Source organism: Rhinolophus ferrumequinum, chromosome 18 (genome assembly GCF_004115265.2).
Source record: "Rhinolophus ferrumequinum isolate MPI-CBG mRhiFer1 chromosome 18, mRhiFer1_v1.p, whole genome shotgun sequence".
NCBI lineage: Eukaryota > Metazoa > Chordata > Mammalia > Chiroptera > Rhinolophidae > Rhinolophus > Rhinolophus ferrumequinum.
The window spans coordinates 56,934,549-56,993,849 of NC_046301.1; the positions used below are offsets into that span (position 1 = coordinate 56,934,549).

The window sequence follows — 59,301 nt, forward strand, 5'->3', positions numbered from 1 at the left end:
TCTCAGGCCCTCTCTCGGCTCCCTAATGGCTCCCCATTTAAAAAACACCACCTGTGACTGCACATTCCTACATCACAGATTTGTAAATGCTTTGTCATGAGGGAAGTATTTGTTTAAGATCTTATACATTCTCCCTGAATGCTGGGCCATCTGTACCTCACCTAGCCAAAAAGAAAGAAAAGGTAAAATAAAAAACAAAACAAAATTCGAGCAAAACAAAATCAAATTTAATGGTCTTAAATGCAAAAGTAAAAACAAACAAAAAACACAAAAAAGCAAAAGAAAATTAACAGAACAGAACAACCCAAAATGTCAAAGCAGTTATGAAGAGAACTTTGAGGGTTAATCTTTAAAACTACAAATCAAAGGTTTTTTTTTTTTTGTTAATAGATACTGGCAAGAAGTACTTTTCTGCTGAGTGTTCATACGAAAGCAAAATTTCAAAACAAAATCTGACTAAAATAGAAAAAGAGTCTAGCGCTCATGAGAAGGGATGCGAGAAATACAATGCTCAAATGTTTCTGTGTTATTAAAAAATAGAGCTATCTTACGCATTCGAGCTATGTTAAATGCTCTTGGAAAGTGGAGAAATGATTGTGAAAAGTATCCGGTGTGGGGGGCACCGTGCATGCAATGTGTGGACAGGACTTTGGGATGTCAGAGTAGCGACACATCTTCAGGCGTGCCTGGAGCTTAGATCTGACTCGGGAATATATGGAGTTTCCCTGAAACTCTTTGGTCCGTTCCCATTGGCGCCTGGGCTTATGAAACACGTTCTCGTGTCCTCCTCTGGAGAGCCTGGCCCGGCGTGTGGCCCCCCTCCCCAATGGTGGCCCACGTCAGAAGGGCCCGAGGCCACTGCCAGGACCACTCGGCAGAGCCCGGGGCTGAGTGAGCAGGAGGTGGCAATGGGACCTGCTTGGGGAAGCAATTTCATGTCAACCAAAGCAGAAATCGCTTAAAATGTTGAAGCGGTTGAGAAAACGCACACTCAGCATCTGTCTAACATCTTTAGTTTAAAAACAAAAACTAAAAGGTCATTTCTATTTTTTTTATCCAGTTTGTGGAGACACCGAATGAAACGAGTGTTAGACAGTCGTAGAAGTTAAAGCATGCTTCAGTTTCACCACCATCCCGAGGGACTGGTTAGTCAATGCAGTCTACTTAGATTTGTTTAATATATATTTTAAAGGAAATAACTTAAGAAACTTAAAATTGGTCTAACATTGTGGGATTTCAAACATTTGAACATGTCGGTTGCATCCCAGAGTATAAAAACCTTTTCACTTTTCATTTAGACTAAGACAAACACTTGTGAAAATTGGCGCAAAATGAGTTGTACACTAACAAAAAAGTTTCAACTTCTTCACTCTGAATTACCTATTCCGTACAAAAAAAGCATGAGCGAGTTATTTGTGGGACTTATTGGTTTTGAAGGAAACCTGTAAGATTTTGTCCCCCAGGCGGTAGCCGTTCAGACTTGCTATGGCCATCGCGGCTTCTTCATAGTTTGTCATGGTCACAAAACCAAAACCTTTGCACTTGTTGGTGTTGAAGTCGCGAATCACTTTCACATTGGTGACTGCGCCAAAGGGGCCAAACATCTGCCAGAGGATTCCCTCATCGGCATCTTGACCAAGGTTGTAGATGAAGATGCACCAGCCTGAAGACGCGTTGCCGGGGACATTGACACCAGAAAGCCCACTCATGTGATCTACACCCATAGGGGAGAACCTAGCAAACAGAGAGCACAGCATTCAGGTCAAGGGCAAGGTCAGCGTGGGCCGGCACAACAGTAACGGGGGTGGGCAGGGCCGGCTCAGGGCCTTCGCTCTCCGCCGCCAGGCACAAGATGCTCAAGGCTGGCACAGCCCCGCCAGTCACAAACAGGGTTTCTTTTTTCAACTGAGAGGAATTCAATATGGTGGTGGAGGGAGGGAGCTGACTGAGGACACACTTGTTGCCTGGAGAGGGTCCGAGCCTCAGCCGACTTCACTCAGTGACGGCCTGTCAGGGGCCTGGACATGGCTCCCTCCCAGGCTGGGAGTCCTGTTCGTCATTCCTGAGCTTCCCACATTTTAAATAATGGAAACTTCTCCGTCCTTTGAGGTGCTGTTACACCCTCAGATTGTCCTGGAGGAAACACCTCCGTGTGTGTGTGTGTGTGTGTGTGTGTGCGCGTGTGCGTGTGCGTGTGTGTGTAGGCCTGGATGTTTTTCTTCTCTTTTCCCACATTCTGTACCTGCCCCTGTCATGACTCGCCACCTCCAGGGGTTCACAGCCGAGTAGTGTCTGGTTACTGTACGTCCCTGTGAAGGGCCACTGCAGGGCACAAGGAATTCCTTTCCAAAACTCTGGCCAACCTTCCGTTCCTGGCTCATAACATCCCAGAAGGGCCAGCGGCTGAACTGAGGGCTGTGACCTGCAAGGTCACTGAGCTTTACCAAAAATGTGGGATCCTTTCCAAAGCGACACTTTTAGTAACATTGAAACTAAGCCTTCTACCAATGTGTGGCCATTGCAATAAGGATTAAAGGAGATGATAAAATTGTTACTGAAGACATGTGGCCCTCTAGATGATTTCGATTAAAAAGTCACAGTCTTAGAGTCAATTTAAGAATATCTGAGCACGATGCAGCATCTGTGAAGCCACACGATGCAGCATCTGTGAAGCCACACGATGCAAACGGAGAAGTGTTACCTGCTCCAAAATAAAATCGGGCTTTGAGCTATGGAGCTGCTTCAGGGGAAAGTGGGTGCCTGCAAGGGCCATTGAATAGATGCACTCTCTCCACAGACGTGACCCCAGGCAGCGGGACCAGACCCCGAGGTGCAGCCCACTGACCCAGGGGTTGTGTTCAATGCAGATATGGAAGAATCAAGACGCATTATTGGCCATGGTTTTGACTTCAAGAAAAGAATTTTAAACAGCACACACGAGGATGTCTGAGTTCATAAAATGACTCAGGTGGCTCGTCAGTGGTCCTGAGTCTGTCTGGGATGACAGTGAGACTACACCTGAAATGGGGGCGTGGGGGTGGGAAAAGGCACCCAAGTATCTGTATGACATTAAGCCCAGCCAGTTTTCAATGAGAACTAGAAAGGGGTTCTGACTTTTCAAAGGACCTCATTTCCTCCAAGTTTTGTAGGATACCAAATATGGACCTGAGTCATTATAGTTAACCTAACTCTTTATGTAGCTATTATACTGCAAATAATCCAAGGTAATATTTTATTGCCTTTTATTCTCCTTCTTATTAATTAACGTTAGCTGGTTTTTCCCCTGCTAGTTGGAAGAGGATTTCTTTCATCTTGACCATCAGGAAACCCACTGATTCTTTTCTCTGATGTTACAAAAGGAGAACTAACCCTGCCTTTACCTGGGGGCTCTTCCAATGTGAAAGGAACTGACGGCAAACTCTGTCCTCTTCTGGGTTTCTCTTTTTCTTATTCTTATCTTAGTCTGCCTTCCCTCCCGCCTCTTCCACCTGCCTCTTCCTTCCATCTCTTTTTGCTGTTCCTCTGGCTGTCCGGATCCCTTCCCTGTCTGACCAGCAGTTCTGCTCCTCTGGTCTCTTCTTTCTTTTCTGTTCCTCATTGCTGTGAACAAGGTCCCCTTCTCCTCCTCCCATCTTCCCTAGTTTTCCAGTTATGGAGTAACTCAATGAACACTGCCATCCATACATCCCACCCAATTAGCAGGCAGGTGGACTGTGTTATCTGACTTCCATAACTGGATTTAGCTTGCTTCTGTCCAAAGACACTTCCCCTGCCTTTGTCTTTGAACTAGAAGAGCCAGATTTGGAAGCTGACCTAGTTGAGAACTCTGGATTGCTGGGCTGTGAGAATGATACCTCGCAAAATGGCATCTGTGGAAATGGGTGGGGTTTTACCCAACCTCACTGCTTAACACAAAGATGGGAAACCTGACAAGTCGCAGAGAAAAATCCTTAACATAGCTGAGATAAGCCCTGATGCCACTTCTTGAGGTTTTGAACCACCCCCCCAAAAAAAAGAAAGAAAGGAAAAAGAAGTCCCTAAATTGAGATCTCCGTGATTTGTGAGGTGGTAACACACCCGATTTTGGAGTCCAAGTTACTGACTCGAATTGTCCCCATTAAACTAGATCCTGGCAACTAGAATCATTTTCAACATGGAAAGACTAAGGAATGTGGGAAAACTGTTTGCCTCTAGGACAGAAGACATATAATACTGAGATACCAAAACAACGCCACAACGTAGGTATATGACAACTTGTTGCCTTTAGGCTCCTGGTCAAATGTCTACAACTCGTTTACAAACGCTGGAAAGAGAAGAGCTTCCATTTAAGGCACACCTAAGGCTGCATCTTCTGTCTCACGGATGTGGAGTGATCTTCTAAACTCACGGCTCCACGCTGCCGTCACTAGAAACCACAGGCTGGAGCGCTATGCACTCACTCACCTGGTAGCTGGCGGGAGCTGGCACCATCTCTTTGATTCCAGTTAAAGACAACACTCTGATGGGAAGACATAGCTTTCATACAGATACCTTTGTGATGGAGGTGGGGAGATGGAGACATGAACTGATTCTGGGTGCAGCCTTCTGACAGGATCAGCCTGGCATGCCTAGCGCTTTCCGCTGCGTGCGATCAGCCAGCCAGCAGGGCTCTGCACAGCTTTAGAAGCACGGCCAGCCAAGTGGCAAGAGGCTGGGCAGGTAGGTGAGCGCGCCGCCCTCCTCACCCACCTGAATCTCTGTGCCTGGTGATGAACGGGGCCTCCGAACCGTCTAGCTGGCGAGTGGTACAGCTGGGAGAGCAGCGCCACGTTTTTGTTCTGGTTGGGATTGGCTGCGAACTTCACTGTAATGGGCTCGGAGGAACCTGGGGGTTTATGACCATTGAAACTGGTAATTGCCTCTTCTGCCTCCGACCGTTTGTCAAACCGGATAAACGCAACCCCTCTGGACAAACCTTTTTAACAAACCAACAAAAATGGAGTTAGGGGGAAAAAATGCAAGGATTTTTAAAACTGAAAAGCAAAAATCAAGTCAGTCAGTCTACTGTGGTTCAAACTGGATGTTCAGTTAATGAGAAAAAAATTAAATCTAAATATGGAAACAAATGAACGAATTAAATAAAATAAAGACTAATAAAAGATTCAGGTTTTAGACTTTCTTCTGAGTTTCTTGGTGCCAAAAGGAATTTTGGGGACACACAATCCAAACAGATACCCCAGAACCTCTTTCTCAAAAGAAACCACATCAGAAGTGATTACCTCTGCTGTCACTATTTCAACGCCAGATGCCCACTGCAGAGTGGTTGCCAGGACGTGCTAGGGGTGGGAGGTGGCAACCAGGCCTGGGTCTGAGGAATTCTCCCTGGGCCCGGCCCTCCCTCCCAGCGTGTCTGAGGAGCAGCTGTGCCTCCGAGGGCCTGCAGTGAACAAGGAGCGACGGTGGCCTCGTCGCCCAGCCCGGCCTTTGCAGCCTGCTGCCTGCCCAGCTGGCCTGACAGTTCCTGGCTATGCGGTGCCCAGCTCAGTCTTCTCCTTCACTCCAGGAGGGCGTGGAGTCCCAGGAGCCAAGCCTCACCCCGACAGCTCATTCCCGCCACCGTCATCTCACTCACCACTGTAAGGTCCCAGGACCTCCTGCTGGGGGCCCCAAACTGCCCTCAGAATCAACTGAAGTCACTCCCTCTCTCCTCCCAAACTGCCCAGGCAGACACAACAGTGCTGACCGCCCCCGACAGCCCCTGGCAGGTTAGGAGTCCCTGCCTTGGGCCTGCTCCATACCGGGTCCTGTTACTGTGTGGGAAGGGCCCGGGCCCCCTGGGGAGGGCACCTACTCCTGTGACCTAGACCAAGGCACCTGTAGGTCAGCCCTGAACCCCTCGACAGAGCAGGAACATGGCCAGGACCAGGATGCCTGAGACCCAACGCCCAGCTGCTAAAGGCAGTGTCTGATCGGTTGGCACAAGTGTGAGACCCGAGCAAACCAGGTGGGAGAGGAGTCAGCCGCCCCCACCCCTATCTGTCCATATTCTGGGTCTTGGGGGATGATGAGGAGACCTTGGCCTTTGAAGAACTCAAGGAATGGGGTGAGGATGGGGCGAGGGGATGCAGAGCCCCGGAAGAGCCTGGCTTCTTCTCCTGAGGAGAAGCAACAGGGCTCACAAGTGTGAAGGTCCAAGTGTAGTGGCGAGCTGATGGCGAGCGCCAGTCTAAGGGTGATGTCACTGGTTAGCGTCACGGGCGTAACTGGTAGGGTGGCTGCGGTCGATGGCCCTATTCCTAGACACTCTCGTCTCGCCTGCCTGTCACAGGCTGTCGTAAGTCACATTCTCTTCTCGAGATGAAGGCCTTCAGCACTCGGTGCATGACAATTATCAAAGCAGGACAGCCCAGAATCTTGGGCCACGCTGGACGTCCCCATTCGGCTCCCACATTCCAGCACCTTTCCTCACCATGTCCCACAAGGTCTCAGCGATTGCCCCCATGGTGGGCACGGGGTGTGGGTCTCCCCGGCTGGCCCAGAAGCCACAGAAGGGCATGGAGAGATTCAGGTACATCAGTGGGGTGCCGAGATGACAAGTATCACTGCAAGGCACGGGCGCCCCCTCTGGGCCTGACTTGGATGTGACACCGTGGGCCCCATTCAAGCACACAGACCCTTGGGCCAAGGATTCTTTGTTTACAACTGTAACAGACGTGGACACTCCATGCTGGGCCCTAAAGCACACATCCCAACTCTCCAACAGGGAAGCTCCCAGCCTCAGGCAACCCCCACACCACCCCAGCACGGCACCCTGGGAAATCGCACAGTAGCTCCTAGTGGCCTTGAGGCTGTCCCCACCCTGGTTCCATGACTCTAATTTAAACAGAAATTTAAAATGCACATAGCCAGAGACACTCACTGAATTAGTGAGACATGACCTAGCAATTCACATGTGTGCCAGGAAGTTCTAGAACTTGAGCTTATCATTCAAGTTCAGTTCAGAAGAACTAAAAACGCTGTTTTTATTCCCTCTAAAGTAGCACAAAGTGCAGCTTAGACACATGAAGTCGGAACGAAGCCTGAGGCCCATACGACAGGAAGCCGGAGCTGGCTGGCTCCTACGGAAGCTGCCTGCAGGGGACAGTTTCACTCTATTCATACAGACCTCGCAATCATGCAGAGAAGTGTGTGCACGTGTGATTTCCATTTGGTTTTGTAAAATGACTCTCCAGTGAAAACTGCCAAAGTGCAATGAAGAAAACCCAAAAAAGGGAAAGAGAATGTTATTTAATGTGAGAGAACGTAAACTGACTAAATTATTTGGTGAATGTACACTGTTTGAAGATGGCTCTGTGTTTTCTTTCCCTCTAGTGTTTTCAGAATTAAGTTCAGAGACCAATAAATGGCACAATTCTCAAATGAGTAAACTATGAAGTTCACAACCAGAATGCATAAAGAAGCCAAGAAATTTTTAAAAATTAAATACCATCAGCTCAGGATATCAAGGTTTCTTAAGAGAGCTTCCCCATTTCTTCCACACTAAAAAGCACATCACATGAAGGCAAACCCGACATGCAAACCTGCCTGCCATGCCGTTCTCTGCCTTGGCCCCCTGTGCGCTCCATGGGGTCCCAGCAGAGGGGCCCTGGGTGGTGGGTTGGCCTCCTCTGGAGCAGAAGGAAGAAGGGAAGCCCACAGCCCCAGGGGGCTCACCTTTCTACTCTCTGAATTCTGCACCGCGGGTGGGAAGCAGGGCTTGGGGAGGGAGCCTCTGGGATACCCCCTCATCTCTCCTTTCCCTCTACCTCCCTCCTGTGCTCTTCCAAGGATGCTAAGACAGACAGAGGTGTGGGATGGAGGCTCCAGTCCCTTCGCTGAAGTGGCAGAGGCTGGCAGGGAGGCCTGAGGGAGAGGGAGAGTCCCGTGAACCACCCTAAGATCACAGCTGAGCCTGGCGGCAACCCTGAGAGGCCCCCAACACTCTAGGAGATAGAGGCCTTGCAGAGGGACAGGAAGTAAAATGCCCGGCAAATGGCTGAGGGGAGCTGTCTACAGAAGTGACCCCCCTTGGGATGGTGGCAGGGGGTGTGTCCTCAAGGTGGCTGGGCTCCAACTCCAGAGAGCTGGGCTCCAATCGGCAGTGCTAGACAGAGACCAACAGAGGAAAGCAGGCCCTGTGCACTCTAGAAAAGCAGGGCCACGGATGCGCAATGTGGGCCGGCACTGTCACCCCCTCTGGGTCCCTGGGCGCCCACTCCATGCTCCCACGCAGGCAGGAATGGGAATAAAACGTGCACTGACCAGCTGACCACTCGTTCTCTTGACCGGCATTTGAAGGTAAATAAGGAGGTTCAGGGAACACAGAAAACTATTCTGGTGCAGGCAGGGTGGTTTATGCCAAGTACGTGTTGTCCTCACCCAATGCGCACTCCCAGCCCCAGAGTGAAGGGGCAGACTGAAAGAGGCGGTATGGTGGGGTAGCGTCCACGTCCCTCTAGCACAGCCTGGTGTCGGAACAGCTGTCTGCACCAGGCTACAGGGATACCCAGAGTTCCCATGAAATGCCAGTGACCTGTGCCTTCAGACCACACTCCAGAAGGCCCTTCTTCTCAGGCGCCTGGGGGATATAAGCTGTCCACTCTGTCAAGGTCAGGCCCCAGCATGCACCAATGTTAGCTTCCACAGCTGGGGCAGAAGGGAGAGCCGGGGACAAGGCTGCCCTCTCCAGAGCACACAGCTCAGGGATGTGGGAAAATGTGGTGCCCCCGCCCACCTGTTCTCTGGGGACTGCTGTGCACAGGGAAGGTCACCTCGGAGCTGTGACTTCCTATGACCTAACTACCCAGTGTTAGTTTTGATACCACAGCCAGGGGATGGGTGACCTTTATGCCAGAAGAACATAAAACTCAACTGCAGACAATTCCACCAGCTTCACTGAGAAATGTGGGCAAGAAGCTCCCTTGCTAGTTTGTTAGCAGATTCCCACTCCGGGTGAGGACAGAAGCGAGGATCTCTAAAGCGGCCATGGGCGGAGCTCACCATTCCCCAGACGGAGCCATGCACAGCCTCCTGCCCACCCGGGGCTGCTCCCAGGGTGTGTGTGGACATTCGTCTCAGTTGTGCCTGACTAAGCAGCTAACAAGGGTCATGAACTGAGAAGACCCGAGAGGGGCCGGGATGGTCAGCAAGAGGAATTCACTGGTTTTGAGCTCTGTGAGCTTTGGATGTGCTACTCGAAGGGGGGCATCTAAATAATCAGAAACCCAGAATTGTGCACCTGAAATCTATGTAATTTTACTAACAATTGTCACCCCGTTAAAAAAAGAAAAAAAAAGTCAGAAACCGTCACCCTGTAGCTTCGGGCAATAAAAAGGACTCCGGACCAGGAGTAAAGCCTGTCCCATCACACACCATCTGCCTGCAGTAAGGACAGGAGCAAACCCTTGAACCCTGTTCACAGGCCATGCTGGGACCCTGGGGCCTCTGGGGAGGTGCCAAATGTTACGTCTTCACATAAAATGCCAGCTGGACACAGGGGTTCCTTTCGTGCCCATTTACCTCCCCAGCCTCATAAAACCAATGCCAACGTCGTCTCATTTCGATTCTGCCCTCATTGGTAGAACAACTAATGACATTTAAAATCCAACACGATCTGTCTTCCCTAGAAAACCGGGCCCCAGCCTAGAGGAAAACCTCGCTGCGTGTCCCAGGCCACCCCCTGTACCTGTGGTCTGGTCCACAAGGACCCGGGAGTTGATGATTCGCCCAAACCGAGAGAACATGTCCTCCACGTCCTTCTGGGTCATGGTCCTGGGGAGCCCGCTGATGTACAGGTTGGCATCTTTGATGACCTCTGAGCTCGGACGAGCATACGACACCTTGAAGACAAAACCACTTTCTGAGGTTAGGGCAGGTGTGTGGCCAAAGCATGGAGGGAGGGTGTTCAATTTGGGGGTGAGCAAAAGCCAGCCTCTGGCTGAAGATCACACAAACACTCAGCGCCTGTGGCAGCACGTGCTGGCAGCTCCCCCCGGGTCAGGCAGTGAGCCGACACCGGCAGAGTTTTCTCCCCTGGTCCTCACAGCCCAGTGAGGGCAACATTATTCCTGTTTTACAAAGTGACTGACCGAGGGCCCAAAGCCGGTTGGTGGCAGGGCAGAGACCCAAGCCTGCTACCTATCCTCTGCCCGTGGCCTTATGCCCCTCTGATGCACTGGGCTGGGAACAGGACCTGGCCCTGCCTGAGGAGCCTGAGGGACAGCGGGCAAGCTGGGTGCTGCTGGGAATTCGGCACCCGCCTGCCAACAGGCAAACTCACGACAGGAGCCCCGAGTTCCACACTCAACTGTTCAGTATTAAATGACTCCAGGTCATTTGGGCTTATGTTTTGCACTCAAAGAAAGCCTGAAAGGCTTCTGTTGTGGCTTAGATAAAATGGCATGTGCCTATGCTAGAGGAGGCGAGGAAGCTACGCAAGTCACAGTGACAGCTGTGGACACTGCAGGCCAGAAGGAAAGATGGGACCAAGGCCACACTCATGCTGGGAAGAGTCCCTGGGGGGCAGGCCTCAGTCACAGTCCACGGAGTCAGAACTGAGTCAGGAGGCAGGGAGACAGGGTGGGAGGAAGCAGAGAACAGTGTGCTCTGGCGGTGAGGACAGGGACCTGTGCAGAACTTTCTCTGAGGGTCACAAACTGGTGTGACGAGGAGCCTGAGACGGTAACACAGGAGCAAACACGACCTCCTGGTGTCACGGGGCAGCACGAGAGCATGGACTACGGGTCTGTCCTCACCCCAATGCTCAGGCCTGACAGGGAGGCAGGGGCGTGGTTCTACGTGCCAAGAACATCCACGCCTGGCTCCACGAGGGCCCGGAATTTGTCTGATTTGTTCACTGTCTGGAACATAGTAAGAGCTCCATAAACATTTGCTAAATGGATGTTGAATGAACTGGCTATGACGGGACAGGAAGGGTGATGCTGCTGACGCCACCCCTGCAATAGGCCAGGCGTGAGCAGGAGGGCAGGGCGTGGCAGCGGGGCTGCGTGAGGACGGGAAGGTCACGTCCAGTAGCTGAGACAGGCAGGAGAGGCCTGCGGAGGAGGCTGCTTGTGAGCCAGCGCACCCAGAGACACCCTGGGTGGGGAGGGGGCCGTCTCCCCGGGGCGGGGGGGGGCTGCCTTTACTGGTAGGGCTGACGAAGCCAAGAGCCACAACGTGAAGCCTGGGTGGTCACCACCCCACACACACCTGACACGCGTGCCTCAACTTGGAGCAGACAGGAGGCTCCCCAGATGCCCCGGAAGCACGAGTGTACTAATGGTACCTGGACAGACCCCAGCCTGGGACAGGAAGGAACGAGATGGTGCTCATCACTCTTTACCTTAATGGTTTTGGACTGGAGCCGCAGGCCGTTCAGTGTGTTTATTGCTCTCTCTGCGTCCTTTGCAGTCACGTAGTTCACAAAGCCATAGCCCAAGCTGTGTCCTGTGGGAGAACACGTGCACACTGGTAAACCAACAAGAGACACCTTGAGAGCCAGGGGATGAACAGGGCTATGTCTGACTGCACTCGGAAGGACAAGTCAGAGAAAAGACAAAGAAAATACACAGGAACCAGGACCTTGGGAAGTGGGGTTAGAGATCAATGGTTACAATCCATATCACTGGTTTATGTTAAATTTCTTTGGCACACTTGTAAAATTTCTGCAAAGAACAAATATTACTTTCGCAATTAAAAAGTTATTTAAAAAGAAACATTGTGCTCCTACTGCCTGCATCCTGGGGAACCCATCACCAAACAGTGACAGTGATTGGTCCCACGGGTGGGGGCCATTCTGCGGGGTTCCGAGGGGGCGAGTCTGGGAGAGGGAGGATGGTCACAAGTGCAGAAAGGCGGACGCGGAGCGCCCGATGATGGAGGACCAGCCCTGTGTCCAGGCATCTCCACTTCCATCCTGAGCAGGAAGGCTTGCTGGGCTCTGGCGCCACCCAGCGTCAGTTCTCTTACTTTCCCAAACCTGCGACTTAGCTGGGGAGCGCAGGAGAGGCCAGCACTCTCAGAAGTCCCAGTGCCGCAGGGAAGCCAGACCAGCAGCCCGAACTGCCTTCACTGCCCTGGCCAAGCTTCCAGGGCTCCCCTCGGCAGTGGCACCCGCTCTGATGGCATCATCGGCTGACGTCTGCAGGAGATGTAAGGGATGCCTGAGTTCTCCCCAAAGAAAATCAAGGTTACAGGTAGCGTTGTCCCTGCCCCTCCTTTGTGAAACTTCTACAAGTGGCTGGAGTGACCACCAACTGGATATCCTGGAGGGACCCAACACAGCAGACGGAGGGCTGTGGGTTCCCAGGCGGCCACAGAGGAGCAAAGGCTGAGGGTCAGAGGCAGAAGGAGCCCTCCACCTTCACTGTAGGGAGGGGTAGCAGGAGGCTCAGAGAGAACCAGCAACGTGCCCACAGCTGACCCATGCACGCACCACATTAGGGGCAGGCACCCACAGCACGTCGGGTATTACTTGGGCAGACAGAGCTGTGCATGAGACCCAGGCCCACCATCATGGAGCTTCGTCAGCAGAGGGTGACAACAAGCCGGTAAAAACCATGACCAGGCCTTGAGTCACAAAGAGGTGGAGACCCTCAGGACAGCTGGGCCGGCTCAGCCCATTGTGCCAGGGGAACCCAGACCCATCTCGGTGACAATGAATCCAGACCCCGGAGGACAGCCTAACCCAGTTGTGCCACTTAAAAAGACAAACAAAACAGAACTTTATTTTTCAGATTTGAAGACAAATTACAAAGACAACAGAGCTCCTATATACCCACACACAGTCCCCATTAGCAACATCTTACACTAGAATGGATGGAAATGAACCAGCAGTGTGACACTATTAAATGCAGTCCACACTTGATTCCAATCGCCTTAGTTGTCCCCTCACGGCCTTTTCTGTCCCGGGACGCCATCCAGGATCCCACGTGATAGTTCATCATCATGTCTCCTTCGACTCCTCTTGGCTGGGTCAGTTTCTTACTTTCCTTACTTGTGACGGGTGACCTTGACAGTTTGGAAGAGGGCTAGTCAGGAATGCTGTAGAATTCCCCTCAGTCTGGATCCGTCAGATGTTTTTGCTCCCCAACCCCACTCCACCTACCTCTTTCCGTGCTCAGGCCAAGGAGCCTGGCCAATCCAGCCCAGTCCCAGATGGGCTCCCCGGCCTCTCTGATTGCCACCACCCGCATTCAGGTCTCCTTAAGGCCAATGCTGACCCTGGAGCACCTCTCTTCTTCGCTACTGGTGCCTCAGAAGCTCTAAGCACTGCTAGGAAAACCAGACACCCACGAGGACTCACTCCAGGCCCTGTTCCTGTATCTTTACTTGCAGCTGCTTCCTCTTGGCATACAAACATGGGCCTTGCCCCACCCTAGTCCCCAGGGGTCCTGGCAGGCCCCCCAGGGTGGTCACAGCTGACCACCGGCACTGCCCTCACCAAGGCCATCCATGACCCTTGGGTGCTGCCGTTTCAGGATACAGCTCCCTGAGTTCTCAGCAGTGCTCAGTGCCGACCAGCTTGAGGTGCCACCTCCTCCAGGATGTGACACTAATGCCAGGTTTTCTTCTCCCCAGCTATCCCTTCTCAGACTTGTCCTCTACTCGTTTCATCAAGATGGTCCCCAGGTTCAGCCTTTGGTCCCTGTTTCCATCATACACTCTTTCTGGGTGACCTCTGACCACCTATATGCTCACATGCCAATGTCACTCAGGAAGTCACACACCCTCAGACGGCTACCACCTCCCTTCCCTGGTTCTGCCCCCACTCGTTCTCAATTCGCCCACACATTTTAACTAAGCACCTGGTAACTGTCAGATCCCGGGCCAGGTTGGCGGGTGTGTGTGTGTGTGTGTGTGTGTGTGTGTGTTGGTGATGATCACAAAGGAGGAAGCTCGTGTCTTAATGAAACTCACATCCCAGTGGGCAAGTTGGACAACCAACCAGCAAGTAAGGCCACTGCATAGGTGCGATGAGGAGGCTCCTGTGGTGAGAGACGGGCAGGATGGGCCCACAGCAGACTGGGCAGCCAGGAGCATCCTGTGAGGTGATATCTGCAGCAAGACCGAGGGATGGCTGGCCATGAACATTTCCGACAGAAGGACAATGCCAAGTCTGAGCTGTAGACGACTGGTGTGTTCCAGGAAATGAAAGGCAGCCAGCGCGGCTGCACGATGGGGGAATGGGCCAAAGGGGGCTGCTGGGTGGAGAGTGGACGCAGTGGGCTGAGCGGGCGGGGCCCTGTGGGGAGTCTGTGAGCTTGACCAGGTGTGAGACGAGGGTAGTGTGCACCTGGGAGTGGGCGGCGGAAGGAAGACCCACGGAGAAGACCTGCAGATGGGCCGATGCAGAGGGAGCGCCAGGGAGCAGCTCCCCGGCCAGCACTGCTGGGCTGGGCTGGGCCTTCTAGGGGCGGATGTCTGCGTACCCCCGCCCCTGGGCTGGCTCTGTCCCCTCAGTCTGTTCTACCCTCTGTGGTGGGCACCTGTGTGCGGTAGGAAGGAAGGCAGGGGAGGAACAAGGGGGAGCCCCTGGTTTTCACCCAACTGATAAGGCCACAGGCCAACGTGCTTAACAGTGCTGAACACCCACCTCCACTTTCGCTCCCTCTCCCCTTGGGCTGCTCACTATGATCACCAGGGCAGCTTCTCATCAATGACGACTGCTCAGGCCACATCCCAGAGCAATGAAATTGGCATGGATGTGGGGAGGTGCAGGAAGGGTATCACAGGAGCTTCAGTAGGTTGGAAAGCTCCCCAGGATTCCAGTATGCCCAGGTTGAGAGGTGATGCTGGAAGTGCATGTGGGGAGCCCCAGTGGGGTACAGAGGAGTCCCAGGCGCCTGGGGGAAGGCCCTTACTTCCCAAAACAACCCCCAAGTTCCTCTTTCTCTAATAGGGTCCACAAGTCATGTGGGGACCCAGGATATCAGGCAGGCGTGGGGAGCCCCTTCCGATGGTTCTCCAGTCCCCTAGGGCCAATGAGCCTGCTAGACTCAGGGCCATGAAGGCAGGTCAGGTGCTGCCCCTTCCCCCTTTCGGGCAATGGGAGACCAGCCCCAAATGAGGGCAGCTTGAGGCCTGGCCCTGAGGTCTGGCGGGGGAGCAGGGGTGCTCAGGGGCAGAGCTCTGGCAGGACAGGGATCGTGCACAGGCTGCTGGGGCTCGAGGAGGGCAGGGCCTGCCTGGAGTCGGTCTGGGGATGGGAGCCACCAGAGCCCCTGAAGGGGAGAAGTAGAGGAGAGCGGAGGCGTGGAAGATAAGGGAAAGAAAGAAAGAGGGAGAAGGGACAGGGATAAAGAACAAGTAAACCCTGAGTCTGAGATCAAGGGATGTCCCAGAGGCCAGCACCACCCCCAGCTCTCACTTCCCCACATTGTAGGAAGCGTGACCTTCTGGCCACAGGCCAGTGCTTCTCAGCTCTGTTTCTCTGACTTGCCTGTACCACAGCATTGCCCTCCCTCCAAGAAGGTTAAACCACAGATGTTCAAACACCTGGCCTGGCTGATTCAGTGGGGTCTGGGTGGGGCCCGAGACTTGTTTCTTCCCATAGTAGCCAGGTGCTGCTGCTGGTCAGGGGCCAGCACCCCAAGAACCGCTGCCTGGAGAAAAGTCAAGGCTGCCTCAGCGAGGAGCACTCTTCACGCCATGTTGGGCAACCCTGGACCAGGGCTCTTCCGTTTCCAAACATACCTCCTCTCTCTCTGGGAGAGGGTTAAAACCAAGAGCTGATTCCACAGCATTTCATCGTACGTTTGCAGACCACAGCAGCCAGATGTACTGTTTTAATCCCTTAGTGTTTCTCCAGTTAACCTGGGGTACATGATGGAGGGTGTTGAGCACCCTATGGATGGGGTCTGCAACGTGAGCGGGCGGGTGCAGTCAAGCTCTTCCTTTAAAGGTCTATGGGGGCTCACGGGAAGATTTCACTGAGGGAGACACTGGGTATTAGGGGGATGAGTGAACTAATCAGGCAATAAATAACAGCAAACGGCTGCAAAAGAAAATGAGCCAAGGACAAGAAGGGTATTTTATAAGAGTATAATAGCCAGTAAGTATGTGAAAATAGATAAACTTTCCTAGAAATGCAAATTACTACCAGGATCAGATGTCATTTTTCACTTAGGCTGGCAAGGATGAGAAACCCTGCCCACCTAGGGAATGGCATGGCCAGGAGGGAACCGAATTTAAACTGGACCCCGCCCCCGCCCCCACCCCCACCCCCACCCAGGAGGGCAAGTTGGCGATATGGGTCAAGCGTTTTTAGAAAGTACCGCAGTACCGCCTTATCCTCAGGGGACACATTCCAAGACCCCCAGTGGATGCCTGAAACCACGGGTAGTACCGGACCCTAGATATACTGTTTTGTCCTCTGCATACACACCTTTTACTTAAAGGAAGCACTTTCCAGCTTCTCTTTGGCAAATCTGAACTGCCAGCATCACTACTCTTGCGCTCTGGGGCCACTATGAAGTAAAATAAGGGGGACTTAAACACAAGCACTGCGATACCGTGACAGCTGATCTGATGACTAGACGGCTACTGAGTGACTCACGGGCAGGGAGCGTACACAGCGTGGAGGGACACGAGGGACAAAGGGCTGATTCATGTCCCGGGCAGGATGAAGCAGGATATCGAGAGATTTCATCACACGATTCAGAATGATGTGCAATTTAAAACTTATGAAATGTTTATTTCCAGAATTTTCCATGTAATGTTTTTGGACAGCGGCTGACCGCAGGCAACTGGAACCATGGAAAGCGAAACCACAGAACCACAGATAAGGGGGGACAACTGTACACACTCACACATCTGTTGGTTCACTGCGAGGAAGACTTTCTATGAAAATAACCAGTGAGCAAAGATTTGTGCCAGGATACTTATCTCAGTGAGGCTTACAAATATGGAAAAACAGCCACAGCAAACCGTGGTAAACTCAGAACCTCCACACACCAGAATACTACGTAACCATTGAGATGATGAGACAGCTACGTTCAACGACAGAGAAAAACGTTCACAGATGCAGGAAGAAAAGTTCCCCATACAGCTTGGGTGGTGTGAGCCTATTTTTGTAAAAGCACACACTTACCTATGACCAGGAACATACAAAGAAAAAAGTCTGGAAGAACATGAACAACAAAGGCTGTATTACGGATAATTTAAACTTTTCTTCCTGCTGGTCTCACATGAAATTTTTTTCTATAAGGAGCAAAAGTGATTCTCATTAAGAAAAAAAAAGTGGTCAGGCTCATTAGGCGTGGAAGGGCATTCCTACCAAGGAAACAGCATTTGTGAAATCACAAGAATGCAAGAGCAGGTGTGTCTGGGAAATGACAAGCAGCTCAGTCCAGCCTGAGAGGAGGGTAAGTGGAGGGTGCCATGGCTGGGATGACAGGGACAGGTCCCCAGGAGACTTGAGAGCTGCAGGAGGGGTGTGGGCTTTATCCTGACCAGGTACACAGCCAAAACAGAAGCTGGGTGAAGCTGGGCCTGAGGCTGGGGACCAAATGGCCAGCAAGACAGATAGTCCAGGAGGGTGGAGGCAGGCTCCTGATCCCCTGTGGGCCTTATGGTGTCTGCAGAGGGACCAGACGCCAGAACAGACAGCAGGGCAGGGCTGCACAGCAAGGCTAGCTAGTGACAGTGGATGGAACAGGCAGCAACAAACGCATGTCCCCAACATGGGGGCTGGGGCCTGGCTGGCCAGAAACGTTCTGATCCTTGAGGCCAACACGTGAAACATTCTCGGCATCCCAACTGCTGTCCCTCATGCCTCCTGTCACCAGGGTCTGGCGCATGGCTGGCACTCAGTACGTATTTGTTGGGTGAATGAATGTCCATGCTGATCTGTATTCCCCCCAGTCCCCAGACCCTTTCATTCATTCATTCCTTCAACAGACTGTGGCTGCCTCCGGGGACGCAGAGATTAACAGGGTCCCTGCCTCCGAGAACTACAAGGACCTATGGAACAAGCAAGCTGCGACTTCAGTGCAGTGTGGAAACCCATGCGGCAGGTCTGACTGGTTTCCATGGGAACCTAGGAGAAGCATCTAAAGCTGACTGGGTCAGACCAGAGAAGGCATCCTAAAGCAGATGGGACCTGGGACTGAGGGGTTTTAAAAGCAGGTGAATTACAGGGTGACATATGAAGTGTTAAAAAGACTCCTTCGCTGCAGCGAGAATGGTCTGGAGGGGGTGTGCTGGTCAGCTAAGAGGCAAGAGTGCTAGTGCAAGCAGAGGATGAGGAGGCCTGGTCTAGGAGGAAGGCAGGGGAGAAGAAGGAAAAGGGATGGAAGCATCCAGAAGGACAAGTGCCAGGGACACACGTTAAATGTCACGCTTAGATTTCTGACCAGAGCCACTAAGTGGACTATGATGCCAGCCATTAAGATAGGAACACCGGGAATCAAGCAGATGGCTGGTAGGAGAGTCAAGGTCGGTTTGGAAAACACTGAATTTGAGGAGCTGAGGGGTCTGGAGCTCAGGGGAGCTTCGTGGTTGAAAGAGGTGACAACCTGAAGGGGAAGTTAAACCGTGGGGGCGTATCCACTTACTACAGTGTAGGCTTAGGAAGAAGAGGCCTGGCAATGAACCTGAGGACCGCTGAAGTCAGCGGCTGGGAAGGGACTGTAAGAAAGACAGAGCGAGGCTTCAGGGCTGGGTGAGAGCCAGGGTGGGTGGCTCACAGACGCTAAGGGAAGAGGAAGCTTCCAGAAGGAAGAGGAGACAATCTGTCAGCTCTGTAAACAGGAGGAGAGAGAGGGCAACAGCTAGAGCAGTGGTTCTCACCCATGAGTGATTCTGTCCCCCAGGGAATACCTGGAAATATCTGGGGACATTTTTTGGTTGTTACAACTCAGAAAAGTGTCACTGGCATCTAGTGGGTGGAGATTAGGGACGCTGCTCACTATCCTACAATGCACAGGACGCCCCCCTCACACCCCACCACATGAATTATCCAGTCCTAAAAGTCAGTAGTGAGCAAATGGAGAAACCCTGAGCTATATAAGTTGGAGAGAATCTTAGCAAGGATTTTTTTAAAAAAGAGTAGAGACTGGTGAATGCTGAATGCTGACAGGGCAATCTTGAGAAGACCCAGAAAAGTGGGTACTCGCATAGCCTGAGGCTCCTGGGGTGCCAAGAAGGGACAGGATGCAGGACAGAGGTAGAGATGGCTGTTATTTTCACTGTGAAGTAGGAGGCAGTCATCAGCTGGTATGAAAAGGGCCTGAGGGGAAACAACCTCTGAAACGGTTGTTGTAGGAGACAGGGATAGGACTCCTTGCTAGCTGAGCTCAGTTGGCAATCTGATTCGACAGGGCGCCTGTCTCTCCCTGGGGTGGGCAGCCGAGCCTGGCCAGGAGAAAGCAGCTGGACTAACATAACCATGCCCGGGGTTTCACCAGAGCAGTGTAATAAAAGGACAAAGGGGCAGTGAAATGTAAGGCCCGGGCCCCAGGACCAGCCAGCAAACTTTTCACACACTGGTGGCAGGAGAGTGAGAACACAGTAAGTTTTTCATAAAGCTACGTTCATTCAATTTCAGAACTGCTAGCAAGGTGCTGAGGTGAAATGTGAGCCCAGGCCCACCTACTCTACAACTCTGGTACACTGCACTTATCTTGCCCAAAGATAAGAAAAGTTTATCTCTGAACTGAAATAACTTTCAAATTACACTTTTATTGATTGCATAGTCCTCTACTCTCCAGGCCAATCTCACCAAATCTAGGTGTTCCTGTTAACATAGCTCACATTCCTTTGAAAACCACAACAAGCGAAGAGACCCAGTCAGGTACCGTGAGAATGCTCGCAAAATCAAAATGGGGACAGTAATGGTGCGGAGCAGCAATGGGGCTGAAAGGCCCCTTCCACTGGAACGGAAATGGAAAAAGGCAAGACTTGTTAGCAGCACAGGAGAATTTCAAAACCCCTGTGAACAAAGATTCTCTTATTCAGGAAGGTCTCCTGGACTAGGAGATGACAGTGGCTTCTAACACTGTTCAATTTTGTGTATTATCTGAAGTTCCTATTTAGAAGACATTTATTAAATCACACACTCTCAAAATTGGAAGGGTCCTTAAAAGACTTTGAGGTCCATATCCTGCTGTGACGAACTAACTCCCAATACGCGTCAGTCGGCCTCTCTAGGGGTCGTGCTGGGGACAGGTATCGTCCTGTCACGGGCAAATGCTGAGTCAACAAAGCAGGACGATGGGTACATGGGGTTCAATGTTACCCTACTTTTATGTAAATTTGAGTAAGATATGATTATATTCCCATAATAAAAAGTTTCCTTTGAAGTTAGTTTGCACTGTAGGGAATCATAGTCCCACAACCCAGCGTCCTGGAAGGACTGTCCATTCCTCAGCTCACCAGAGCAGAGAAGAGAGGGGGAAGGGGGGAGAAGAGAGAGAGGAAGAGAAGGAGGGGAGAGGCGGAGAGGGGGAGGAAGAGCAGGGCTCCCTAGAAGTGTTCCTCCCCGAGGAGAAAAGAAAGGAAAAAGTGCTTCATAGTATCTGTTCTTTCCATGTTTTTCTCCAGAACCATTGCAACCATGCTCTCAGGATGGGGGCTGCTCTATTACCAGGCCTTCCACAAACCCTTATGATGTAGGTGCCACCCCACCCCCCACTATGGATGGGGACACTGATGCTTAGAAGACACTGCAAGAAAGTGGGGAGTGGGGCTTTGAGTGGCCTGCCAACCCCACACCCGGCCTGCTGGGCTGCTGCCCTGCTCCCGCCCCCCACACTGAGTTCAAGCTTGGTGGATTTCAGATGTTCAAGGTGATGGTGGGTCAGCAGTCAGGGTGGCCCACACCTAACGAAAGGTCAACCATGGGGGACTCAGCATTCTGCTGTGGGCCTGGGAATACAGGGCTGGGCCTGCCCGGGGCAGGGCGCTGGCCAGAGTCCCTTCCACAGGTGGGCCCTCGCCAGGCTGCTGGTCCCTTCCAGCTCTCGGAGCAGACCCCATTTCTGGCGTCTCCTCATGTTTCCTCCCCTCCCACCCCCTTACTTTGGACACGCTCTCTAACAGTGAATTTTTCCTGTTTTGGGAACCTACATCCAATCTTACAGCAGGGCGATGGCAAAGTAATGTTTGAGATACAAATGAAACTTCACAAGCATCTCTGCAAGGCTGCGGCTCTTCTGCAGTCAGGGGCGCTGCCGTCACAGCCAGAGAAGACAGTGCTTAGCAGGACGGCCACAAGCACCCCCTCTACAAAAACGGCTGCGTTCCTTTACCTGCGACTTTATCCCGAATAAGTTTTGCAGATTCCACTTCACCAATACTGCTGAACAGACTTCGCAGCTCATCCTGGGTCATGTTCTGAGGGAGGTAGTTGACGATCAAGTTCGTTCTCCCGATGTCATCCCTGCAGTCTTCGGCCATGTGGTCTTCATAACCATTAGACATTGTATTTTTAAAAAATCTGCAGGGGGAAAACAAAAAAGCGAGTAAATTCCTAATGTTCATGTTGCAGCACGTGAGGCAAAACTCATGACTGCACTAGCACGTAAGTTTCCTCTTTAACACTGAGTTCAACTCATGTCCACACAAAACCTGCACACAGATGTTGACAGCAGCTTCCTGCACAACTGCCCTCTACCTGGGAGCAGCCACGACGTCCTTCAGTAGGCGAATGGAGAAACAAACATCTACACAATGGAGGATAGAACACTCGGGGGTATCTACACTCGGGGATAAAAAGAAATGAGCTATGAAGCCACAGAGACATGAGGGAACCTTAAATGCATGTCCCTCAATGAAAGAAAACAGCTTGAAAGGCTACATATTGTATGATCCCAATTATATGACACTGTGAAAGAGGCAAAACTGTAGAGACAGTAAAACGAGTGGTTTCCGGGAGTTGGGGGGCGGGGGAGGAGGGATAAACAGGCAGGGGCACAGAGGATTTTTAGGGCCGGGAAGCTGTTCTGCACGACACTATAACAGTGGATACACATCTTGCTGTATTTGTCTAAACCCATGGAATGTACACCACCAAGAGGGAACTCTCAGGCAACTGCAGGCGTCAGTAACACGCACGGTATCAGTACTGGCTCATCATTACAACAACGTACCACACTAATGCGAGACGTGAATAATAGGGGAACTTTGGGTTGGAGGACAGGTATCCGGAAACTCTGTACTTTCTTCACAGTCTTTCTGTAAACCAAAAACTGCTCTAAAAAATAGTCTATTAAACCAAAAGTCCAAGTTCAACCATTTCCACTTACTAAGAGGCCTTCAGAGACATATTCGTACAAAAACAATTTTAGCACTGTCATTCAAGCTCCTGTGCAGTGTTTAGTTTGTCTCTCGAGAGCGTTCCAAAGATTTCCGCTTCCTCTGGCCTCCACGTGCACTATCGATGCAGCTGGATACTGACGAGCCTGCGATGTCCAACCCACCCTGTCTGTCCTCGAGCAGGCAGGCAATGGTCCTTTGCATCCCTTTCTGCCAAAGGCCATCGCGATTGAGCTTGGAAGCTTAGGGTTTTTCTAGCAGTGAGAGAAAGTTGGTCTTGAGAGCTTGCAGGCTTTGGAATGTCATTAACCGCCTGCAGAAGTCTTTACTTCCAGTGACAAACATCAGAGCAAAGTGACAGCTTTGGAGAAGAGTGTGGATCAGTGCGACTGAGAGTGCCAAGACCACTCCTTCTGAGAGCACAGCTCACACTGGGCTTGCTCACAGGCACGGCTTCCTAACCTGAGCTGTCCCATGTCCCTGCCTCTACATACACAGGTACTCAACCCTCCCCAACCCACCCCCATGGCCGAAAAGCGTCTGAGATCTTGCCGCCCACCAGCCTGGAGGTCTCAGGAGGCAGCCCACCCCCTTCTCCAGATCCCTGCTGCCCAGTTCCGCTTTTACGCTTGAACACCCAGCGCCCACTGTCAGGAGCACTCAGCCTTCTTTTAAAATAGCCCTGCCAGTGGTTACATAAAAACCCAAACACATCTCCTGCGCGGCATGTCCTCCCGGAATCAACGCTGAGAGAAGAACTGGATGTGGTTTGTTGTTTCCTACTGGAAACACTCAGGTCTTTTCTACCTGCCACTCTTGAACTTGCTTCAGACTATACACAACGTAGAACATTAGTTCAATCTCCCAGCATTTCTTTTACTTATTTGAAAATGTTCTATGCTCCCTGATCTTCATAAAGTAGGATATATCAAAAGCCATAAAAGAAAAGATTGGAAAGTTAGACTTCATAAGATTAAAAACTTCTGTGTGGCAAAAGGCATCAGAAACAGACAAGCAGCAGACTGGGAGAAAATACAGTTGACCTTAACTCCAGACTAAAAGCGTGCAAGCTTTGCAATGCCTTTAGTGGACCCACACAGTCCAAATCCGTGGTGTTCAAGGGTCAACTGTATTTTTATACCAGAGGTTGGAGTCCTAACCCCTGAGTTGTTCAAGGGTCAAGTGTACTTGCTACTTATTATATTACTTAAATCAGTGGTTCTCATCTGGGTGATTCTGCACCCAGGGAACACTGGACAGTCAATGTATGGAGACATTTCTGATGATCACAACTGGGGGAGGGGATGCCACTTGCAATTAGTGGCAGGGATGCTATTAAACATTCCACAAGGCTCAGGATAGCCCCCCCGCCTCCCCAAGAACTATCCAGCTCAAAATGTCAATACTGCCGAGTTTGAGAAAATTCCATTCAGAACACCTACAAATTAATAAGAAAAAAATGACATATCACTAGCAGAGAGGTGGACACAGAATATGAGCTGCAACTAATAGATGGCAGCAATTCAAGTGGCTATGAAACCATGGAAAGCTCAAGTTCACAAATAAGGAAGAAAATGCGAAATGAAAAGAGATGCTACTTTCTGCCTGTCAGATGGATTAAATCTAATGCAAAGGGGGAAACACTCACACACTGTTGATATGAATGTGACATGGTACCACCTTTTTGGAGAATAACTTGGCAGTGCCTACCAAAATTTTTAATGTGAATTCTACCCTTTGACTCAGAACCGTGGGGTTCTGCTCTACAGAAATAATACAAGTGCATGGAAATATGTACAAGGAACACGCACCCCCTGGCTGGAAAAGGTAAAACTCTGAATCTAATCTAAATATGCATTAATGGGGGATGGTTAGATAAATACCCATTTTCGGTAGCAAGCACAGGACCACCACCATTATCCGGTTTAATCATGAAAACCTCCACAAATCTATTACGCCGTCTGTGGCTAGGAGACTTTGAGATCATTAGCTCAAAAACAAACAAAAACATCTGCTGAAGCCTGAACCAAAGTGCAAGGGTAAACTCTGAAAACTTAAAATGCACACTGAAGTTTGGTCCAAATGTGATTCAAACATTTCTCCTCCTCCTTCCTCTATTTTACTTTATCCCTCTCTTCACCCTTGTTCTGAGTTAGGCACCTGCTCTTCTGCCTTCTCCCTCACCCTGCCTTCAAGGATGATGAAGTTGGCAATCATTACCCCATTCTCATAACTCAGACACGGGCGTCCTCTACGCCTGGTAAAAAGTTAACTTTCTAAAATAGTGGTTGGCCAGCCATGGCCTGAGGGCCAAATGTGGCCCACTGCCTGTTTTTACAAATAAAGTTTTACTGGTACACAGCTACTCTCATTTGTTTATGTATTGTCTGTGGCTGCCTTTGTGCTATAACAACAGAGTTAAGTAGTTGTGACACAGCATATGGTTCACAAAGCTGAAAATATTTACCATATGGCTCTTTATAGCAAAAGTATGCCGACCTCTGTTCCAAAATGTGAAAATAGAAAATTTCTAGAAAATCTTTGTGACATTGGGTGAGGCAAAGATTTCTTAGATACCACACCAAAGGCTCAATTCATTTAAAAGAAATTGAGAAAATGGGTATCATCAAAATTTATAACTTTTGTGGGCGGGCCTGGTGGCTCAGGCGGTTAGAGCTCCGTGCTCCTAACTCCAAAGGCTGCCGGTTCGATTCCCACATGGGCCAGTGGGCTCTCAACCACAAGGCTGCCAGTTCAATTCCTCGAGTCCCGCAAAGGATGGTGGGCAGCACCCCCTGCAACTAAGATTGAACACGGCACCTTGAGATGAGCTGCCGCTGAGCTCCCAGATGGCTCAGTTGGTTGGAGCGCGTCCTCTCAAACACAAGGTTGCCGGTTCGACTCCTGCAAGGGATGGTAAGCTGTGCCCCCTGCAACTAGCAATGGCAACTGGACCTGGAGCTGAGCTGCGCCCCCCACAACTAAGGCTGAAAGGACAACAACTTGAAGCTGAACGGCACCCTCCACAACTAAGATTGAAAGGACAACAACTTGACTTGGAAAAAAGTCCTGGAAGTACACGCTGTTCCCCAATAAAGTCCTGTTCCCCTTCCCCAATAAAAAATCTTAAAAACAAAACAAAACAAAATTTGCTCTGCAAAAGACATTGCTAGGAAAATTACAATCCATAGACTGGAAGAAAATATTTGCAAATCACGTATCTGAAAAAGGACCTGTATCCAGAACTCTCAAAATTTAACAATAAGAAAACAAACAACCCAATTTAGAAAATAGCAAAAGATGAACAAATACTGCATGGATGGCAAATAAACATGTGAAAAAAAGCTCAACATCATTAGTTATTAGAGAAATACAAATTAAAACCACATCAAGATAATACTCCCCATCTAGGATGAAAATCAAGATACCACCAGCCATTTATAAAGGCTAAAACAAAATAAAACAGAAGCAAACAACACCTGAAACTAATATAATATTGGATGTCAACTATAATTTAAAACATACACACAAAAAAAACAAAAACAAAACCAAGCAAACAATAAGAAAACAGACAATATCAAGTTCTGGTGAGGATGTGGAGAAACAAGAACTTTCATACACTGCTGGTAGAAATGTAACAATGTTACAGCCACTTTGGAAAACAGATTGGCAGTTTCTTACAATTAAACATACATTCGCCATATGACCCCGTCCTACTCCTAGTCTTCATACAAGAGAAATAAATGAAAGTCATGTTCATATAAAAACCTGTACACAAATGTTTATAGTAGCTTTATTCATAACCACCCAAAAGTCCTTTAAGCCTCATGTTAGTGGATAAACTATGGTACACCATACAATGGACTATTACTCAGCAATAAAAAGGTATTACCGATGAACACAACTTGTATGAATCTCAAAAACATTTTGCTGAGGGGAAGAAACCAGACCCTGTATGATTCTATTCTGGAAAAGGCAAACCAGAGGTACTAGATCAGTGGTTGCCAGAGGCTAGGAACAGGAGAAGGGCTGCTGCACGGGGAGCACTGAGGGAATAAGCATTTTCGAGCTGCTGTCGGGAATCTGTGTATGCAGAGGGTCACTTCAGTTACACGAGGATTTTTGACTGTGCAGGCAGTTGGTACCCCTGACCCTCTCGTTGTTTGAGGGTCAATATATTTTTGTTTCTTGGGTGATGGAACTTTCTGATATCTTGATCATGGTGGTAATCACTTGATTCTACATTTGTCAAAACTCAAAGAACTCTACACCAAAGAGAATGAATTAAAAAATATAAATTTTCAAACATTTACAAAGTGCACTTTCGGCTTTGCAGCCCTGTTCCTCAGCATGCTGGCTTCTCCTGACACCCAGTCAGGGGCTGAGCAGCACCCCCACCCCCTGTAGGCCCAGTTCTTGGTCAACTGGCATCAAGGGAGAAACTAAAACCCCAAGACCACAGTTTCCCAGGGCTTCGAGGCCACTCCACCTTGCTCTCCGGGTCCATTCCCCTCACCTGTTCTAAACCAGCTTCTGTCCCCAAAAGCACCAGCCACAGCCAGGCCTTCATCTCTGCCTGACAACCAATGACTTCCAGCTCGCAGCCACGTCTGGCAGTCTCTCAGCTTGCCTCTCACTCGGCCTGTCTCTCCACGAGGAAGTTCTGGAGACACCTCCAGGTCAACACGTTCAGCCCCATCCAGCTGGCTCCTCCCCTTTGTGGTGTCACTACCCACCAAGGCTCCGAGCTGACATTACTGTACTCCTGGTTGGTCATTACACTGTTAACAAGTGACAGGGTCTGGCCTCCAATTGTCACTCCAGAACAAGGATGAAACCCAACGCCCTTCACCTTGAGGCCCAGCCTGCTGCTGCAGCCCGTACTGCCCTCACGAGCTTCTCCCCTGGCAGGCCACAGACCTTCATGTGCCTCTGGCACAGCTGCTTCCTTTGCAGGTTCGCATGCCTCTCCATCACTTCCTCACTCACCTTTAGAAAGTCTCTCAGGACAATAGGTCACTCTCATTCTCAGCACCCGTACACCATTGGTGTAAACCTTTATCACAGTACAAATCACCCTGACTCTTAATTATTTGTTTTTCGTCCATCTCATCGGTGAGAGCCTTGAGGGACAGGGCTGCATCACTGTCACCTAAGGGTCAGCAGGCAAACCCAGGGTAACTAGCAAACCATAGGTGCAAACCATAGGTGCAAACCATATAGGTACGCGGGGTGGGGTCAGGGGAGAGGGACAGACACTGGGTCTCAGACTCACCCAGGAATCATGTGTAGTTAGTACATTCTTTTACATTAAAGAAGGGCAGCTGGAAATTGTCCTGACAGTCTATTAATACATTCAGAATCTTACTTTTTTAGGATGACAATAAGTACCATCCCATCCCACAGAATCAAAACCAATTGCAGGGAGCAAAAAGGAAAACTCTGAATTTATCAAAATGACTCCTGCTGATTTAGAAACATCTTCAGTTAACTGCACGCATCCTGGAGAAGTTCTGTTTGGATGATCTGAGGTTTGCAGCCCCATCACACTATTTTAAACAATCCTGGTTGTCTGTGTGACTTCAGCAATGACATTCTCATCAGCAGTCTACCTACTGCATATATAAGGGAGAGATATACATACAACTGACATAAAAATATATATAGGTGGTACTTAACGCAAAGCAGCAGGACTGGTTTCCATTGGGCACCCTTGAGAATCTGTCTCATTTTATAGTCACAGAGCAGGCTTTCTAAACTACTTGAGCGAGAATAAAACTAAAACAATCAAATGTATCCTCAGGCTCAACCTTGACACTTCACATATCATGTGATGGTGCCTGGACTCAATTATTTCTAAGGTCCTCTCCAGATGTAAAATTCTGAGTTCTTCAGGGTACTGGGAATGTAAGGTCCCCCAGGAAACGCTCTGATGCCAGGAAAAAAACTGAACGCACCACCTGACCCAATTAAAACTGCTGTAAGAGGTGAAGGCTCAGATGGACACAGTACACGTTTTCTTATTCGCCCCTTCCGACAGCCCATGGAGGGAGGGGAAAGCCGCTTGGCTGGGGTGGCTCCAGCTAAGTCACAGCAATTCCGTATCTGCCACCCTCGGACGCCTGGGGTAAAAGCAGATCAGGTGAAGCCCAGTATCTGGCCCAGTTGAAGTGCCCCCTGGGCCCAAACGGGTATGATCAGCTTCACAGCCCGGCTAAGAGTTCCTACTTCTTCTTGACTGGTCAGGGCCACTCTAGAGCTCTTGCACAGAACTGTAAAGGAACATGGTACAGGCAGGAAAAACCCATGGGCTTCGGAGCCTGGCAGATCTGAGCTCCAATACTAACCCTACTACTAATCAGGTGAACTACTGTGGGTCTGTCACTTCCTTTCCTGGAGCTCAGTTTCCTTATCTGCAAAATGGGAATGTTACCATCACAGTTCTTGACACTCGGTAAGCACCCACTTCACCACCCGCCTCCAGGTTCACTAAGGAACATTCAACTCTGTTGCTTTGGGACCCTAGAAACAATCCACACCTTTGATGCCATTTCTAATGGCACGGGGTTCCACAGAAGCCAGTATGATTACACCATCACAGCATCTCATGGAAAATGGAAGAGCTCCTTCATAGTTCTCTGCTCAATCACACAGATAACCTGGGATAAATCAGCTGGCCTTTTTTTTTTTTTTTTTTTTTATAACTGGGGAATATTGGGGAACAGTGTGTTTTTCCAGGACCCATCAGCTCCAAGTCAAGTCATTGTTTTGTTTTGTTTTTTTCAATCTAGCTGAGGAGGGCGCTGCTCAGCTCCAAGTCAAGCCATTGTTTTCACTCTAGTTGTGGAGGGTGCAGCTCACTGGCCCATGAGAGAATCGAACTGGTGACCTTGGTGTTATGAGCACTGCGCTCTAACCAACTGAGCCAACTGGCCACGCTCAGCTGGTCTCTTAATCTGTTCACCAGACATGACCTTATTCAAGTCCTATCCCCTCACTCCCAATTTAGTAACAAATTTGAGGTGAAGGTGTGTCCCTGGCCTCTGACCTCCCTGTCTCTCCAGTTGCAAGCACCCTTATCTCTTCCCCACTAGTCCTTGGCCCCTCTTCAAACCTCCTCCTCTCCATGAATTACTTCATTTGGTGGCACATACACGTCTTCTAAGCCACTTCTCTCTATCACCTGTACCTAAGAAACTGTCTCGAAATCCAACTTGAGTCTTTTCCCTCCAAATCATTCCTCTTTTGTCTCCTGTCTCCCTGTTTCTGTTCATGATGACATCAGTCTCGCCATTGGGTTCTGGACTGTTCCCTCTCCTGTTACTCTTTCCTCAGGCATAAATGTCTCTGACAGGTGGCTAGACTCACTCACTTCTGAGCTCCATTCTAACCCTTCCTTCCCCTAGCATACATGGAGTGCTGACCACACGCCAGGTGCAGAGCAAGCACTGGGATATAAGATAAAGAAGCAGTTTCTGTCCCAACCCTCAAGTTCAGGCCATAACCAGGCCACCTCAGTACTACAAAAGCCTCTTGACTGGTTTGCCCATCCTTGTTTCTTCTCCAGAAAAGCAATCTTCCAGGATCACTTCTTGATTGTGCCCCCAAACCTTCTATCCTGGCATACTTTTCTAGATTTAGCTCCAAGTTCATCTCCTGACCCTCTGCCAGCCCAAAACAGTCCACTCAGATTTCCAGGCTCCTTGTGCCCTCCTCTTTTATTCACTTGGGCTACTCTGGCTGCACCTGGAAACTCTTGCCCATACTTGTCTGGTCACAATGACCAGTTTGGACGCAAGCGCTTTCATCAAAACCAATAACCGAACAACAATCATTTTTTTCCACACTCTCAATGCTGTTATGACCTGCTGCTTCAACCTTTTCTTGAATCTGACACATCTATATCTTTTCTCCCCAGTTCAGGTTGTAAGTTCCTGAGGAAGCAATTTCTTTCACTTCTCCCTGTTCCCCATGACAACGAACAAGCAGTTATGTATCATGTTTGTAGGCGACAAAAGTGTGATGATAGACGTGGCCAATGTAGAGAGGCTTCGGGTCTAGTGGAGATGGACAGTGATCATCTAAGTGAGTCCCCTCAACACACAGGGACATGGACACTGCTTTCTGCCACCGTCAAGCTTCACTGTCCATATACCCATGCACACACATTCGACTTGAGTGATGTTCTTTCCTGTTTATGTCCCCATTCTAAACTGCTCCTTCTCTCCCCTTGTTTTTCTTAGTGACCAATGTTCATCTACTGGTCACTCAGGCAGAGACCTGGAATCATTCGTCTCTTGCTCACATCCCATATCATATGTGAATACCTACGGAGTCCTGCATCTTTAGCTCCTAACTACGTCTCAAACCCGTCCCCTCTCTTTCCCTATCACTGCAGCCCAGGGTCATAGCCCCAACTTTTCTTATCCAACAGAAAGGAACCCACTCCTAACTGGTTTGCTAACCGTCAGCAAAGTCCCCTCCAACTCTTCATCCCGCGCACAGATCTGACTCCTTCACTCTGTGGACTGTAACTGCTTAACAGCCTCACTGGTGTGGCCGACAGGACAACATCCACGCCCTCTGCACATCCGCCAAGCGACTCACTTCACCGTTCTTGCCCCTGAGGTACCAGACCCCATGTGGGTTCCTGAACAAACCAAAGTGTTCCCACTTCTGTGCCTTTGCCAGTGCTGTTCCTGCATCTTGCACAGACCTTCCCCATGGTCCTTGCTCAGCGAACTCCTCCCCAGTACACATGCTTCTCTTCCTCCGGGAAGTACTCTGTGATCTCCTTTGCCCACCAAGGCTTGGTTACCAGTGTCCTTTTTCGTGGTTTCACATCAGCCAGTTATAATCATCACCACACTTACCAGAGTGAGCTACAACAATCTATGCCCATAATGTAATCACCACTGCCCAGAGCCCAGCCCAGCGCCTGGGACATAGCACCGGAGCAGGGAGAGTTGGTTAAAAAGGGGAATCAAGACTCACTTCCCTTCTGTAGGCTGGCTTCCTCCCATCTTCCCCTGACCCAAAGTCTCAGGTCAGCCTCTCTGCTTCACTACTGCCACCTAGGGGCGAAGGCTGCGACTGCACTTCTCTCACCATTTAGCATTGAATTGGATTCAATAAATTGAATGGATGGGTACACAAACGAGGGAACAGTTGATTCTGGTGGGGGTAGAGAAAAAGTGGCAGTCACAGGAGGCTTGAATGGTGAATGAGCGCTGCCCTGAGCCACACAGCAAAACAAAGAGATCTCTAGGTGGAGGAAAACGGCATTCCAGGCAGTGGGGGCAACAGGCAGAGTGAGCATTGGAGTTTGGGGTCTATGTGCAGGTGAAATCAAAAAGGGTTAGAATATGAAAGACCTGGAATCCCAAACTTTAGCTTTTAAGCCACCTAAATAGGTTTAAAAATTAATTTGCCTTTTTCTGCCCAAAGACTTTTAATCAGGACTGACACGATCAGATCTGCATTTAAGACAACTCTTGCTGGAGTGTGAAAAAACAATAGAAATGGGAGGCAAGGAGTGAGAGAAGCAATAAAGCAAGCATCAGAAAGACACTATTTTCTTAATTCTCCTCTTGCTGCCCCATGACGTCAGATTTAAAACATTGAAACGGAAATTCTGTCCCCTCAAAACCAGTGTTTCAACATAAACATGATCTATTTCCACATTTTGAGATGTTCATATACCTTGGCCTCTTTGTAGACCTTGAAGTTGCAGAGCTTTATAACAGACCCCAGCACAGTGCTTTGCACACAGATGTTCAATGACAACTAAATGGAATTCCTCTTGGGTCCCCCGGACCTTTTGCAACTATAAGAACAATAAAACACGATGGTTAAGAGTAATAAGAACTCTTCTGAGTCAGAGGGCCTGAGTTCAAATCCTACCTCAGCCACTTTGCTGTGTGAGACTGGTCCTATCAAGTGATCCATTTAAGCCTGAGTTTCTTTGTCCCTAAAAATGAAAATTGTAACAGCACCTTCCTCCAGTGTTGGAGATCAATGTCTGTGAAGTGTCAAGCACAAAATAAATCCTTCCTCACTAAGTACTGGTAATGATTTATAACTTCATTTATTCAGTGCCTGCCACTCACAGGCCACGCACAGTGCTAGGGGCTTCCCACACCCTTAAATCTGCACCGCAATATTCTTGTCAATCCTGTTTTACAGGTAAGAAAACGAAGGCCCCCACAAGTGAGTTTGTTCAATGTCTTGGGAGCCTTGGATCCTGAGGCGTCAGGGATGGGGCTGGAGGAACTTTTAGTGGGAGATCATTTAGTCCAGTAGTGGCTCTCACATGTGAGTGTGTGTGTGTGTGTGTGTGTGTGTGTGTGAGAGAGAGAGAGAGAGAGAGAGAGAGAGAGAGAGAGAGAGACTGACTCTTGGCAATGTGAAGACGTTTTTGATCTTCACAACTGGGGGGAGGGGAATGCTGCTGGCACCTAAAGGGTAGAGGTCAGGGATGCTACTCAACATCCCACAATGCACAGAACAGCCCCCCGAAACCAAGAATGATCAGACCTAAAATGTCAGGAATGCCAAGGTTGAGAAACCCTTCTCTAGTTGATTCTCCTCCCCATCTTCCCACTTCTGGAGCACTGGCCATCCGGATCCCACATGAATACTTTCCGTAAGGGGGGCTCTAACCCTCCAGCGGGAGGCACAGGCAGAAGTTCTTCCCCACCTGCTGTGCACACAGTAGGTTTTAGAAACCATTTTAATAAGCCTAGCGGCAGAGGACTCCGGAAAAGGAAGAACATCCATCCCCCATTGTTCATTTACCTGTAGTTTGTCTTTTCAGCGCACACACACACACACACACACACATTTTACAAATCCAAACGTCCCCCGCCTCAAAAACAGCTTTGTTAGAGATGGCGTTCAAAAAATACATATTTTCCTAGGACTCCCATAAATACTGAAGGGTTTGCACACTTCTCAAAGGACCTCAGGTCGGCCGTGGTCCTCTGACAACGACCACAAAAGAATCTATGGGATTTCCCAGGGGATCGAGCGGGTGGGCCGTGACCTCTGCGCGCTGAAAGCGCTCACCCCACTCCCTCACCTCTGGCTCCGCTCTCCCACCCCCGGATGCCCGGCTTCCAAGACTACCCGGGCCCCGGCGGTGGAGCCCGGCAGGCAGGCGCGTGCCCACGCCGGGTCCCCCTCGCCCGCCCCTCGCGGCAGCCGAGGAATCCGGCCCAGGGCCTGTCTCCGGCGCTCACACCGGCCAGCCCCCGCCCGCCCAGCGCGACCCGCGCGCGTCCCCTCCCGGCTCGGCGCGGCCTGGGCCTCGGCCGGTGCAGGCCCGCGGACGCCCGCGGCCCGGCTAGGCAAGCTCAGGCCTGCGGCGGCCTACCCAGTCCCGCGCCGCCGAAGGCCCCCGCCTCACCTGGACGCTGACGGGCGGGCCCGGGGCTGCTCCGAGGCGGGCGGGCGGCGACGGCGCGACGCTAACGGATCCGCTCAGCCTCGGTAGCGGTGGCGGCGGCGGCGGCGGCTACGGCGACGGCGGCGGCTCCTCCTCAGCGCGCACGACCCGCTCCGGCCCGCGGCCCGGACACGCCCCCCCGGCGCGCGAGCCCATTGGTCAGCGTCCGCCACGGCGCGCTTCTCATTGGCTGGCGTGGCTGTCGCGGCGACCCAGGGCGCGCGGTGGAGGTGGGACTTCCGTCCGGCGCCGCCTACGAAGGGCTCGATGGCTGGCGGAGTCGCGGGTGGCCGCCGATGGCCACGGAAGGGTCCAGCTGAGGTCGGGCTTACGGAGGCCTACTGAAGGAGGTGGTCGAAGAGCCACGCACCTTATCGAGCGCGTGTTGTGTGCCCGCGCCTGTTTTTCTTGCCGCAGCCGCAGTCACTGCCTTACAAGGTAGGAACGGTCAGCGCGCCAGGGGTATGGGGACAGGACCCAGGTTCGAATCCCAGTCCCCACGTTTCTGCGCTACGTGCGGTTTGACAGGGGCTGACGTCACTTCGCTGGGCCTCAGTTTCCTTATCTGGTGTGGTGAAGAGGAGGGCCATGGGACGTGGTCAGCGTTCCAAAAGTGTTGACTACTAGAACTAGCGGGTTTCCACAGGCTCAGCCTAACATTCATTCATTAAAATGTTACTGAGCGTCTATTATGTGCCAGTCACTGCATGGGCAGTAAACTAAAATACTTACCCTTATCGGGCTCACATTCTAGGCCAGCGCTGCCCAGAAATATAAGCGAGCCATAAGTGTTGGCCACATGCATAACTTAAATTTTCTAGTAGCCATGTTAAAGATAAAAATAAAAAGAAACAGGTGATGTTAATTTTAATAATGTACGATGAGGTGTGATCAAAAAATACATTGAATGTTTAAATTTCTAAAAAATTTATTGCTGTAAAAGACACATTGCCATTAATCCCCCTCAAAATACTCCCCCTCACTTCGAACACACTTACACATTGTTCTTGCCATTTTCTGAAGCAGTTCTGGAAGTCCTCTTTTGTGAGTGACTTTAGTTGCGCTGTGCTGGCTGCCTTGATGTCCTAAATGGATGCAAAACATTTACCTTTCATGGTCATTTGACTCTGGGGAAGAGCCAGAAGTCGCACGGTGCCAGATCCAGTGAATAAGGTGGATGAGGACACACCATAATGTTTTTATTTAACAGCAATTGCCGTACCAGAAGTGATGTGACATGGAGCATTGTCATGGTGGAGGATGATTTACAACACACTTTAAAACACACCGCTCAACCGTAGCTCACACCCAACTGACTACACTGAACAAGTTGAAACTTGTCACACACTGTTCCACACGACACTTCCTGTATTGAAAATCCCTGCCTTTCTGTTGGATGGCACTCGGCAGCAGCATTCACAGTATTTTTTTAATCATACCTCGTATTTTATTTAACCCAATTTATGTCCAGAATATTACCTTAACATGTAATCAATATAATTTTATGAGATCTTTTACATTTTGTATTTTTTTCTTCAAACATCTTTGACTTCTGGTATGTCTTTTATACTCACAGCATATCTGAAGTTGGACTGACTACATTTCAAGGGCTCAAAAGCCACGCATTGCCAGTGACCCCTGGGTTAAACAGTGCAGTGCTAGAGGCGGAAGCAGAAAAGAAATCAAGTGGTAAAAAGTGGTAAGAAGAAAAGTAAATTGGGGAAAAGACATGGGAAATGTTAAGGTTATTGCAATTTGAAAGACAGTGGTCGGGAAGGTTGAGAAGATGGCGTTTGCAGAAGGACAGGAAGGAGTCAAGAACACATAATCATCCCATTCATTGTCTAGTGCAGCATTTGTCCAGTAGAACTTTCTGCAATGATGGGCCTGTGATTTATCAGCATTAATCTAGTAGCCACTAGCTCCATATGACATGTGGTTGTTGCCACTGATGAACTTAATTTTTAATGTATTTAATTTTTACTTAATTGAAATTTAAATAGTTCCATAGGGCTAGTGGCTTCCATAGCAGATTTAGGAGAATGGTGGCAAGTGCTCTGAATTGAGCACGTACCATGCGCTAAATGCTTTATGCAGGTTCTCACATGTAATTCTTGAAATATCTCTTTGAGAAGGGAGCAGTAATCATTGTCACCATGAAAAATGAATTCCTTCACTCATTCAGCTACATGTTGTTGTTATTATCATTAATAGACTTTTTTAAAACGGTTTTAGATTTATAGAAACATTGCAAAGAAGATACAGAGTTACCATTTTCCATACACCCAGTATCTCCTATTACTTACATCTTTCATTAGTATGATACAATTGTTACAATTAATGGACCAATATTGATACATTATTATAAGCCAAAGTTCATACTTTATTTAATTTCCTTTGTTATCACCTAATATCCTTTTTCTCTTTTAGAATCCCATCCAGGATGCCACATTACATTTGGTTGTCCTCTCTCTCTCTCTCTCTCTGTCTCTCTCTCTCTGTCTCTCTCTCTCCCTCTCTCTCTCTCCCCTCTCTCCCCCCTCCCTCCCTTTGAAATATAATTAACATATAACATTGTATTATGTTCAGGTGTATAACATAATGATTTTATACACACACACACACACACACACACAGCAAAATAACCACCACAATAAGTTTAGTTAACATCCATCACCACACCTAGTTACAAATTTTTTGTTCTTGTGATGAGATCTTTTAAGGTCTATTCTCTTATTTGTCCTGTCTCTAGGCTTCTCTTGGCTGTGGCAGATTCTCAGACTTTCCTTGTTTTTGATGACCTTGGCTGTTTTGAGAACTGGTCAGATATTTTGTACGATGCCCCTCTATTGGAATTTGTCTGATGTTTTCCTCATGATAAGACTGGGATGGTGGCTTTGGGGGAGGAAGACTAGAGAGGTAAATTGCCCTCTCATCACATCATATCAGGATACAGGCTGTCAACTTTATCTATGACTGTTGATGTTGGCCTTGATCACCTGGCTGATGATCTGTCAGGTTTCTCCATCATAACCGCCCTCCCCCTCCCATTCCTTACTATAGACTTTGGAAGGAAGTCACTATGTGAAACCCACACTTAAAGAGTGGAGAGTCATGTTCCCCCTCCCTAAGGGTGGATATCTACATAAATTATTAGGAATTCTCCTGCCTGGGAGATTCCTCTCTTCTCCCCCATTTATTAGCTTATTCAGTCATTTCGTTGAATCAGTATGACCTCCTGGGTATTTTACATTCTAGGTTTTAACCTAATATTGCTTCATTTTGTAACTCAAATTGTTCCAACTGTAGCCATTAGGATCTCTTCCAGTTGGCTCCTGTAGCCTTTGACACGCTCCCATCAATGTATTTTGTTTGGGCTCTTTTCTTGTTCTGTAAATTATTCAAGTTCAATTTTTTTCTCTTTTCTATTTTTCTTTTTAATTACATTTATTGGGGGTGACAATGGTTAGTAAAATTACATAGGTTTCAAGTTTTGGCTTTTTTAGTTGTTTTCTTTGGAGCTCTTCCTTGCTCTGTGACACTACCAGGTGCTCCAAGCCTGTCTTGTATGTTTCCTGTCCAGTCCTAGAATCAGCCATTTCTCCAGGCCTGGTTCCTTTTATCGGGGAACGGTGTTAGAAACCAAGATCTGGGCACTGAGAGTGCTCGTTGCTACTGGGGTGTTGTTTCTTTTAGGTTATTAATCCTTTTTAATTGCCCGCAATGCAGCAGTACAGGCACGCAGCCCTGGGGATACAACAGTAACCGTGCCAAATGTGGCATCTGCCCTCACGGAAGTTAACTTCCGTGAACAAGTTGCGGGAAGTCAACTTGTGGGAATAAGCTTCAGAGGGCAGCTCTAACACTGACTGGCTTGGGCAAGTGCCACCTTGGGCAAGTTATTTAATCTCTTGGAGCTTCTGCCTCCCCTTCTGTGAAATGGGGGTGATTGCAACACTTCATGAGGGCACTGTGAGAATTCAATGAAATCACCCAGTTTTAGAATCTTTGACACAGAGCCCGGCCTCAAGTGCTTATTAAGTCCTATTAATAGTATCACACAAATAATTATAATCTGCAGAGGTTCGGAGTGCCAGCAAAGCACATAACAGGAGGACCTGCCCTCCTTTTGGGATTGGCAAGAAGTCTTCCCAAGTCAGTGGTGTTTTGGCAGGAAGGACAAGTCACCAGGCAAAGAGGGACAGAATGTTTAAGGCAGCAAGGACAGCAAGTGCAAAGGCCCTGAGGCAGGAAGGAGCCTGGCACACTTAGGAACTGACAAAAGGCTAATGGCAGAGACGTGGGTAGGAAAGGAGACTCATGGAATTGGAAGGGGTGGGTCACATAGGGCCTGGCTGGCCGTGGTGAGTTGAGACCTGGTCCTAACAGCAAGGGAGGTGACTTGTCCAAGTATACATGTCTAGTAAGCTGGGATTTGAACCCTGTCTGGTTGGTCACAGAGATCTTTATTTCCCTGGTCTGAATTTGAGATGAGAAGTTCTTATTTTTCAGATTTTGGGCTTTTTTTTTTTTTTTTTTTCCTGTAAGAAGCACAGTGTTGGTTCTTAGGGGTCAGAATCAGAGTACACTCCAGCCACCAAAGTTCTAGGTTGTTCTTGCTATCCCTCCATCACGAGCCCTGAGGGTCTGTGAGGCAGGGACACAAAGATGAGTCAGTCTGGGTCCCTGCTCTTGAGGACATTGCAGCCCCAGAGGAGAGAAGGTCATAGAGACATATAAATCCAGCCAGGGTGACCAGGGATGGGTACAGAACACCACCCTCGTGGAGGGCAGTGTCTGAGCAAAGTACTGCAGGAGTGGAAAGGCTGAATGCGGAGCAGATGGTGAGATGGGTCTGGAGAGATGTCTGCCTCCAGCTCTAAAGGGTCCTGGAGAGTCAGGCAGAGAAATTGGGATTTATCCCATACCCAGAAGCTGGCAGACTGTAGCCCGACTCGGCTCAGGCCTATTTTTGCACAGCCTGTGAGCTGCACATGGTTTTTACATTTTTAAATGGTTGGGAAAAGCCAAAAGAAGAGGTTTTGTGACATGAAAAAATGACATGAAGCGCAGTTTCAGTGTCCATCAAGTTTGACGGTAACACAGCCACACCTGTCGTATGTGTGTTGCCCCTGCTGCTTTCGAGTGACACCATCAGAGGAAGATGTGCTCAGACAGAGGCTGCTTCATGGCTGTGGAAACTGTCGTCACACAGGGCCTTGTGCTTCTACTGTCACCATTGCGAAATGCTTAGTAATCTGTAAATGAGAGGCCCCGCATTTTTATCTTGCCCTGGGCTCTGAAAATTACATAGCCAAACTTCGTGACAGAGACTGTATGGCCCAGAAAACCTAAAATATTTACGATCGGGCCCTTTTCAGAAAGTGTGTGCTGGTCCTGCTGTGGTGGGCAGAATAACAGCCCCCCCAAAGATAGCCATGTCCTGATTTCCTGGAACCTATGACTACGTCACCTTACCTGGAAAAAGGAACTTTGCAGATTGGACTAAGTATCTGGAGATGGGGACATTATCCTGTATTATCTGCATGAGACCAGCTGTTGTTCACAAGAAGGAAGCAGGAGAGTCAGAGAAGGAGCCTTGACAACAGAAGCAGAGGTCAGTGATGCCATTGCCGCTTTCATGGCGGAGGACAGGGTGTGAGCCACAGACTGTAGGCAGCATCTGGAAGCTGGAAAGGGCAAGGAAACACATTCTCTACTGGAGCTTCCAGAAGGACCACAGCCCTGCCGACACCTGATTTCAGCCTGGTGAGACCAATTTCAGACTTCTGACGTCCACAGTGATGCAGTGGAAAGCCATGACATCTGAGCCATTTACAGGGCTCCATGTGTGGGTGGGGGTTATTTGGGGGACATAAGAAATGGTTTAAATGTCAGGTGGGGTGTTCACTGGTCAGCTCCCTAACAGAGCCAGGGCACAAAGCGGAATGCTCGTTCTGAGAATAGAAGCCAGCAGGCCCAAACAAGCACAGAGAACCTTCTGACACACGAGCTCTTTGGGGGCCTGACTTCAGTCAGATTCCGTCTCAAGTGCCAAGTAGGTCAGTCGCATAGAAACCAGGAAGCTTTATTTATTTTTTCTTAGGCAGCTGAGTTTATTTTCAGGTTCGCAGTTTGGAATTCATGTCCCTGATTCGTTCAGAACTAGAAGAGCGACAGTACTGGCTCCCATGGGTCACCCGTGGTTCCTGTTTCTGACCTGGAGACCCTAGCCCTGGAGGGGCACAGAAATGCAGGGCTTCCCTTCAGGAACTGCTCTGCTAATAACTTCCCCGAACCTTAGTTTTCTTGTTTGCCAAAGGTAGGTGGCACTGCTGCCTTTAGAACACGAGTAAAGCAGGCACTGAGCAGAACGTCTGACGCACCCCAACTTACGTTGTATCGGCAGGCCCATAAAGAAAGTTCTGTGATTAACGCCCCAGAGAGTGGGAGGGGCTCCACTTCTTGTCTTAGAATCATGGCTCCTTGAATGCCACCTCGTTAGATAACATAGGGCACCGACCTGAGTGAGCTTGGCAAGTTTTGTTTTCCAGAATTAAATTTCTGGATCTGACCCATTACCCTTCAACTCCAGCATCATTCTGGCAAGAACGACAGTGGGCATTTTATCTCCCATAGGGTCAAAGGTTAGACAAGGTCCCATAGCCCTGAGTCCCAGGATCACGGAGTGGCCTGGTTTCCCCTGTCGTCTGAGAGCCATATTTCACTTCCAGGTGTTGTCACGTGGTTATTCTTATTCCTACCAGTGACCTCGTAGTAGCCACTATCACTGTTTTTTTGTTTTTTCTGCCCTTTTCCCCTTTTTCTGCCCCACCCCTCCTTCAAGCCGGTGTCTCTCAGTCTAGTTGTGTAGGACACAGCTTCCTGGCCCATGCTGGTATTGTGAGTCTTGCAGCGCCCCCCCAACCCCCAGCTGAGGCAGCCGGTCGCCAGTCGGCCGATCACGGCAGCTCTCGCCGGCTGCTGGCCACTCATGGCAGCCCACAGCAGCCCACAGCAGCTCACGCTGACCTCCGCCCGCTCATGGACCCCCAGCTCCAGGGAGAGTTGTTGTTCACAATCTTAGCTGTAGAGGGCGCAGCTCACTGGCCCGTGTGGGAATCAACCGGCGATCTTGGCGTTAGGAGAACAGCGCTCCAACCACCTGAGCCACTGGGCTGGCCCTGTTTTTTCATTTTTAATATTTGGTGTTTGGGAAGAGGGGGGAGCTGGGCTCTAGAAGAGTATAAACGGGGTCTAATATATGGTGATGGAAAGAAAACTGACTCTGGGTGGTGAACACACAATGTGAGATATAGATATTGTACACCTGAAATCTAACTTTACTAACAATGGTCGCCCCAATAAACTTAAATTTAAAGAAAAAAAAAGATTTGTTTTTTAATCTGGCTGTTCTTTTTCATGCCATATGAGTTCTCTTTCTTGTTTTGTCTCTAAATGTTTTACATGTATTGAGTTTTTTGCAGTGCTTCTTTTTTAAAAAACAAAAACTTTTATTTATTTAAGTGTGTTTTTCCAGGACCCATCAGCTCCAAATCAAGTAGTTGTTTTCAGTCTAGTTGTGGAGGGTACAGCTCACAGTGGCCCATGTGGGGATCGGACCGGCAACCTTGTTGTTAAGAGCACCGCGCTCTAACCCACTGAGCTAACTGGCTGCCCTGCAATGCTTCTTTAAAAAAATGTTTTTAAGCAGAAATTCAGTGGTTTCTAGTATATTCACAAAGTTGTGCCAACATCACCACTGTTTTATTCCAGAACATTTTTATCATTCCCACCCCTCCAAAAAACAAAACAAAAAAAGCCCTATGCCCATTAGCAGTCACCCACCAGCCCCTGGCAACTACTCTATTTTCTGACTCCATGGATTTGCTTCTTCTGATTACTTTTGTATAAACGGCATCATACAATATGTGGCCTTTGTGTCTGACCTCTTTCACTGAGCATAATATTTTCAAAGTTCATCTGTGTTGTAGGGTGAATTAGTACTTTGGTCTTTTTTATGGCTGGGTAATGTTCCACTGTATGGATAAACCACATTTTGTTACCCATTCATTCATCAGTGCACATTGGGCTGTTTTGACCTTTCAACCATTGTGAATAAACCTGCTGTGAGCATTCATGGACAAGTTTTTGTATGAACGTGTTTTCATTTCTCTTGGGTATGTACCCAGGAGTGGGGAACGGCTGGATCAAAAGGTGATACTGTGATTAACTTTTTGAAGAACTGCCAGACTGAAGGCTTCATGCTTATCAGTTATTGGTGGGTGGTCATTTGCTGTGACAATTCTCCACCTTGCTCCTTATGCAGCATTCCATGGGAAGCAGGCCAGGGCCCACGGATTTGCCAGCCAGCCTGTGCAGTGCTTCCCGCCTGCCCCCCATGTGCCTGGCAGGAGCCCCAAGAATGCATGTTTCCATTCCCAGAGTCTGCCTGATCCTGGCAACTCCCACACTCTGTGTATCACAAAACCCTCAAAACTCCCAACTCCCTGGACCACAGATCCCAAAGAACGCCCAGCGGCACTCCTCAGAACGCTCCAGGCCTACTGGCCTCTGATCATGCCCAGTTAAGAGCGGTTTGCACGAGATGAACAAGCCGGGTGTTATCAGTCTATTAAAGCTCATATAAATTGATAACCAAAGGAACAAAGATCAGAAACAGACAACTCACAGAGGGGAAAGAGAGTCAACAAACGTCCGAATCTCCACGGAGTTGTCAAGTGGGGGCCGTGGGTGGGGGCTGCTCAAGGTGAAGATCATTGCAGGCTGCCAGGACCCCAACACCGGCTTTCCCTGGAGGTGGTGGCCGTGTTTCTTGAAAGACCCTGTGGAAGACACCAGCATAGAAAAGGGCTCAAAGTCTTACCCTGTGGTTGTTCCACTGAAAATGATCTTGCACCATCCATGGAAGGGCTGTCTGTCCACAGGAAGATGTTTATTACTGTCTTTAATGAGATACCTCTGGGTTGGCAACAGTCCAAACGCCCAGGGATGAGGCTGGCTTGGTGACTTGCACATCCACTATAAATGACAGTAGGAGGCCCACAACCATATGGAGTAAGAGAAGCTCCCTGAGCTGAGCTCTGGCTGCAGTTTAATACTCACGATGAGCCTGTGAGTTGAGTCCTGTTAGCCCCATTTTACAGAAGGGTCAAGTGGGTGCGAGGTCACACACTCCTCGAAGAGGGGCAGACGGGCCAGAGGCTGGGACCAGTGGAGTTCAGAACTTACGGAACCTTGGTGCCAAACTGCTTATGATTTAAGAGAAAAGGACGGGCCAGCCCGGTGGCTCAGATGGTTGGAGCTCCACGCTCCTAACGCCGAAGGCTGCTGCTTCGATTCCCACATGGGCCAGTGCCAGATGGCTCTGTTGGTTGGTGTCATGCAGGGCGGCCTGCGAGGTCTCAGCTCCCACTCCCCACATAAGAATGCAGGATATGGTGAGGCCAAAAAGGAACACCCACGGAGCCATAGGTAGGGGAGTCATACCACTGTAGTCTCACTGGCGGCACTATAGTCTCACTGGAGGCTTGAGCCACACGACCTGCAACCTGCTGTCTGCTTTTCTACCTGCCAACCGACCGACTGACCAACCAATGCAGCCGCAGCAGTTATATCAGGGGCTAATTGGCTAACAGGTAACAGCTACAGCCAGCTAGCCATAGCTGACGGTCATCTACTACCCAAGCCAGCACCTTTCCACGTGAGGCCGAGAGCCTGGAAACTGCTCTCTGGGACTCTGTCCCCAGAGTTGGAGTGCAGGCTCTCAACCATAAGGTTACCTGTTCGACTCCTCGACTCCCGCAAGGGATGGTGGGCTGCACCCCCTGCAGCTAACAACGGCAACTGGATCTGGAGCTGAGCTGCACCCTCCACAACTAAGATTGAAAGGACAACAACTTGACTTGGAAAAAATCCTGGAAGTACACACTGTTCCCCAATAAAGTCCTGTTCCTCTTACCCCCCCAAAAAAAAGAGAAAAGGACAGGGCACACAGATGCACCCTCGTGTGGCTGGAAGGATGAGGGGGGCAGCAAAGAAAGGGAAGGGGATGGACCAGCACTGAGGGAGGCCCAGCCCCAGGGCGATGGGCAGGCGGAGGACTAAGCAAGATGTAGATAAGAGATAGTGGGGTCGGAGAGAGAGGAGGGCCAGGGAGGATTTTGCATGGACCACTTTGAAAAAGGAGAGCACAGCCCAGTGCGGGGTTGTTTGTCCATGGTGGCTGTCATGCAGGGACTTGGCTCCTGCTCCCTGCACAAGAATGCAGGATACAGTGAAGCCAAACAGGAACAAGAACCGAGCCATGGATAGGGGAGTCATACCTCTATATTCTTGCTGGCAGCTGGTCGAGACACAAAAGCAAACATCCGCCTGTAACCCCAACGAGGGGTCTTCCTGCACCCCAGTCTCACTGGCAGCCGCGTGAGACACAGAAAGTAGGATCAACACAATCCACAATCCACTTGCTAACTGCACTTGCTAACCACAATCCACACTTAGCCGCAATCCTGCCATCCGCTTCTCTGCCTGCCAGCCAACCAACCAACCAACCAACCAACCAACCCGGTAGCATAGCCACGACAGTTATATTAGTGGCTAATGGCTAACCAGTAACAGCTGATGGCCACCCAGCCACAGCAGATAGCCATCTGATTACAGCTGATTACATCTGATTACATCTAATAACTGAGCCAGCACGTTTCCACGTGAGGCTGAGAGCCTGGAAACTGCTCTCTGGGACTCTGTCCCCACAGTGGCAGTGTTATTTCCACTCCCTCACCCAACCAAGGCTCCGTGGCTTAAGATGCTGGAGTTCAGAGTGAAGGGGACGTCCTCAGTGCACTTAAAGCAATGGCTTTAGGTCTGCAAGGGAGAGGGAAGAAACCAAGGCTGTAGAGAAAGGGTCTGTCTTCCTCTATGTTCCCTCCCACATCCCTAAGATGTGCTGCCCTCTTTCTTACGTGCATCCAGGGTATATAAGTTCACTAACGTGGCCATGACAAAGCACAGACTGGGTGGCTTACGAACAACAGAAGTTCTAGAGGTGAGACGTCCAAGATCAAGGTGTCAGCTGAGCTGGTGCCTTCTGAGGCTTCCCTCCTTGGCTTGCAAATGGTCACCTTCTCCCTGTGTCCTCACATGTCTTCCCTCTGTGTGTCTGTGTCCTAATTTCCCCTTTTTATAAGAACACTAGTCCTGTTGGATCAGGGCCCATCCTAATGACCTAATCTTCACTTGATCACCTCATAAAGTCCCAATCTCCAAATACAGCCATGTTCTGAGGTCCTGGGGATTAGGGCTTCAACATATGAATTTTGGGGGAGACAGCCCATGGGGTGTCAGCAAGGGTGGGCAGGGGAGCTCAGGTGGCCCATGTCACCCACGGGCACTGTCTGGTTTTCCACAGGTCAAGGAGCCAGGATCCTGAGGTCTGGACACCCCATTCTCTGGTGGAGGGGGCTGCCCTTGGGCCCAGCAGGAGGGCGGTGCCATATGTTAGGCGTGGTCTCAGTGTGGGGCTACGTGGAAGTGCACAAAGGCTGGCCAGAGCAGCTACAGCCAGCGCAGGGACAGTGGGGGGAAATCCAGGCGCTGGTGGTGGGTAGGGTGGGCTATCTCCCCAGACCAGCCCTCCCACCCCAGGAGCAGGGGTTTTCCTAGGCTCACTCCCAGGGAAGTCCCACTGAACCCACGCTCACCTTCCGTGTCCTCTCTGAGCTGTTGCACCAGGGCTTTCTCTATGCAGATCCCTGCTGCCCTCCTTCCCTGGCCAACACCCTCCTCTCCTCTCAGAAACGCAGCTGCTCTGCCTCCACCGAGAGATGAGGTACCTGGCACAAGGGCTGGCTCTTACCGTGTTTCCCCGAAAATAAGACCTAGCCGGACCATCAGCTCTAATGCGTCTTTTGGAGCAAAAATTAACATAAGACTGAGTCTTATATTAACATGAGCCAAAGCATGAAGGCGGCCTCTACAAGATGAAAAGGCCTGGATGTGGGTTGCCCCTTTGAGCCTCCAGAAGGAACGCAGCCCTGCCAACACCGTGATTATAGGACTTCTGCCCTCTGGGGTTATAAGATAATACATTTGTGTTGTTTTTCATTACTACAGTTGTGGTAATTTGTTACAGCTGACACGCGGAACTCATACAGGCCTCTACTCTGAAACTCCGAGGCAGGGAGAACTCCTGGGTGATTGGACTGGCATTGACCTCTCTTGGCATGAGCTGTGGTGCACGGTGGTGCTGCTGTCTCTCTCCCACTAGGTGGGGAAGATTCAATGCATGAAGGTTGGGGGTCAGGGCTTGGGTGGACCAGACTTTCTCAGGCTTAGAACACTGAGAAAGAGAAGCAGACAAAATGACTGCTTTCCTCTCCAAATCAAAAACAAAACAAACCAAAAAAAAAAACACTTATGAAGACCAAAAAGCCTCAATCATTGCTTCATGTAGCTGACTTTGAACGGCTTCCCACATTCTTCAACATGTCCTGCGCCAATTCCTTTTCCTCACCCCTAAGAGAAGACATGTTTGATTTTTATAGCCCACGTTAAAGAGAAAATGAATTTTTTGTTGCAGAAATTCACAGTCTAATGGACACGTAGTCTACGAGGCATCTCCAGCCCTTTCATCAGCAGCTAAAATGCTGAAGGAGGGTTTGTGTGGCTTCTTCCTGATCCCAGAGAAAGGGACCAGGAGCAGAACCTTGAGAAATGCCCTCGTCTCAAAGTGATGGAAAGGAGGAGTGACAGGACACAAAGTGGTGGTATCTCTGAAGCGATGGAGGTGAAAGCCCTAGTGAAGGAATAGCCAGAGCCTGAGGGTGAGGATTGGCTATTAGGTTTCAATCTGGAGCCAGTGCAGGAGTTCAGGAGTGGGAGGTGATGGAGTCAGTAAGGCAGGAAAGGATCAGAGATGCCATGTTTCTTTGGGTCAGAGAGACTTGAGAGCTGTTCTTGGCATTTATCCAACGCCAAAGGGAGTGGCTGTGGAAACAGGGAAGAGAAGATAATAGGTGGTGAGAGAAGAGAGGTGATGAACATATTAATCATGTTTTTCATTTTTGGTATTTTACGTTGCTTTGACATCTTGGGGCTTTGCTGATCTGGGACAGACTGCCCCTCAAAAGGCTAGCTAATTCCTGTAGATGGCAAATGACTCATCTGGGAGTGTGCTCTCCATATGCAAAACAACCAACCCATAGCTCATACCCCAACTACCTCCTTTATCAGGCTCTCACATTCTGGGAGGCAATATCCCCTTGCCCTAATCACCCCAGGGCCAGGTACCAGATAACTAGGAACAGCACCTGTGCTCCACAGCCTGCTGAAATTATTCACACTAACCAATTGCAAATGAAGAAGAAGAATGGCAGAACCTGAGACTCCTTTGGGATACCATGAAGTGTACAAATATACATGTAGTGGGAGTCCCAGAGGAAGAAGAAAGAGAAAGACTTTGAAAAACTAATGGCTGAAAACTTCCCAAATTTAATAACAATCATGAATCTATGCATCCAAGAAGCTCAACAAACTCTAAGCAGGATAAGTCAAAAACATCCACATCATGACAAGTTATAACCAAATTGTTGAAAGATAAAGACAAAGAGAATCTTGAAAGCAGCAAGAGAGAAGTGATTCACCACATACAGGGATCTCCAATAAGGTTAACAGCTGATTTCTCATCAGGTATCATGGAGGCCAGAAAACAGGGAATGATTCAAGTGCCAAAAGAAAAAAACTGTCAACGAAGAATTCTGTATCAGGTAAAACTACCCTTCAAAAATGAAGGAGAAATTAAGATATTCCCAGATAAACAAAAGCTTTGAGAGTTTAGACTACACTACAAGAAATGCTAAAAGAAGTCTTTCTCCTTTTAGGAGAAATGAAAGGACACTAGATAGCAATTCAAAGCCATATGAAAAAATAGCAATGGTAAAGGTAACTATAAAAGCCAGTATTATTCTACGTTTGGTTTGTAACTCCTCTTTTTTTTCTTTATGATTTAAAAGGCAAGGCATAAAAACAATAATTATAAAATTATGTTAATGGGAATACAACATGTAATGATATAATTTGTGACAATAACAATTTAAAAGGGGGAGTAAAGCTGTATATGTTTTGTATACTATTGAAACTGAGTAGGTATTAATTCAAACTAGATTGTTACAAGTTGAAGATGTTAACTGTAACCCCCAGGTAATCAGAAAGAAAATAACTAAAAATATACAGAAACAGAAAAAAGGGCATCAAATAGTACACTAAAACAAAAACAAAAACAAAAACACAAAAGAAGGTAGTAGTGTACAAATTGAGGAACAAAAAGGTATAAGACATACATTTAAAATGGATAGTAAGAAGACAGAAGTAAGTTGCTTTTTAATCACTAATTACTTTAAATGTAAATGGACTAAACTCTTCAAATAAAAAACAGAGACTGACAGAATGGGTAAAAAATGTGACCCAACCAAATGCTGTCTACAAAGGACTCACTTTAGCTCCAAAGACATAAAAAGTTTGAAAATGAAGAGTGGGAAAAGATTTCATGCAAATAGTAACCAAAAGAGAGCTGGAATAGCTGTACTAATATCAGACAAAATAGATTTTAAGTAAAAAAAAAATTGTTGCAAGATACAATGAAGGACATTACCTACTGATAAAAGGATCAATCTATCAAGAGGACATATTGATTATAAATGTATATGAACCAAAGTACAGAGCCCCAAAATATGTGAATCAAACATGGGCAGAATTGAAGGGAGAAATAGACATTCTGTGATAATAGTGGGAGACTTAAGTACTCCACTTTTAATAATGGTTGTAACTAGATTTAATATATATAAAACACCTCACCCAGCAACAGCAGAATACATATTTTTCTCAAAAGCATATAATATTATACATTCCCCAGTGTAGACCTTATGTTAGGCCACCAAACAAGTCTCAATAGGTTTTAAAAGATTGAAATCACACAAAGTATGTTTCCTGACTACAATGGAATGAAGCTAGAAATCAATGACAGAGAGAGAACTGGAAAACAACACACTCTTAAACAACCAATTAGTCAAAGAAGAAATCACAATGGAAATATTAAAATATTTTGAGATGAATGAAAAGGAAACACAACATAGCAAAATCTATGGGAGGCAGTAAAAGCAGTGCTCAGAGAGAAATTTATAGCTGTAAGTGCCTACCTTAAAAAAGAAGAAAGATCTTTTAAAGAAAAGAAGAAGAAGAAAGATCTTAAATAGATAACCTAACTTTATACGTTAAGGAACTGGATAGAAAAAGAAGAGTAAGCTAAACCCAAGCTAGCAAAAAGAAGAAAATAATAAAGATTATAGTGAAAATAAGTGGAATAGAGAATAGAAAAACAATAGAGAGGATCAACAAAACAAACATTTTGTTCTTTGAAAAGATCAACAAAATTGACAAACCTTTACCTAGACTAGGGAAAAAAACAAAAAACTAAAATCAGAAATGAAAGTGGGGACATAACTACTGACCTTACTGAGATACAAAGGTTTATAAGAGTAACTATGGGGGGCCGGCCAGGTGGCTCAGGCGGTTGGAGCTCCATGCTCCTAACTCCAAAGGCTGCCGGTTCGATTCTCCCATGGGCCAGTGGGCTTTCAACCACAAGGTTGCCAGTTCAACTCCTCGAGTCCCGCAAGGGATGGTGGGCTGTGCCCCCTGCAACTTGCAACTTGCAACTTGCAACTTGCAACTTGCAACGGCAACTGGACCTGGAGCTGAGCTGCGCCCTCCACAACTAAGACTGAAAGGACAACAACTTGACTTGGAAAAAAGTCCTGGAAGTACACACTGTTCCCCAATAAAGTCCTGTTCCCCTTCCCCAATAAAATCTTTAAAAAAAAAAAAGAGTAACTATGAACTTTGGTATGCCAACAAATTAGATAACTTAGATGAAATCAACCAAGTCATAGAAACAAACTACCAAAACTGATTCAAGAAGAAATAGAAAATTTGACCAGTTCCATGGAACTCTGCTTTTCCCCCAAACAGGTGGTTTACAAACTCTTTTCAGAGGCCCAAGGGTTTCCACATTTCTGGGTGGATGGGGATGGTGTGGGAGTGTTCTGAGGCCCCCAGTGCCTGGTTGAATCATATAGCTCTGTTTACAGTTGACGCTTGAGCAACACCAGTTTGAACTGGATTGGTCCATTTACATGAGGATTTTTTTTCAAGAAATATACAATCAGCCCTTCATCTCCCTGGGTTTCACATCCACTGATTCAACCAACCACACATTGAAAACAGTATTTTTGACCTGCAATTGGAAACCGATGGATGCAGAGGGCTGACAATATGCTTTGTGCTATGTCATTTGACCTGAGGGACTTGAGCGTCCGTGGATTTGGGTACCTGCAAGGGGATCCTGGAATCAATCCCCAGTGGATACTGAGGGAGAACTGTAGTTAAATTTTGAGGGAGTCAAAAGTTACACGCAGATTTTTCTATAATATAACTTATATAATATAAATGTTTATTAACATGAAACATGCTTTCTCGTTCTAGGTTTTATTTTATGTCATCTATTTGATTTATGTCAACAATAGTATTCCTAAGGTAATATCAAATAGTATTCCTAAGGTAATACCCAATAGTATTCCTAAGGTAATTATCAAATATTTGACTTCATTTTCTCTTTTAAGTATTATTTATAATAAAAGGTGAACACATAATCAAACACAGCTTAACAAAAACTAAAGCTAATGTCTGCTATGTATACATTTAAATTACAGAGAAATAAGTACGTATGTGGATGCTATCTCCATCATTAATAGCAGTTGCTAGGCTTATAAAATATTTTGTACATCTAGAGACTACTGAAGCACAATAGGTTTCAGTTTCCTTCCCTCTCCTTCTCCATCCTCACCGTATCCACATCATTAGCGAGCAGACAAAAATAAGTTCAGACTGTGAAGGGTATTTGAACAGTAGATTACACAGAATCAAAAACAAAACAAAAATTAAAACCTTTTGTTTTAAAATGTTAAACATACTACAGGCTGATCAAGAATGATCAAATATGACTTTAATGTTTGAACATGCAATATTTGAAATTGGAAAATTTGGGCTTATAACTAATATATTTTTTTAAGTTGCAGTAGCATTTCATGAAGATATTGCCCATTTCAAATACTGAAGAAAATCTCCCTTACTCTTCTTTTCAAGACCAGCAAAGATCATTTTAGTTCCAAAGATATATTTCTCTGCGTTCTCCAAATATTCCATCAGAGTTTCCTCTCCCCAGATAGTACCTTTGTTTCTGTTTGCATTGGAGTAAGAAAATCCTGGTCCTTGTTCTGTTTTTTGACCAAAAGGGCTCCAGTCTTGTGTTTTCCACCTTTCCCACTGTGTGGCTCTGAGCACATTTTTGAATAAAGATCTTTTTGCCTGCCTCAGCATCTCCCGGTTTGTTCACAGGGCCAGCGACTCTGCTCTCTGCCTCTCCAGAGAACCCTTAGCAGTCACTCCAGCCACTGCCGGGCCAGAGCCCACACCCGTTTCGAGGCCGGAGGTCCCACAGCAGTGCCTCAAAGCCTTGCAGGGCAGGCCCAGCCAGGCATGTGCTTCCAGTCTATACACAGATTTTTGATTGTGTGGGGCAAGGCGCGGGGTGGGGGTGGGCGCCCCTAACTCCTGTGCTGTTTAAGGGTTGACTGTATTTTTATTTGTTTTCTCTTGGGCGGAGGGTAGAGATTCTGCACAGAATTTCTTAAAGAGTTGAACCCCACTGGATTTGACTTTGATAACCCTGTGAAGAAGAATCTGTCCAGGTGGAGGCATCAAGGCTCAGGGACTGAGTGAGGGACAGTGCTGGGCTGGGCCTGCTCTGAGGGAGGACATGTCCAACTGTGGCAGCCAGAGGGAGCTGCGCATTCTGACAGAGCCCTGCCTGGTTGGCCAGACAGGTGCAGTGGACCTGCCAGAGGAAAAAAGCTGGTCCCACTCCCAGCATGGGTGGCCCTGGGCTCCCATTTGATTGGCTATCGAATTCCCCTGTAATTCCATATGAATCTTAGGGTCTGCTTTTCCACTTCTGCATTGGTATCCTGATGGGGATTGCATTGAATCTATGGATAACTTTGAGGAGTATTGCCTTCTGCATAGTAAGTCTTCCAGTCCATGAACATGGTATGTCTTTCCATTGACTTAGCTTCTCTTGAATTTCTTTCAGCCATGTTTTGTAGTTTTTAGTCTGTAAGTTTTACATTTCCTTAGTTAAATTTATTCCTATAATTTTATTATTTTGATGCTATTGCAAATGGAATTGTTTTTATATTTCCTTGTGAGAATGCTCATTACTATTGTATGGAAATGCAACTGAGTTTTGCATGTTGATCTTGTAGAGTGAAACATTGCTGACTTTAGTAGGTCTAGTGTGTGTGTGTGTGTGTGTGTGTGTGTGTGTGTGTATCTGTTTTTAGTATCAAGGTAATACTGACCTTATAGGAAAAATGAGCTAGGATGTGTTCCCTCCTCTTCTGTTTTTTTATTGGAAGAGTTTGAGAAGAATTGGCATTAATTCTTCTTTAAATGTTTGGTTGAATTCAGTGAAGCTGTCTGGTCCTGCACTTTCCTTTGTTTTGGTTACTGCTTCAATCTCCTCATGTGTTATAGGTCTCTTCAGATTTTCTATGTCTTCTCCAGTCAGTTTTGCTTTCTTCTTCAGTTAGTCTGTTTCTAGCAATTTGCCAATTTCATCTAGGTTGTCTAATTTGCTGGCATAAAATTGTTCATAGTATTCTTGTATAGTCCTCTTTATTTATTTCTATAAGATCAGTAATATCCCCACTTTCATTTCTGATTTTAGTTATTTGTTTTTTTCTCTTTTCTGGGTCCCTGTTTTGTGTCGTTTCAGCATTCATTTGTTGCTATTGTAACCCTTTTGTTAGAAAAATGAAAACTCTCCATGGCAGTAGGGACTATATCTGACTTGTCACTGTTGTAACTGCCCAACCCAGCACATAGTAGACTAAGTAAATGTCGGATATGAAAAGGACTGGGAAAGGGGCTTCCCCATGGCCCTCAGGGGAAGACAGGCTGTTGACTGTTGAATCTTTTTTTGCCTGGCTGGATGGCCCCCAGTGCATCTTCCGCAAGCTCTTGGCAGAGCTCCAGCACAGACCTGCCTACTGTCCTCCCCTGGCAATGACGGTCACCCTTCCTGGCTCCACATGTGAGGCCCTGAATAGCCTGTCCCTCCCACCTTATCTTCCGTTAGCCACCTCCCCCCATCGCCCGCTCCAGCCATCCTGCACTTGGCAGGACCCTCTGACATCCTGCTCCGGTCGAACACCTGCTTGTCCTTCAGGTCTCCATTCAGCAGCTGTTCCCTCTGCAGACCAGCCTGTGTGTGGACGTTCCTCTGGAATGCTGACCACTCAGGCTTGCAACATCCTGTGACTATCCTCCCTCCACTGGCTTCGAGCCCCACGTGGGGAGTGGTGCATCTGTAATCTGCCAACTGTCTCCGGCACTCTGCACGTCACTTGGCACCTGTTTTAAAATGTAGGTTTTATTATTATGCAGGTCTGGTGAGGCCAACAGATCAGGAGAAGACTGCCATTAAGAATGTAATTCACAGATCCCAAGAGAAGGGGGCATGCTATGCCACGCAGAGCCACACAGGGAGGGAGGGCAGTTAGGAGGCAGAAGAAAGAAGGAGGGTGGGCAAGAGCCTTTATTGTGGTTTCCATAGGAAGGAATGGGCAGGGCAGTGTAAGCAGGTTTAGGATTGACTGATTTGAACGATTTCAATATGCTCTGGGGTTTAGGGGCTGGCCCTGGTTGTCTGGCACCTGACCCTGGGGTGATCAGGACCCAAGAATAATGCCTCCTGGAGTGAGAGTCGGTGTCATGTAGGATGTCGTGCGGGGCCTCAGCTCCCGCTCCCCACATAAGAACACAGGATATGGTGAGGCCCAAAAGGAACGCCAACGGAGCTATAGATAGGGGAGTCATACCACTATATTCTCCCTGGCAGTTGGGTTGGAGACACAGGAAGCAAACATCTGCCAGTACCCCAACGAGGGGTCTTCCTGCACCCCAGTCTCTCTGGCGGCTGGGTGAGACGCAGGAAGTAGGATCCACATGATCTGCAACCTGCTGTGCACTTCTCCGCCAACCAACCTCACTTGCTAACTGCAATCTGCAATCCACTTGCTAGCTTAGCCACGGCAGTTATATTAGTGGCTAAAGACTAACTGGTAACAGCTGATGGCCATCTACTACCTGAGCCAGCACCTTTCCACGTGAGGCCGAGAGCCTGGAAACTGCTCTCTGGGACTCTGTCCCCACACTCAGATGACAGGGGTGGTTGGGGTTATGGTTCTGGATTGGCTGGTTCGTATATGAACGGCACACAACAAGCAATTCATTTACTCTGTCTAGGAATTGGCTAGTCCTGGGAGGGGCAGGCCCTCCGGGATCTGGGATCTGGCCCAGCTGTCGAAATCTCAATAAAAACGACATGCTTGGAGCACAGAGTTTTTAGGGCAGCGAAATACTCTATGCTACCATAATGATGGATACGTGTCCTGATACATTTGTCCATACCCACAGAACGTCCAGCACCAGGAGTGAACCCTAATGTAAACTGTGGACTCTGGGTGACGATGGTGTGTCAATGTGGGTTCATCGATGTAACAAACGTCCCATCCAGTGGGGATGCTGATAGTGGGGAAGCTGTGTATGGGGACAGAGTCCCAGAGAGCAGTTTCCAGGCTCTCGGCCTCACGTGGAAAGGTGCTGGCTCAGGTAGTAGATGGCCATCAGCTGTTACCGGTTAGCCATTAGCCACTAATATAACTGCCATGGCTAAGCTAGCAAGTATGGATTGCGGATTGCAGTTAGCACAGCGGATTGCAGCTAGCAAGTGAGGTTGGTTGGCAGAGAGAAGTGGACAGCAGGTTGCAGATTGTCTGGCTCCTGCTTCCTGTGTCTCCAACCCAGCCACCAGTGAGACTATAGTGGCATGATTCTCCTATCTATGGCTCTGTGGGTGTTCCTCTTTGGCCTCACCATATCCTGCGTTCTTATGTGGGGAGCAGGACCAGAGACCCCACCTGACACCCTGCATGACACCGCCTGTGTGGAGCATGGGGGACATGGGGATTCTCTGTACCTTCCCCTCAATTTTGCTGGGAAAATTAAACTGCTCTAAAAAAAGTCTTAATAAAAAATACAAAAAAAATAAATCAAAAAAAAATTATGAGTTAACCATTATCTGTGGCTAGAACTGCTCTGCTCTGCAATCAGGTAGACACCAGCCATATGTGGCTCTTCGGCCCTTGAAATGCACTGCAGGTGTACAGTAAACCGTGTTTTGAATACTGAATATGCAAAAAAGGAAAAATATTTCAATCATTTTTATTTGATTACATGTTGAAATGACAATATTTTGACAGATAGGATTAAATAAAATACATTATTCAAAAAAATTTTAAAAGCATGTTGAATACAGCACCCAGTAATATATGTGGAATAAAGGAGTCAGACCTAAGCTTGGAATCTGGACCCTGCCTATTTGTTAAGGAAACTTAACCTCTCTGGGACTCAGTAGATTGTTTTTTTCCCTGTAAATATTAATCCTCTAGGGTTGTTGTTACTTCACATCACTCTCTTTAAAGGAGCACAGCCGGTCCCCACCATCTCCCTATCACTCAGGATTTGCAGCAGTGATCTTAACCTCACAGCATCTTGCTTCGTTGTTTTGCTGTTTGTCTTGTCTGCTCTTCACTGGGACCACCTGTCTCGTTCCAATTTTAGTATATGTGCTGCCAAAGCGAGCACGGGACCACCTGTCTCTTTCACTGCTTGTCCTGGCACCCAGCCCAGTGCCTGGCATACAGAAAGTGCTTGCTAAGTGCTGAATGAATAACAAGTGGCCCACACACAGGTGTCCAGTAAGGAAGGATCAGTGATATCCTTGTCGTCTTTTATGGAGTGGACATACCTGCTTCCTCGCTGCAGTTACCTCAGGGCTGGTACGTAAGAGGCACCCAGAAAACTTGTGTGGAAGGGGTGAATGGGGGTTAGCAGGTTCAAAGAGATTCTCAGGACCTCTCTCCTCAGGGCCCACCATCCTCCCTCCTCATGCCACCCTTGCCGCAGTTCCAGCCTGGCAGGGCTGGTATTAGGCAGTCACCTTCCCAACTGGGGGCAGTCCAGCTGGCCTGACCCCTACACATCCAGTAAGAGCAGGAGAAACACAAGAACTGAAGCCAAGGCCGTGACCAGTGCCAGTGGCCTGAGTCTCCTGCCCCGACTATTACTGCAGCTGCCCTCTGGAACAGAGGTGGCCGGTCAGTCTGGAAAGGGAAGCGCTTCAAAGCAGGTCTTGCAGGAGGGAGCAGGGCCAATCACATTGGGAACACAGCAAAGGGGGTCACACAGGGACAGCCTCTAAACCAAGTCCCTGAAAGACCAGAGCTGGCAAGGCATCCTGGAAAAACCTCCTTTCCCCCCCTTCTTCCAGTTGCTTGGCAACCACTGTGCATCTGGACCAGAGCAAGAGGCAGCTGGGCACAACAGGAGTCCAGGCCCAGCAAACAGAACACCTGTCTCCCCATGAGATATCTGATGATGGGGTGGGGAGAGAAGGGCCCCCAGCTGCTTCTCTCAGAAGGACCTGGAGTCACCAGAGGTTCAGGAGAGCTGTAGGCAGCCCCTGGGGGTGAAGGGGGTCTGATATGCAAAAGCAACTGCAGGAGGACCCCTAGTTCAGCTGGTGGTACTTCCCCAGTATCTTTCCTAATGACCCCTAGGCCTCTGCTCAATGGCCCTCCCCCATTAGGGGTCTGTCTCCTTTATCTTCACAGTATTTAAGAAATAAAAGTTGATTTTCCTGGCAAAAAAAGACGGCAAATGACTTGGCCGCCCTGACCTTTGGTCTCCTCCATTAAGTGGGCCAACGTTGAGCACCTGGGAGTGTCTTCAAGCAGAGAAATAAGAGTGAGCAGGTCCTCCGCCTGCAGAGGAGCTCACGATAACGCTAAGACCAACGCCCACCCTGTTCTGCAGGTGGGCCACCTGTCTACACCCACACAGAGGTGACTTCCACGGGGTACCTCCCAGAACAGAACTGTGGCCGTGTCCACCACCTGTGCACTGCAGTCTGCGCTGCAGGCCCTGGGTGCGGTCAGTCCCTGAGTTTGTCTCAGCTCCAGGCTAGATGCCACAGCTCCTGGCCCCCATTGTCAGAGCTGGTGACCAGAAAGCAGGAGGAGGCTTTTGTTCCCCCCAGCTGCACTCATTTCACACGTGATGAGAAGACGGTCCCCTGCTGGAAGCAGTTTATCTTTAACGCCTGGAAGAGCCGTAAGCACGGAAGAGGCCTCCCGTTTCCCAGTTCAGCCCTGACCAAGAATTTATTACCCTCCTCACACCCAGTCGCTGCGGTCCTCAGAACTCCGGGGTTTCATTTAGGGCCTCGCCTCCCTGAGCCTCGCCTCCCTGCTCCGGAACACCTGGGTCCCGAATCCGGTCCAAGAGCGCGCAAATCCCAGCCTGCTCTGAGTCCTGGTTCTTCAGACCCTCTCAGCCCCCTTAAGTCTGTCGGTGGGGCAAACCGTGAAGGGCCGGGTGGGGAGGAGGACGCGCTCGCCTGGGATCTCCGCCAAGTCTGGGGAACGCCACGTCTTGGCGACGGTCCGCCAGTGGGGCAGGCAGGAACAGTGGGCCGGAGCTGGCCCCAGCCCGCCACGCCGCGTCCCCACGCCCGCAGCCACGCGGAGCCGCGTCCCGGCCCAGCCTCACTCACCCTGGGGTCGGCCACGACCACGGCCACAGGACCGCTGAGCGCCCTAGCCTGGGTTCATCTTAGCGGCTCGAGTGGGGCGGGCCCCGTAAGCACCGCCCCCGTCCTAAGCCCCACCCAGAAAGCCCTGTCCCCTGCACGAAGTGCCTTTCATCAAGCCCTGCCCTAAGCAGTAAGCCCCACCCTCGGCACAAAGCCCCACCCCCAATGCCAAGCACCACCACCCCAGCCTCCCGACTCTGCCTGGGGGCGTGGGCGAAGAGCACCCCACCACGGCCTCCTAGTGGAGCAGGAGAGATGAAAAAGGGGTACGAGGTGTGGTAAATATCCGGAGTGGTCTACAGCTAAGGATGCCGGAAACAAAAAGTTAAACGTTAAAAGCCATCAGCCGTGAGGTCTTTGCAGCGCGCCCTTACCCCTGTCTCACTCAATCCTCCTTCCCCTACGCCCCTCTTCCGGATGGGCCACACCACCCAGGGAAAGAAGAAACGCCTTCTAGATGATGTGATGCCTGCCCGTGTGGTTGTGTTGGGCTTTTCTTCCAAAACCAAAGCATGTCTTTGTTGTAGTGGTTAATAGTTCTATTGAGATTACTCTGAAGATAACGTTGGGGAAAATCCACATACTGTACATTGCACCCATTGGAAGTGGACCATTCCGTGGTGTTTACTGTATTCGCAGAGTCTCTGGACCGTCACCACTATCTACTAGTGATGTAGGTGATGTTGGATCTGCCGGCAGTTTCTGAGTGCGGGCCGTGATCCTGTCTCGTGAAGCCAAAGAATGGAAACACGAACCAGGGAGAGGCAAAGAGTTTTATAAAGAGGATAGTTTATTAGAGGCAGGAGAAGAGGTTGCAGCTCCCAAGGGGAGGGGGTCCCGAATGGGGGGGTGCCGATGACTGAGGCAAAAGCTCTTACTTTTACACCTTTCCTTGCCTGTTTGGAGAAGGGGAGATGTTTGAAAAAAGGAACTGTTTGAAGAAGGGAACTGGCACCTTCTAATGAAATTCGTCTACCAGGTTTGTTCTGTTTGCCCATCCTAAAGGAATTAGCAAAGTAACTCACGCTTGTCTATCAGATCTGCTCCGTTTGTCAGGCCAAAAGGAATTGTGTGATTAACCTCAAGGCCTTGGTACATTATGTCCTGGAGCGAAGGAATGATTTCAAAACCTGAAGTTTTAGGATATGGCTGTCTTTGTTTATTCCACCAGGGACCTCCCTGTCTACCCAGCAATCATACTAACTAACCTGTCTCAATAGCAGAACCAAAAAAAAAGAAAAAAGACACCAAATAACCCTTTTGCAGTTACCCATTTTCCACCCCTCCCAGCCCATGGCAACCACTCCTTTTACTTTCTATAGATTTTCTGTAGATTTTCCTGTTCTCAACACCAGGGCATTTCTGTGACATAAGTCACCCCATTGTGTGGAAGCAGAGAAAAGTGGGGTCAAGTCAGGAGAAAGTGGGAACCCTGGAGAATAGGTGGCTTGGGAGTGGGGAGCAGAGACAAAGGCTCTTCCTGGGGCTCTAGGCTGCCTGACGCCTGTCCACAGGAAGCCACCACGTGTGAGGCAGGAGAGGGAATGGGAGAAGGAAGGAAAAGGGACCTTGAGGGAGAAAGGAGGGTGCTCAGAGGCCCAGAATGGGGGAGGGAAGTGGGGGGTGGGTCACAGGGCAACCAGCCTTCAAGTGGCCTGGTGGAGGTGAGGTGTGGGCTGTCCATCAGCGTCCACCTGCATCTATCCGTCAGCCTTTCCTTGCCAAGGGA

At 48.9% G+C, this 59,301-nt stretch overlaps 1 protein-coding gene and 1 long non-coding RNA gene across 2 annotated transcripts; one reads left to right on the plus strand and one right to left on the minus strand.

Moving 5' to 3' along the window:
- Positions 1–205: 205 nt before the first annotated feature.
- Positions 206–33,844, minus strand: ELAVL1 (ELAV like RNA binding protein 1). Its single transcript, XM_033134067.1, has 6 exons — positions 33,683–33,844; positions 21,270–21,457; positions 11,363–11,466; positions 9,704–9,857; positions 4,729–4,954; positions 206–1,734 (listed from the first exon to the last, which is right to left on the minus strand). The coding sequence occupies exons 2-6, from the start codon at positions 21,439–21,441 to the stop codon at positions 1,410–1,412; spliced, it is 981 nt and encodes a 326-aa protein (XP_032989958.1). The 5' UTR covers positions 21,442–21,457; positions 33,683–33,844; the 3' UTR covers positions 206–1,409.
- Positions 33,845–33,977: 133 nt separating this feature from the next.
- On the plus strand, positions 33,978–41,269 carry LOC117038269 (uncharacterized). Its single transcript, XR_004425655.1, has 3 exons — positions 33,978–34,159; positions 35,298–35,420; positions 36,474–41,269. It is a non-coding gene; the product is annotated as an uncharacterized LOC117038269 (long non-coding RNA).
- The last annotated feature ends 18,032 nt before the right edge of the window (positions 41,270–59,301 follow it).

Bases quoted from the DNA above. Each gene is read 5' to 3' on its own strand.
- ELAVL1 (XM_033134067.1), bottom strand. From the start codon at position 21,441: ATGTCTAATGGTTATGAAGACCACATGGCCGAAGACTGCAGGGATGAC. The intron at 11,467-21,269 runs GTAAAGGAACGC...GTTCTCCCACAG, and splicing joins TATTCGGGATAAAGTCGCAG to GACACAGCTTGGGCTATGGC. The intron at 9,858-11,362 runs GTAAAGAGTGAT...TTTGTCTTCAAG, and splicing joins TCCAGTCCAAAACCATTAAG to GTGTCGTATGCTCGTCCGAG.